Source organism: Cryptomeria japonica, chromosome 7 (genome assembly GCF_030272615.1).
Source record: "Cryptomeria japonica chromosome 7, Sugi_1.0, whole genome shotgun sequence".
NCBI classification, from domain to species: domain Eukaryota; kingdom Viridiplantae; phylum Streptophyta; class Pinopsida; order Cupressales; family Cupressaceae; genus Cryptomeria; species Cryptomeria japonica.
Window position 1 is genome coordinate 10,448,536 of NC_081411.1, and position 72,089 is coordinate 10,520,624.

Consider the following 72,089-nt stretch of genomic DNA (forward strand, 5'->3'; position numbering starts at 1 on the left):
TCCACCAGAGTGCTGAAAAACAAAAAACTGAATAAAATATGCATGGAGTAGAATCTAGAAATAAAACTCATATTATTGGAAAGTACACAGCACACGCTTTCCAAAAATATAAACTTTTCAAAAAATGGAGGTCGAATGCTCATTCTATGGCTCCCAGAGTGCAAAAACAAGACTTCACTTTGACTAGAAAAAAAAATAGTTAAATAGAAAAATTGGAAAAAATTACCAACATGACGAGGTCCAACGCGGAACCAGCTTTCCGATGCCTATTTGTTTTCTAAAAAATGACTCCGTATGCCCAAGATATGACTAGAAAACCAAACCCCCCTTCAAAACAAGAGGAAGGGGTAGTCTGGTGGTTGTTCGGGCGGAGGTGGCTAGTGGGTGGCACTCTGGTGGCAGACTGGTGGCATCCCGGTGGCTGAGCGGTGCTACGACGGTGGGCAGCGGTGTCTGGCGGTGGGCGACAGTGTCCGGCGGGCGGGGTGGGTGGCAGCGGGCTGAGGTGGCTGGGCGGTGGCACGGGAGCTAGGCTAGAGGTGGCGGTTTTCGGCGGTGGGGGCGGTGGGACAGGAGTAGTAGAGGACCGGTGGCCGGGGAGGCACGGATGTAGCAGCGGGAAGCTGGGGAGAAGCGGCAGACGACCGACAAGACCGACAGGGGCCAGCGAAAGGGCACCAATGGGGTCGGGGCGACCAAGAAGGTGCGGGGCCCGAGGTCCAGTTGGGCGGCAACGACGTATGGTGGTAGGGGGCCCCACGGTACCCTGCGTACCGTGGGGATCCCCCCCCAAAACTTTTGCCAATAAAAATTTTCTTTTGCCCTATTTGATATTTTTTTTTTTTTGAAGATTTTTTTCCAAAAAATCAAAATCCGGCCTACATACCGTAAAAAGGCAAAAAAAAATTTAATTTTTTTCTCGATTTGCGTGTAGGGTCGTACGACCTAGATCTGGAGAAAAAATACTCCCAGAGGCTCAGGAACCAAAACCAGTCAAGTTTTATATGACCAACACGATGGTGAGGTTCATTTAGGCCCAAAGTGTTCAGAAAAAAGGCCTATCCCTAGGTGCAAAAAAAACTTTCTGAAACCCCAGACCTGCTTCCAATTCAAGAATTCTCAAAACAAGAACATGTAGCTGCAGATCTAAAGCTTCGATACCATATTGGAGTTGAGAAAATACAACACCATAGGATCCCAAATGATCTCTGCAAGCTGAAAAACCTGTTAGACGGAGAAGCAATGAAGCAAATCACAGAAGGAACAAAAACATAGAAAATATGCTCAAAAAGAGAGAGCTCAATATTCACAAAATGTGTAATGTAATAATAATCCTTCTTACAATGAAAAGAAAGAACTCAACCTTTAATAGGTCAATAAACCCTAAAAGGGAAAACCTAGGTTTGCACATAATAATTAATAAAATAATTAATTATTATGCACCTAAAGTTAGCTTAAGTGTAAAAAAGATAAAGGGAACTAAAATAGTTAAACAAATATTGTTTAATTAATCAAGTAAATACCCGAATACTCTAACACCAACCATAGGTTGTGTATAAAAAGTACTTCATAATATAGTTTCAACATCAATACTTTCCAGTAACTAGAGACCAAGTAATCTAAGAGATACCCTTCTCACATATTGCTAGAAAATACCTTAATGCAATCTATGAATTATCCTACAAATAACTACCATAAGGACTATGATGCTAATAGTTATAAAAATTTCATTGGATGCTATCAAGAACACTCAACATTAAATAATTACATCTACTAATCACATTTTTTATTGACACTGAGCTATATGCATAATATGTAACACATTAAAATCATCTTGACTTCATATTCAACTTCCATGTACTAGATTTGATAAAATTTTAAAAGATAATTTTTAACTCTATCCACCTTCTAGCCTTTAAGAAGACTTGATCGAATAAGGAGCAATACAAGATTAATTTGTACTTAATTTAAACAATCATCTCAAGGAAAAAACTCAAGCACTTACATTTATGGTTAAGCAAAAATGTTTCTAAATTCTTCAATTATTCTAGCCCAAGTATAGCTTAAGAATCTCTATTTCCAATCTTTTGTTAATTTTGGATAAGTGGTTGCTAACCAATATTGAATAATTTACATGATTTAAGACAAGTAATAGAAATATAAAAGTCCATACAACTATAAACAATAATCTCAAGGAGTTCTCTCTGCTTTTGGCTTCAGCTCCAGAAGTGTTAGCCTTATCAGGCAACTTGTCTCTTTAGCTTCTTTCTCTATTTTAATGAACGGATCTCCCTCTCCTTTCTTTAAAGCTTATAGAGGTCTCAGGCAGGGGGACCCTCTATCCCCAGCTATCTTTATCATTATGGCAAAATGTCTAGGGAGATGTATTGGAAAGCTAGTTGAGAAAAGGGAGTTTTGTGGTTTGAATCCTTCTTCGGCGGATCAAATATGTTCCCATCAGCAGTTTGTTGATGACTTTATATTAATGGGGAAAGCTATAGTGAAGGATTCTAGAAGATTAAAAAAGGCTTTGGATAACTATGGAGATGCCACTGGTCAACTTATAAACAGGTCTAAAAGGTTTGTTTATTTTATCAATACCTCGGAGAGAAGGAGGATTAAAATTAGTAACATTTTGGGTGGTCAAATTGGTAGTCTACCTGCTTCTTACTTGGGGCTCCCCTTATGCCATGATCCTTCAGATACCTTTTGGGGAGCCTTGGTGGAAAAATTCCACAAAAAGTTGTCTGGCTGGAAGGGTGCTCTTCTTAGTTAAGCAGGTAAGGTTCAATTGCTAAAATCCACTCTTCAAAGTATTCCTCTCTATGCCATCAGTTTGTTTAGGATTCCTGCTAAGTATGCGGAGGCCATTGAAAAGATTTAGAGATCTTTTTTATGGATAGGAGTTGAGGAGAAGAACATAACGAACTTGATTGCATGGGAGAAGGTCTGCAAGCCTAGGAATAAGGGAGGTCTGGGCCTTAGAAGAATATGAGATATAAATGAGTACCTTATGGCCAAGCAGATTTGGAGAGGATATAGAAATCAAGGAGAGTGGAAAATGATATGGGATGACAAATGTAAAAGCCAATGTCTGAATCTTCAAAGCTTCCTCAAAGCAGATATTATCCCAATCGGATCAAATATTTGGAAAAATGTCTCTAGGACAAGAGACCTAATTGCCAAAGGTGCAAAATGGAAATTGGGGAAAGGGAATCTTATCCAGTTCTGGGATGACCCTAGGCTTCTGGAGACCCCTTTGAATGAAAATCCTGAGTGGAATGCATTTAAGAACCAATGCAAGAAAAGATTTGGAACCAAGGTGGAGGATTACTGGAAAGATGGACAGTGGAAGGACTTATCTCAGGTGGACCAGTCTTTGGGTAGTTTGAATAAAGTTATGAAGTATATGGTGAGGATTGAAGAAGAAGACCATTTAATTTGGAAACTCACAGCTAGTGGTACTTTTACAGTTGCCTCTCTGTACCATCAACAATTCTACAACATGAAAAGTCCTTGCTGGGCTAAAGCATGGGTGAAAGGCCTCACCCCTAAGATAAACATTTTCTTCTAGATAGCCCTCCAAGACAAAATTCTTACTACTGAGAATATCAGAAAAAGAGGTATTAGTATGCCTAGTTTTTGTATTCTTTTTAAGCATAATGAGGAGACTATAAATCATATGCTATTTCATTGCCCTTTCTCTGCTGATGTATGGGGAAGTTGTCTGGATCACTTCAAAGTCAGTTGGGGCTTCCCCAACTCAATTCAGGAGATCTTCAATTCATGGCATCATCCTTCAAAAAACAAAACCACAACCTTATTATGGAAAATTGCTTTACCTCACATGTGTTGGGGAATATGGAAAGAGAGAAATGATAGAGTTTTCAGAGAAAAGACTACTAAGGCTAAAATTGTGTTTGAAAAAATAAGAAGAAGTATAGTGGAAAATATGAATATCATAGGTGGTATTGTTAATCCTCACGATAAGGATGATCAATTTATCTACAAGAAGTGGAGATTAAAGGTTCAAGAGTGCTTTCAGAGCAACCCTAGAGATGGAGTGCTATGGATCAGTCCGCCTAAGGGATGGATGAAAATAAATTTTGATGGGGCCTCAAAGGGTAACTCGGGTGTTGCAGGATGTGGAGTGGTCCTAAGGGATGAATGGGGAATATGCAAAATCATAAAATGTATTCCCATAGGAAATTAGACTAATTATGTTGCCGAAGCCATGGCGGCTTACCATGGGATGATCTTTGCCAAGGAAGCCAAATGCACTAAATTTTGGTGTGAAGGAGACTCCTTAAACATAATCAATTGTTTAAATATGAAATTCCCACCTTCTTGGTCAATTAGTAATGCTATTAAAGCAACTAGGAAAATCAGTGAAGAATTTGAAATGTGTATTTTTACACGTGTATAGGGAGGCCAACTCTTGCGCTGACTGGGCAGCCAACCTGACTTGCTAATCGAGAGACATCATTACTAGTTATATGGTGAAATGGAGATTGCAAGTGAAATGAAATCCTTGCTCAATCAGGACCAGAGCCAGATAAGGCAATGTGGTACTTTTAATCATTATATCTAATGACCTTTCCGCCTTTTTCGATGCAGGGTTTTTTCAAAGATAATGAGCATTTATATAGGTGTCTTATCATTATTATTTAGCACTAATTTTGGGTGTTCTTACAGAATAACCACACAAACCAGAGGAGAGGTTATCAAATTGAGAGAAGGAATTGCAAGGAAGGTTCTGGAAAAATGGGAGGTAACAAGAAAAGATTTGAACCTACTTCCTGCTCTGACTGGAGAAAGAACAAAGAAGTCTGGGATATCCTTCAGCAGGGGGGCTGAATGTTTACATGGAACGGCTAAGTGGGAAAAACCCCACAATCACTAGCTATTTCATCAAGAATTGGAAAAATGGCAAAATTCTTATCGGATCCCAGATGATGAATGTTGATGAAGAGGTCATCGCCGAGGCCACGAGGATGACTACTGAGGGAATGAAATTTTACAGGGACTGAGGCATATCAGATAAAGCAGTAGATAAGTTTCCTGTCACAGATGAAGAGAAGAGAAAGATGATTAAAATTGACAACTCCTACCATGCCTCGAAGAGAATTTGTAGGCCATGGAGGTTTGTTTTATTCGCTTCTATTGAATACATTACCTTAGATGGTAGGTTTACCAGAGCCTACGGGCATCACTTCGTTTTGCTCAACCATTTCCGTCATGGGGAAAAGGTGAGCCTACCCTATTACCTTGCATGCTCAATGGATCATACTATAAAGGAGGTTCATAAGGACCCTAAAGGTGATCATACCCTCCACTAGGGGCTCATGGTCCTGGTTTATAAAATGCTTAAGGGGAAGTGCATTGAAAAGCCTATTAAAGGCAAAAATGCAAGAGATGAGACAACAAAGAGTGAAGCTAGCAAATTTAACTTTGAATCGGAGACCGAGGGAGAATCAGAACAAACTAGCAAAAAAGGGAGGAATAGGGCCAAGAAGAGAAGGATTATTGTGGATTTAGAAATGTCAGATTCTGAAACCGAATCCTTTGAGAAAAAAATTGTTAAAAAAAAGAAAGGGAAAGCTACTGGAAAGTAGGCTTAGAGAAAGAATACTAAAAAGGGTAACAATTTTGATTTCAGCCATATTCGGGTTGACTCTGAGGAGGAGGCTGAAGAAAACATGAAGGTTGAGAGTCAGGACAAAGAAGGGGAGGGTAACCCGGTAATGGACAATATTGAGGCAGTGAACACCACAAGTCTGCATAAGGAGGATAAAGGGGATAAAAGTAGCAGTGGTGACAATGATACTGTTAAGGCCTTCTGTGAGACCATCGCTACCATGGTGAAGGATATCAACAGTTTGAAAACAGATACGCGGCCTATCACAAGAATTATGGTTGGTGATAAGCCCTTGGCTGAACATGTTAAAGAATTGATTGTCATTCTGCATAATGCAGAAGCTATTGAATGTATGGTTGGAAAAATCATAGCTACGGAAAAAAAAGTCAATGAGATGGGAGATAGAAAGAAAATGGAAAACAAAATGAATGACTTCGACAACAGAATTGATAGGTTAGAACTCAACATCAAGAAGATTGCTGACCAAAATTTCCAAATCCTCAAATCGTCGGTGGACAACATGAACATCCTTATCAACAGGTTCGAGAACAATGTCAAGAAGGATGGTGATAAAGAGCAGTTGGACAAGAAGGGTCATGAAAGCAGAACCAGAGCTAACACAAAGATTAAGGGCAACATCAAAGGTCGTGAGCTGGAGGAACTGAAGACCTCAACGAACAACATGAAACAAATGGTTGTTCACGCTGAGGAAGTTATGAATAGTATTTAGATCTCAGTTGGTTTCCTAGGTTCTATCTTTTTGCTGTCTTTGTGCTTTCCTTTCGTTGTTTGTTCCAAGTTTTTAATGTTATGTTAGTTGATCCCATTCGGTGGGTTCATTTTATCTTTTTGAAGTGATCAGGCACTTTTTTCTAGCATATCTGTATTCCTGGTTTGTACAAGTTTCAGGTACCTTTCAAATACCTGCTTTTACTTAATCAAAACAATCATCTCAAGGAAAAAAATCAAGCACTTACATTTACGGTTAAGCAAAAATGTTTCTAAATTCTTCAATTATTCTAGCCCAAGTATAGCATAATAATCTCTCTTTCCAGTCTTTTGTTAATTTTAGATAAGTGGTTGCTAACCAATATTGAAGAATTTACATGATTTAAGACAAGCAATAGAAATATAAAAGTTCATACAACTATAACTTCACTAATGACCTTACATGCATTGTCAAATAGCATGAGTTCCCATGAGGGAAAATTGAATCTACAAGAAAAAGATATGAATTTACCTCTTATAGAATCTACCCTAATGATGTATATAATGTGAAATGATCTAGATAAGATAGCACAATGTGCCAATGCCATAATAACTCTTAAAAAAACAAATTCCAATAGCTTAGAAAAATAATTGTTTTATTCATTACCCAAGGTTTAATATCTATATGCTTGTAGATTGACATGGGTTGCTTGACATACAAAATCAATTTCTAAGTGATTATAATCCCTTATTTATAGTAATGGTGGTTGTGTATTGAAGAAGATTTTCTATTTCAGAAGCGTACCTTAAGATAAATTCTAAATGACCATGGCATTTCTATGTATGGAACACAATGGTTTGCTACCATATGCTCAGGGGAATATTTGCATGGAAGGAAAAGTGCACCTAGAATAATAAAATGATTGCCAAGAATCAACAATGCATTTGAATTTTTGCAAGTAGCTTAGGTTGCTTCTGAGACACTATGCCCTTAGCAATAACTTGGGTTTAGATGTCAAACAATTTAACTCTCTGAAATTCCTATTTATACACAATCTTAGGTGGTAATATGTGTAAAAGCAGTTTACATTCTTTGAAAACAAATTAGTCTACAAATAGAATTATGTACGACGGTGACATGTATAACTGCAGTTGACAACCAAAAAGGATGCATTTTTTGTACTGTTTTCTTGTTTTAAAGATGATTTTATTCATTTCAATACAAAACAATTTTTAATATGATATATGCATAAGTAAAATAATATTAATTCTTTCATTTATCTTTTGTATGCTTCCTTCATCCGTTTCAATTATGGGAAGACATGCCTCAATTACCAGAACAAAATAAGGGTCTACCAAATCTATAAATACGGATTCATAGACACAAATTCCAATCATAAAAACTTTCATCTTCAAGATATCGATACCATAGATTCCAAAGCATAGAATTTGATTCCAAAGCAAAGCAATGATCTCCATCCATCAAGTCTTGAACATGATCACCAACACCATCCTGAAACTCCATCATGCTGCACCAATGCCACTTGTGCAATTCATCAAAGATCTCCACCAAAAGATCTGTTGGTGAAACCCTCGTCAGAACCAGAAACCAAGCTTCTAGGCAAACAGGATAGCATCCGATCATCAGACCAAAACCAAGTGACCAAATATGAGCATGAGTATCATGAATGAGCCAATTCCATCACCAAACTATACTAAAGCCTACTAGATCATGTCAGATCCAAGTTAACCAAAAACAACTCAAGCAACTGGGACCAACAGGGTGTCGGTAAAGCATCCAAATAGCTAGTGTTGGCATCAATGCGGCACATGATAAATTCCACCAAATGGCAAACAAGGGGAGGGAGGGAGAATAGAAGAGATAGAAGAAAAAAGAGATGAGTAAGAGAGGATGGATGGAGAGGTAGATATGGAGCGAGTGAGAGACCTAGGGAGTGAGGAGATACATAGGTTTAAAGAGAGAGAGAGAGAGAGAGAGAGAGAGAGAGAGAGAGAGAGAGAGAGAGAGAGAGAGAGAGAGAGAGAGAGAGAGAGAGAGAGAGAGAGAGGAGAGAGAGAGAGAGAGAGAGAGAGTTCATAAATTGATAGGGGTAATGGGGAGGGAGGAGAGCCCTAGATATGGGGAGAGAGAGAATAGAAGGGATAGGTAGTGATGAAGAGAATGAAGAGGGAGGGAAGAGAGATAATAAAAAGGTGAGAGAGAAGAAGAGAGAGGGAGGGAGTCAAGGATATAAATGAGGATAAGGAAGGAATGAAAGGTAGAGAGGGTGGGATATACCTAGAGAGGGGAGAGAGAAGTTAGAGAGACAAGACAGAGAGAGAGAGAGAGATAGGTCTAGAGTTAGGGAAATATTAAGAGAGTGAGATAAAGAGATAAAGAATGATAATAGGAACATGTTGATTACTGAAATTTGACATGTTGATTATTGCAAATTGACTAGTCTGAAATTTTATATGATCCTGTAAAAACTAGAATCTATATTATAACTCCTATAGAGCTGAAATCACTCTCAAACATCTTGCCAATATATTGTTATATTTCTTGTATATATTCTTCTTTGAGGGGTGGGTGTAACTTATGCCCAAATTGGAAAAATGCAAAAAAGTAATAATGCACATTCACAAATTTGACAATGCAAAACATTTGGTGCATGCCAAATGATCTACATTGGGGGATAACAACCCCTTTGGATTGGATTTTCCTTGGGAATCCAACCTAAAGTTTTGGATGACCATTTCATGCCAAAGACATATTTTTATGAAAAGATCAAAAGTGGTACCTTTTTGGCACCACAACTTGGTGCACTTACCCATCAATACTACTCATTTTAGGTGCTTGTTAAAATCCTATGCAACAATGGCAATACATTTATATTGAATATAAATTATCTATAAAGTAAACATCCTAATCATATTGTTGCCATATAACACTGATCTTACCTATTGAAAAATCTTGGACCGCAACGATTACATGACATGCATAAAATGGATTTTTTGAAATAGTTTTTTCAATAAACACTAGGTTACAGTGCTTGATATCCATACTTAAATTGATAATACCACTTTGTGTTTAGCCTTTCAATAAATATAAATGGTTGTAATATTGAATGTTATAATACTTGAGTTAGAAATGTATATAAGCAAAAAAAATTGGAAAATTAATATGAAGAAATTCTATTTAACAAAGAAGGTGTTTGTTAACGCATTTTGCACCTTTGACTATAAAACCAATGGACTCCTTGATTTTGATATTGATCTTATATTTATGTGAAGGAATTTCTTAAGCTAGAAATTACTTTGCCAATGCATTTATAGAGCTGAGAAGGTCTAAACACTCACATCTTATTTTTTCTTAATAGTGGTCATGCTCTATAGACACATAGCAGAAAACATGAAACCAAGACATGCCCACTAAACAAATCTAGGACCATTTGAAACACAACATTATTATCAATTTGTCTAAATGAAAAATAGTCCCCATTTATAGACAAGGACTAATAATTATTTCAATAGATGAATCAAAATCGACTGACCAGGATCTTTTAATTGATTATCTACTATCAAGGCTTTGCCCACATGACTGTTGTTTTGTGTATTTGGACATGTGTGGGATCATGAGGGGCCAAAAAATGTTGACACAAAACTTGTTATAGGTATTCAATGAAAAGTTGCAATGAATCCTAATTCTCATTCTATTAGTCATGGGTGTGAATCGTCGGTACCAACACGTCCGGTTAGGTAGCTTTGCAGTCTAACATGCCTATATTATCTATAACTACAACTTTATTATGTTTTTCATAATAATAATCATCATCATTACAAATAGAGGTGACCTAATCATACATATTTTTCATAGAAAAAATCATTACAAAATTTCATTTACATGTGCAAAATTTGGCCTCTAAATACATCATATATCATTAATACAAATACATCATATATCATCAATACAACTACATCAATGTCCTCATGTATAAATATATCAATTCTATCAACAATCCAACCACATCAATGTTATCATGTAAAAATACATCAATGCTATCAATCAATCCTATATATAGAACTAATACATTTGATTCTGATATATGTGCTTCCTAATGCATAGTTCCAACAACTGGTACTCTCAAAGACACCTACATTGCAATATTATACAAAATATCAGTATTAAAGAAATAATACCAAGTAAAAGTTGTGTGAGCTTGAATTTCATCCTCAAAATATTACTTGTAATAAGTTAGTTTCACAAAATACAAATGGAAATGTATACAGGAAATCCAAATTCAACCAATGAAATTGCATGAAATACATATTAAAATAAAACATTATTTTACCTTCATGGCTTATGTCTCATTTTGTCCTAACTCCATTGTTCCTAGTTGCAGATGGGTGTGCTCTTAGACAATGCACCGTTGGCTTCCAAGATGGCATATGAAGAATGGACTGATAACTTGTAGTTAACTAATACTATGATATGCAAGGCTACATGATTATGCTAAATGATAGTTGCTAAATGATAATTGTTATTTGCTTCAAAAACTCACGGATGCATAAGATTGGCTTGCAAAATGCACTTGCAGTCTCTTGAAGTCTAACTTGAAGATTAAGTCTCTCAATTGAAGCTCCTGATTTTATAGACTTTGAGAGGATTAAATGATGTGGCTCAGATCAATGGTCCTGATCAGATCTACAGATTTGGATGGTTGTGAGCAAAGGTGAAGGTTGAGAGAAAGGGGGAAGGAGAAGACAAGTGTCACTCATCTCACCTTGACTGGGTTGCTGACTGAGAGAATCTAGGGATGGTTGAAGGAAATTTAGGCATGAGAGGACAAGTGGACTCAAGTCCTTCCTAAGATGTAGGGGGTGTTGGAGAGAATATAGGAAATGGTTATGAAATATGTGTACGTACACAATTTTCATTAATTTTGGAAGTTGAAGATAAATGATGAATTAATATTTAATAAATATTAATTTCCTTAGCCACATGTTTGATGAGTTGGCAAAGGGAAGATGAAGTGGAGATGGAGGGTGAGTTGGAAAAGGGATTAAATAATTTAGGAATTATTTAATATTTGAGACTTTAGGATGGGAGAATAACTATTAAATATTAGATATTTAATTGCTTGGAGGAGATAATTAAATATTAGATATTTAATTAATTAAAAGAACATGATAGATGAATTAATTAATAAAATATTAATTAATAGAAAGACATTAAATAAATTAATCTTTTCAAATTAACTATTTAATAGAAGAATAATTATTAAATAAATATACAATATTTATTTAATTGCTCATAGCCAATTTTTATGTGTATACATTTTGCCCCTCTTTGAAATGATGTCGAGACATTGTTTCAAAGATTAAATCAAGTCTTGATAATGCGCCTGATAGAGATTGAAAATCTTCATTGTGTGCCTCCTCAGGAGATTGATTGTGAAATTGTCAAAAAATTTGGTTTGAACGATTAATCTCATGGTAATTGATAAAAAATTTAGTCAATAAAATTCATTTGTAAAAAACAAATTAAATTGCCCCATTTGAAATTAATTACTCTTCAAATAGTAAATATAAAATTAAACAAGGCTAATTTTAATTTCATTGTTATCCTTGTCAGCTTGTGGAGAAAATAATCTTGCTGAGGCGGCAAAATGGTGATTCCCATGGAGAACCATTGCTTTGAGCATGTTCGACATTATCAGCGACCTCCCGAGTATGGGTATCCGATATGTATCTTATCCTGAGCTTTGTTTTCAAATTTTCGTTCAAATTTTCATGTTTTTTTATTTTTTCAATTTTTTCAATTTTTTTGGCATTAGTTTAGCGCTTTTGCAATTTTTTTTAGCGTATATGCAACTAGGTTTAGTGCAAATGCTTAGATTAGCGCTTATGCTTTGTATGTTAGTGCTTTTGTGCAAGATGTTAGCGCATATGCATAGGATAGTGCAAATGCATTGTTTGTTTGCGCATATGCCTAGAAAGGTAGCACTTTTGCATGGGTTAGCGCTTATGCCTGTAGTTTTAGCGCTTTTGTTAAAAAGGATAGTGCATATGCACTAAGTTAGTGCATTTGCATTTAGATTTAGCGCTTTTGTTGTGGTTTAGCACAAATGCTCAATTGGTCAGCGCTTTTTCTTAAATTTGATAATTTTGATAAGTGCAAAAGCGAAAAATCACTTTGATGAATAGATTTAACATGTTTAATACACATTGATGATGAAAATAAGGGCTTGATTGTATGATTGCATGATTGATAGGTTGCTTTGATTATCTTGATTGATCGTGTTGATAGATAGCTTTGATTAGCTTGATTTGATAGATGTGATAGATTGGATAGATAACTTTGATTAGCTTGAGTAGCTCTAAGAAACCGATTTAGTTTCTGATGTAAGAGCTTAGCAGAGTTTTGAGGAAACTCAATGATTGATAAAAAACCATGATTGATAGTTTTAAAATGATTTGATAGCTTAAGTTGCTTCAATTTGATTTGATAGATAGATAGATTTGATGATTGATTTAGTTTTGATTGATAGATGATGCTTTGATCGATAGATTTGATTTGATTGATTTCTCTTGACAAAATAGGATAAACTTGATGTTCTCCAATGTCGGGAGAAATTACCAATAGTATGATATTTAGTTCTGGAGTTGACCCAGGCTGAGATTAGACACATAGATGCATGTGGTTTACACCATTTGTTATATATGCCCGAGATTACGCATAACATGGGTTTGTTGACAACATTGGCCGAGAGATGGCACAACGAGCATAACACTTTCCACCTACCGACGGGTGAGATTAGTGTGACTCTTGAGGACGTATATAGGATTCTGCATATCCCAGTGACTGGTGAGCTAGTATAGTATGATTATCAGGATCGAGTGGGGACTGAGGCGTGCATAGTCGTGTTTGCTGATGAGAGTATTGGTAGAGGAGAGATCAGATGGGTTGATATGGTGATGTATTATGAGGCTTTTCCTGTGATTCTTGCTGGTTTGATTGGAGGATTTATATGTCCTAATAGGAGATCACAAGGTTTTTCCATTGGATGGGGTGAGATTCTTCTGAGTATGATGCAACATTGTACTCGATATGCTTGGGGTGTTTGCATGTTGGCTCATTTATATCATGATCTGCATCAGGTAATGTATGATGAGAGTGAGAGTTTTTCTACTGGATACACTTTATTGCAGATCTGGTGTTGGGAGCATATTGCTGTTACTCAGCCTATCCATCACAGAGTTCATGGACAGAGGTAGCCATACGTATATTTTTATGCAGGTATCCTTACTCAGCATAAGCTGAGTAAGATGGAGTATTGGTGTTGGGTGCTAGATTCTTTGGACAACATCATTTGGAGACCATATCTTGATTGCAAGCCATGGATGGATGATGCTCAGACATTACCATGTATCATGTAGAGTAGATATCTCATTAGGCGGACACCTTTCATTATTGAGCGACAGTTGATTGGTCGAATTTTGAGACAACTTGGTATCATCCAGCCTATGCCTACTGGTGTGACGATATATGCTCGACGGTACAGAGATAGGTGAGATTGGAGATTGTTATTATCATTTGAGATTGGTCATGTAGAGTTTGTTGATACTCCGAGAGTGGCTTATGATATGAGATTACACATTATTGATCCGGGGGTTACTGTAGATTATGCCCAATATATATTTGCACATCCATTTCCTTGTATTACTGATTTAGCAGATCCTCCTCCTAGCTCAGGAGATGAGGATGATGATTCAGATGATCTAGTTTCTAGGAGACGGAGACGGAGATGGAGACGAGAGCTTAGATCTACTCATGAGGCTGGAGGAGGTGGGGATGATGGTGAGGATGGAGGTGGTGGTGGTAGGAGACCTGGACAGAGGGGAGGTCGATTGAGAGTCTGTGGAGGATCATTTGGACCAGCTGGCAGGATTGAGAGACCACGTCCTATGGATGGGAGGGATGTTGGATGGATTGGGAGAGAGCATGGCAGGACTGGTATGAGATTACCGAGAGGGTTGCCATTGATAGGAGGTAGGGTGAGTGGATTGGATGGGGGTTGCGGGAGAGGTATTGATTTTGGACAGATTCCGCCAGATTCTCGAGTTATTGCAGCGCATGGTGGAGATGATGAGGATCCTGAGGATCATGTTCCCCTAATTAGATGATGGGTTCAAAGAGTTACTTGGACGGAGATTCCAGTAGTTGGATAGGTTGGTGGTTAGGGGATTGGGGTTCATGCACCATAGTAGGATGTACCAGAGCAAGTTGCACCAGTGCATGATGTGCCAGGGCAGGATACTATTGACAGTCTGAGAGAACAGATTGATCAGCTTTGAGCATAGGTGTAGACTCTTATTACTGAGCGGGATAGAGCTGTTAGGAGATAGGAGGATACTCAGGGCCTGCTTGATCACATTCATCAGGTTGGATCAGGTACTCTCTCGGCAGATACTGTTAGAGCATTATTTTGGGCTGGGAAGGAGACTTCCTACTGGCGACAATGATATGAGGAGGCAGTTGTAGAGAGCCAGAGAGCAGGTAGTTATCATACCACCATGTTGATGGATACTAGCAGTGGTGGGGTCATGGGACCTCCTCAGAGGAGTGGTGATCATGGGAGATAGGCATCTGGAGGATCTTTGCACCCACATCAACAAAGGATAGACATAGTCAGGTGGTAGTGGTACAGGACAACCTTGACTTGATTTGTATTTGTTGAGACATTTGTATTGTTTATCTGATATCATTGTATACTTGGACTTTTATTGTTTTACGATGATCTAGATGTAGACATGGATTCTATATGATGATGATCTTTATTATGCATGTTACTCTATTTGATGATCTATATGCCTATATGCTTTGATTATATGGAAGCAGTGATTAGATGGATGATGTTATGATCTTTTCTTTTCATTATGATGATGCAATGATAAATGCTTTTGTTGATTTTCGATTTTGATGATATTGGATGCAAATGAAAATGATTACTAACTTAAATGATATGTAAATGATGTAAATGCAAAATTATCTACATGAAATGTTTTTGATTTTTTATGTAATGCTTATAAATCTAAGTGCAAAGATGCAACTAAATGATCGTTAATGGAATGATAATGCAAAATACTAATGATGATACACTACATGATGAATGAAATGCACTTAATTAAATGCAAACTAATGCAATGCTAAATGCCACTAAATGATTTGAAATGGATAATGATTAAAATGAATGCTAAAAATGATTGCACCTACAATGATCAAATGCAAATTGTTTTTATTTGTCCAAGTATACTCAATCTTTATTTATGACAATTGATCAGTTAATGAAATGATATGCTTATAATGCAAATGAATAATGAGCTAATCCAAAATCATCTAACTGAAAATTGTACTGCCATTCTTCATATGCTATCTTGTAACAGTGCTTGATTTCATCATTGAGCTTTAAAATGTTGTAAGAAAATACAAGCAACTTGACATAATGATTCAAGATGACCTGAGTATTCCTTACATGGATTTTGATATAGCAAGTAAATACAAGCAATGTGATTTAATGGATCAAGTTGACCTGAGTATTGCTTGCAGAACAGACAAGGATTATCCCCTTTCATGCATGACTTGGAACATCCTCCTTGATCTTTTGCCAATCATATCCTGAGACAAGTTCATACCGTAGTAAGAGATAAACCATAGACATCAATCAAAGAAAAATATTCATGCCTCATCATAGCTTCTCTAGTCATGGACATCCTTGAGTTGCATAGAGTACATGATTTAGCAATAAAATCAAGATATAAACACTAAATTTTGCATGTCATTCACATGTTTGTATGGTCATTAACTGATATAATCATCTTGATCAATGATCTTTGATAATCCTTTATAGCTTGCTGATTGATTCTTTGGTTTCTGAGTTTCCTAATTCAGTTGTTGATAAAATGCCTTGATTTTCGTTGCTTTGTTGCTTATTATCTGTTTCAAAATCCTAGGTGTTTTTGGATTTTCTAAGTTTTTCGAATGTTTTTGGATTTTCTAAGATTCAAAAGATCACCTTAGCAAAAGGAATTAGGATTTTTCCCCCAGTGGAAACAAAATTTATTATGGATATATGAATTGATCAAGATCCAAACCATGGAGGGATACAAATGTAGATTGATTGATTTTGATAAAATCTAGGATATTGACTATGACAAGTATGTCAAAGATTGATAACTGTGGTAAGCTGCATATTTCTTGCTAAATGGTTCAGAGAAATGGATGCTAAAGATGAAATGGATAAGCTAGGATAGATGGAAGCGATAGATGCGGTAGGGTGGAGTGGATAGGTGCGCAAAGCGATCTCATAGATGGAGGAACTTCTTAGATAGCGCCTGTTTACCACGTTTTTCACTGTCTAAATTTATTGCATTTTTTGGATTTTATATTCTTTTTATTGATTTTTTTTCAGGACTTTATATGCTTTTTATTGATTTTTTCAGGACTTTATATGCTTTTTATTGATTTTTTCAGGACTTTATATGTTTTTTATTGATTTTTTTATAGGACTTTATATGCTCTTTATTGATTTTTTCAGGACTTTATATCTCAAGCATGGAATTTCTTGAGGTGGATGGAATTGATAGGTTCATCAAACCAATCACCTTCAGGGGTAGATAACTTGTATGCTCCTGATCCATATGCTGCTACTATGATAAAAGGTCCTAGCCAATTTGGTTCAAATTTTCCCTTCTTTTCTCGATCTTGTTGATTTCTTGGATTCTCCCTTAGAACTATATCTCCAATCTGGAAAATACGTGGCTTGACTATGTGGTTATAGCTTCTTGCCATTCTTTGTTGGTATACTTTCAAATGTTATGTTGCATTTTGGCGACGTTCCTAAATTAATTCTAGTTCTTGGAGTCGAGAGACTCATTGTTCTTCTTCTAGTATAGGACCGTGCAAGGATATTCATAGAGAAGGTATCTCTACTTCTATAGGTAATATAGCTTCGGATCCATAGGCCAAACAATATGGAGTTGCCCCTATTGGAGTGCGGATGCTAGTTCGGTATGCCCAAAGAGCAAGATTTAGTTGAATGTTGCAATCTTTTCCAGCTTCATTGACTGTTTTCTTCAAGATTTTCAAGATAGTTTTGTTTGATGCCTCAACTTGACCATTACCTTGTGGATAATATGGAGTAGAGAACCTATGTTGGATATGAAAATGTTCACATAGCTCTTTCACATCTTGATTTTTGAATGGTCTTCCATTATCAGTGATAATGGTCATAGGAATGCCATAGCAACAAATTATGTAATTCAAGATGAATGATGATATTTGTTTTCCTATCACTGTTGTTAAAGGCACTAATTCAATCCACTTAGTAAAATATTCAGTAGCAATCAGAATGAACTTATGTCCATTAGAAGATGAGGGATTGATCTTTCCTACCAAATCAAGGCCCCACTGTGAAAATGACCATGATCCTGTCATAGGATATAACTCTTGTGTTGGTGCATGAATTAGATTTCCATGGATCTGAAATTGTTTACATTTTCTAGCATAGGTGAATGAATCTCTTTCCATAGTAGGCCAGAAATAACCCATACGAATAAGTTTCTTAGCCAATGTTAAACCACTTGAGTGTGTACTACAAATACCTACATGAATGTCATTAAGAACTCTCTCAGATTCATCTTTTTCAAGACATCTCAACAATGTACCATCTAGACCACGCCTATATAGGATATCAACAATAATGGTATAGCGAGAGGATTGACAGATAAAGTTTCTTCGTTGATTGCGAGATAATTCCAGAGGAAGGATATAATCTATCAAGTATTGGTAGGTTTGACTGTATAAGGATTCACTGGTTCCTGATATATGGCAAATTCAATAGGTATGCTGGGATTGGATAGTAGGGGTTAAGATATCTTCCATGAGAAATTTGTAATGTTGTTGATTCTCTTTATTTTGCAAGAGAGATGCTATTGTAGCCATTGCATTTGTTGCTTTATTCTCATTTCTGGGAATCTGGGTGAATGTGATTTCTTTAAAGTGTCCTTTAAATTCCTCCATCAGTTGTTTGTATGGCATAAAATTATCATCCTTTGTTTGATATTCATCATTGATTTGATTAATGACAAGTTGTGAATCACCATAGACATGTAGTTCTTTGACATTCCATTCAATGGCCATTTTAAGCCCTATAGCTAATGCTTCATACTCTGCAGTATTATTGGTGCATGGAAATCGTAGTCTATACGATTTTGGAATTGTGTGTCCTTGAGGTGTGATGAAAAAGATTGCTGTGCCTGAACCATATTGGGTATAAGAGCCATCAAAGTACAATTCCCAAAAGTTTGTACTTATTGTCAAGATATCTGCATCAGGAAATTCAATGTGCAAAGGTATGTTATTTTGTAAAGGTGCATCAACCAATTGATCAGTGATGACTTGTCCCTTGATAGATTTCCGGTTAACATATTCTATGTCAAATTCACTCGGTATCATAACCCATTTGGCTAGTCTCCCTGTCAATGTTGACTTGCTCAACAGATATTTGAGAGGATCTATCTTGGCTATTAGTTTTATAGAATGAATCAACATATAATGTCATAGTTTCTAGGTTGCAAATACAACTGCTAGACATATCTTTTCAATTGAGGAATAATTTAACTCATAGCCAACAAGTGTTCTGTTGATATAATAAACTTCTCTTTCTTTTCCTTCATCATCATGTTGAGCTAGGAGAGTGCCTAATGACACACTCGTTGCTGAGACATAGAGTAACAATGGTTTCCCTTTGATTGGTGATATCAGTACTAGAGGACTCATAAGATATTCTTTTATTTGCAAGAAAGCTTCTTCACATTTTGTATCCCATTTGAATGGAACATTTTCATGTAAAAGATGGATAAATGGATGACATCTATCGGCCAATTGAGAAAAAAATCTCTCGATTGATTGCAACCTTCCTTGTAAATATCGCAATTGACTTATGCTTTTAGGTGACTCCATCTCCATGATAGCTTTAACTTTTCCAGGATCTACTTCAATGCCACGAGTGTACCCCAGGAGCTTTCCAAAGGTTACCCCAAATGCACATTTCTTTGGATTTAATCTCAAATGATATCTTTCCAGCCTGTCAAAAATCTTGCCTAGAATGTTCAAATGTTCTTTTCTTGTGTGAGATTTTGCAAGTATGTCATCAAAATAGTCTTCCATGAATGTATGCATCATATCATGGAAAATTATCGTCATAGCCCTTTGATAAGTTGCACCTACATTCTTAAGCCCAAATGGCATAACATTCCAGCAGTACGTTCCCCATGCCCAGGTGAAAGCTATCTTCTCTTGATCTTCAGTGTGATTCTTACTTGATTATATCCTGAGAAGTCATCCATTAATGAAAACATCTCACATCCTGCCAATAAGTCTACTATGATATCAATGTTTGGTAGCGAGAAATCATCTTTTGTACATGCTTTATTCAGATCTCTAAAATCTATGCAGACTCTTATGCTCTTATCTGGCTTTGATACTGGTACAATACTTGAGACCCATACTGGATAAGAAACTCGTCTTATGAAACCCACTTCTAATAGTTTCTTGAGCTCGGTTTTGACAAGGAGAGCAATATGCGGATGCATCTTTCTTAGCTTCTGCTTAACAGGTTTTGCTTTTAAATCCATATTAATATGATGCATGATAAGATCTGGGTTAAGTCCTGGCATATTTGCATAGGACCAAGCAAAATTTATTTGTCTTTGCTTAAAGAATTTCAAGTACTCTTTCCTCTCTTTTTCTGATAATGAGGCAGCAAAATGAAGTATTTTTGGATCTTTTGATGTATCAATGTTTACTGCTTCTGTTGGTTCTATCAGGATAGTAGATCTCGCTTGAAAATATGTAGGAAGAATGTCAAACTTTCCATCTTCTGGTGCCTCAAGGAGGTTTTCACCATCAAATACACCTTTTGTTTTATCTTTTGATTGATCTAATGTTGCTATGAAATGGTTTTCAACAATAGGTCTCTTTCCCTGTTTTATTTCACTTTTATGACTGAAAAGTTTGGCATTCTCCTGACTATGAGAAACATCACTTAACTCTACAATGGAAGATATCTTAGGATGGATGGGTTTAACAATGTTAAGGTACACGGCTAAGTCATGGTCATTAGAAAAGACATTCAGTTCAGGGTTGTGTAAATTATCCCAATCAATTAGTTCAGGATGCAGAAGGGGTAAATCATAATCATCGTCATCGTTAGGTGTTTCAATGTTCATGACATAATGATCATATCTTGGCGTAGAATAGGTACTATCATAGATTAAATGTTTATGAGAATTGTCTTTCGCAAGCGTTTCTGAATTAGTCTTAACAAAATTTATATTAGCATTTTGTAGTTCCCACTCAAGTGGTTCTTCAACTGATGTTTGTCCCTTAAATGAATGGATTATATCCACATGCACATCTTTGATATTGCAAATTCCTTCTTGATTGACCTCATTTGCATTTAGAAGTTGACATATTTGTGCACATGATGAAGTAGATTCTTTTAATAGATTTTGTATCCTTTCAAACTCAACTTCTTCTAGACTAATAGTTAGTCCAACTTGACTATCTCTTATTTCTTCTATGGTTCTTCCATATCTGATCTTTGTTCCTACTTCTTGTGGCATTGTTTCTCTGTCTTTTTCATTCCCTTTTCTTTTTGCATACACCTCTTTTCTCTGAATTCTGAGTTTCTCTTGTCTTCTTTCTAACTTCATCTTTTGTTCTGCAATAGACAAGTCTTCTTTTGTGATAGCTGCTTGATCTTCATTGTGTTCCTTACTTGATGTAGTGGATAAGGTATCTGGACTCCATTCATATTCATTGGAATCTGTCTTTGAATCTCGATCTAAGATTACTCCACTATACCATACTGGAATGTCATGTGGTGCAAAAAGTTCCTTGATTTCTGTCATCTCTATTTTTACTCCTTCTGGAATATCTTGTTTGGATTTTGCCTTTGTTTATATTTTTAGAACTTGTTGACAATATTTTTCTTCACCTTTGATAGTAGTCTCTTCTTCTTTCTTTTCATGTTCTTCTTGCTTCTTTTGCTTATTGGCTACTGTTTTGGCCGCTTGATGTAGCTTTTCTTGCCAATTTTCTTCTTTAGAAACTGATTTTTTTCTCCATTTTTGCTACTGATGATTATGGTTCTTTTGATTAGACTTTAGATATCCTAGCTCGGATTTATCTGCTGTGCATTGTGATGGGTTGGTGCTTGGGATAAACTAGCCTAGTCTATGCTCTTGGATCCTTTCCTTGGATCACCTGGTGTTCTCCTCACACCCTAGGGTCTCTAGGACTTCCTTTTCTTGAGTAATCCCCTGACCTTGCCCAATCCACCCACCAATGAGTTGCTATGTTGCTCCTAAGGTCTCACCTACTCATGAGACTCAAAACCCCTTACTATGGATAATAAGGGCTAGGCTTGTTCCACACCTCCCAAGGTCTTAGCAAGGTTAAATCAGGTCTAATTCATGGTCTTTCCACCCATTCATGTTCCCCCAAGAAGTTGCTACCTTCATCCTTTCTACCGATTTCACTGTTTTGTGTTTTTTCTTACAAAACAGGGCTACAAGGATTAGGACCAATTAGGCCTCCTACTTGGTCCTTTAGGGATTTCTCTCATAAATGATGAATACACAACCCAAACTCCCAAAATATAATACCATTCAATTGGAAAGGGCTCAAGGATTTTCTAGGTTTTGGGCCTCCAAGTGGCCGTACAGTGCCTTGGGCGAATTTTGGGGTTTTTAAGGGTTTTGTGAGGGTTTTGTGGTCTGCCTGGGTCACAGTGAGTGTTTTGTGTTTTAGCCACTTTGTTTGGATTGGTGGAGACTCCTCCTTCACATCAATGATGCTTAAAATACTCCTCTACACCTCCTCCAAAGGGTGTACTTTCCTCTATCCAACCTTGCTCTCCAAGACCTCTGCAATTTAACCTCTCCTAACTGGGCACTGTCCAGTCTCACCTAGGAGTGGGTCTTTGCTTGGCCTACCTACATTGGTTTCATGGTGGTTCCACAACGCGGAATGGAGTTATGCAACCATTTACACAATCTTGTCCAAAACTAGACAGTAAGAAGACAATTTACAAACTATTTACAAACACACTCAATATGCAAATAAACACCTAAACCAATTGCTTGAAATGAAAGTATTTACACCATGAAAGAGATTCCACACAGTTTTGGTCGTATCTCAATCCATTAACTTGCTTGGTTGCTTCATTCAAATTGGCTGGTAACAGTTTTACAGTCTCAGTCTGGTCTTTTTGCTAGGGCCGTACAATGTCTGACATCCAACCCATTAATTTAGGGTTTGCAAATACTTATACTACCCATACCTTGGCTAGTATGCCAAAATTAGGGCTCTCCACACACAACAAGGGTCTATGACCATTTTGGGTGGAAAAGTTGCTTGACAACTTTTAAAAGTTGTCATGCAACTTTTGCATCTTTTGAGCAACTTTTCCATTGTTGCTTTTCATGACTCCTAAGCCTATTTTGGGCTATCCTAAGGACATCAACATGCCAATAAGTCCTAACACACATTCTAGGCACACCCAACCTCTCCTGCACAAAAAAGCACAACAAAAACACTAAGGACCTAAAACTAGGACCTAGTCTAGCACACATGAGCTCATGGCTCTTATTCATGTACAATGGCTTCTAAAGAAGCATAACACCAACAAAACAAGAAGGAGGGAGAGCTTGAAAGGGTGCTCCTGCACAATACTCCCCCTCTGCACATACTAAGAAAAAGAAGAAGAAATGAGAGTCGGGTCTATTCCAAGTGTCTTGAACCTGCTCTCCTCCACCCAAGTTGCTTCTAACTCAGGCTGTCCTGCCCACTTCACCAAGTGTTCCATGTAGACCTGGTGTCTGGTGGACTTCTTCACTCTTGATTCCAAGATCTCCTCTGCTATAAGCTTCTTCACCTGTGGTAAGACATTAACATCAAGGTCCTCCAGTACCTTGGCTTGGTTCTCAGTTTGCCCTGCTATCTCTCCCTTGTACATTACTAGATCAACAACATTAAAGATTGGTGAAATGGCTAAGTTTGAAGGTAAATCAACCATATAGGCATTCTCACCATATTTTGCCAAAATTTGACAAGGTCCTACTCTCTTCATCTGTAGTTTGGTAGGCTTACCACTTTGCATCCTGGCTTTGCTCAAATGTACCATCACATAGTCACCCACCTTGAACTGAACTTCTCTCCTTCTCTCATCCACTTTGGCCTTCAGTTTTTGAGTGGATTCAAGGATGGCCTTCTTAACTTGCTCTTGAACTTCCTTGATGGTTTGAGTGAAGTCCTCTGCTTGCCCGCTCTTTATCTCCAAAGTACTAAGGTCTCTCAACGCACATACTCCCCTTGGATGTCTGCCATACACAACCTCAAAAGGGCTTCTACCAGTGGTTCTATTCACACTGTCATTATATGCATACTCTGCTTGAGGAATGATTAGGTCCCATGTCTAACCATATTCCTTAGTTAGAACCTCAACAAATTGCCTAACACCCTGTTGATGACTTCAGTTTGACCATCTATTTGTGGATGGTAAGCTGAGCTAAATGACAAGTTAGTTCCTAGTCTCCACCATAATGTCTGCCAAAAATGACCCATGAACTTGTTGTCCCTGTCTGAAACAATGCTTAAAGGGAGTCCATGAATCCTAACAATCTCTTTGAAGAAGAGATGTGCAACATAGCTAGCATCATGTGTAGTCTTACATGGTATGAAATTACTCATCTTGGAAAATCTATCTACTACTACATAGATGCTGTCCATACCTGTTTTAGTCTTGGGAAGTCCTACTGCAAAGTCCATGCTTATACATTCCCAAGGTCTGTTAGGGACCAGTAATGGTTGATAAAGACCAGCATTGCTTGATCCTCCTCTGGCTCTTTGACACACTCCACATTGCTCTACATACCTCTTTACATCTCTTAGCAACTTTGGCCAATAGTAGTACCTCTATACTAAATCCAAGGTTTTGTTGACTCCAAAGTGTCCATAAACTACCATTATGTTTTTCTTGGATGAGGTTCTCCCTCATGGATCCTCTAGGTACACACAACTAGTTACCCTTGAACAAGAGACCATTTTGGAGAGTGTAATCTGCATACTCACCATGGAAATGGTTCTCAAACTTTTTGCAAACCTTGTAAGCTGATGAGAAGTCTTCATCTCCTTCATAGAGGTCTTTGAAACCTTCTATGCCTATGCTCTGCAACTGTAACCCTTGAACTGTCAACAACTTCCTGCTTAAGGCATTTTCCACCTTATTAAGTTGCCCCTTCTTATGCTTGATGGTGAAGGTGAAGGATTGGAGATATTCCATCCATTTCAGATGTCTATTGCTTAGCTTCTCTTGAGTGTTAATGTAACTCAAAGCTTGGTTGTCTGTGAACACTACAAATTCCTTTGGGAGTAGGTAATGCCTCCATTTCTTTAGTGACTGCACTAAGGCATACAACTCTAGGTCATAGGCTGAGTACTTCTTTGCTTCATTAAGCTTCTCACTGAAAAATGCCATAGGTCTTCCCTCTTGACTCAACACACCACCTACTGCAATTGCACTTGCATCACACTCCAAAGTGAATAGCTTATCAAACGTAGGTAGGAGAAGGATAGGTTTTGTGCTACTTCCTGTTTTAACAATTGAAATGCTTTGTTAGCCAACTCAGTCCATTTAAACTTAGTTTTAAGGCCTCCTTTGATGGTGTCAAGGACTGGTGCACATATGCCACTGAAGTTCCTCACAAACTTCCTATAGAATTGAGCTAATCCATGGAAAATTCTAACCTCAGTCCCTGTTTTAGGTGCAGGCCAATTCAAGATTGCCTCCACTTTGCTTTGATCCATCTTCAAGGTTCCTTTAGACACCACAAATCCTAAGTAGACTAGCTCTTGCTTCAAGAAGTCACACTTCTCTAGGTTGATGGATAGATTCTCCTCATGCTACCTCTCTAAGACTAACCTCAAATGCTCAAGGTGCTCCTCTTTGGTTCTGCTATAGATGAGAATGTCATCTAGGTACACCACCACAAATCTGCCTGTGAAATCCTTCAACACTTCATTCATCAACCTCATGAAGGTGCTCAGAACATTGGTGAGTCCAAATGGCATCACAAGCCATTCATACAATCCTTCTATGGTTTTAAAAGCAGTCTTCCACTCATCACCCTCCTTAATTCTTATTTGGTGATAACCACTTTTAAGGTCTAGCTTGGTGAAATACATAGCCCCTCCTAAACAGTCCATTAGATCCTCTATCCTAGGAATAGGAAACCTATACCTTATGGTAATCCTATTGATTGCTCTTGAGTCAGTGCAAAGTCTCCACTTACCTCCTTTTTCGGATGCTAGCACTACCGGGACTGCACATGGGCTGATGCTCTTCTTAATCAGTCCTTGCTCCAATAACTCCTGCACTTGCCTTGCTACCTCCTTATTCTGATCAGGTGTAAGCTTATATGAAGCCTTGTTAGGTAAGGATGCATCGGGAACAAAGTCTATTTGATGACTTATAGACCTTCTTGGTGGGAGTGTTGCAGGTGTTCCATCACTCACTATGTCTTTATACTCTTGTAACATTTGCTTCACCTCCTTGGGTATCTCTGCCTGCAACTTATCTTCTCCCTCCTTTTGCTTTAGAAAGATGGCACACTTCACTATCTCCTCCTCATGTAGAAAGTTTAAAAATTCTTTATCGGTAGCCAATAAAACACTAGGTGTTCTTGAAGTTCCCTCTTCATTCTCTGTCAAAGGCTGAATCTTAAAGGTCTTGCTGTCCTTCTTAAAGGAAATGGAGTTCTCCTCTCCATCATAGATCACCTTCCTATCAAATTGCCAGGGTCTTCCTAGCAATAAGTGACATGCATCCATAGGTAACACAACACAAAGGATCTTATCCTTGTATCCTCCAATAGAAAATTCTACTGAAGTTTGCTCATTGACTAGCACACTCTGCTCATGATTCAACCATGTCACCTTGTATGGGTTAGTGTGGGGTATCCTTGCGAGTTTCAACTTCTTGACTACCTCTTCTGATATGATATTTTCAGTTGAGCCTAAATCAACTATCACCTTGCAAACTTTACCAAGAATCTTGCACCTCACCCTAAACAATGCTCTCCTATGCTTAGGTTCATTCTTCTCTGGCTGTCTTATCAAGACCCTATTGAACATCAGATTTTCTCCACTCTCTAATTCAATATGGTCTAGCTCAGGTGTCTTGCTGCTTGAAGAGTCTTCATGTGCATATGCAACCCTCTTTCCACTGTTTGATGATGTAGGCTTGTCAGGGCATCTATATGCTGGGTGTCCCAATTGTCCACAATTGTAACACTTCATTGCTGCAAAATAGGAGTTACCTCTACCGGTACGTCTACCCCTATTTGGACCACCTTGTGCACCTCTTCCTCTAGGATGTCCTCCTCTGAGATTGGCTTCACTGCCATGCTCAGTCAAGTTGGTTTCTCCTTGGTTCCTTGGCTCATTTGCCTTGCTTTGATAACCACCTCGGTGATTCACTTGATCTCTACCTTTGCCTCTAGCCCTATTATTGGAGTCTCCTTTCCTTTTGTTCCTCTCTTCTACCTTGGTAGCAAGCTGATGACATTTTTGGACAGTAGTAGGAGTCCATTGGCTTATCTCCTCTTGAATGTTCCACTTTAGGCCGCTTAGGTACCTAGCCACCTTAATAGATTCATCTTCTTGGACTTTGGACCTAAGACATAACTTTTAAAACTCCTCTGTGTAGGAGGTTACATCAAGATCTTTTTGCTTCAAACCCTGTCTCTTTTTATGAAGTTGGACTTCATAATCCTCTGGTAGGTCTCCTTAATCTTACTCACCATAGCTTTCCAATTGGCAATAGGTAGCTTTCCCATACTAACTCTTTCTTCTTGCAGGTACTTCCACCATGTCAAAGCTGCTCCCCTTAATCTTGATTTGGCAACTTTAACCTTTTGAGCCTATGTCACTCCCTCACACTCAAAGTGGTTTTCCATGCCCTCAATCCATTCCATAACAGTGTCAATGTCCATTCTTCCATTGAAATGTGACAATCCTTCAAAGGCTTTGGTGTTCAAGGCCTTAATAGCCTTCACAAAAGGTTCTTCATTGAACAAGGGATCTGGTTCAGGGATAATGTCATCTATGTCTATAGTCTTCTTGCCTTTACCCTTGGTGTCTTCATCCCAAGGTCCTTGTGTCCTCTGATCCACCACTTCCTATAGTTTATCCCTTATCTCGCTCATAGCTTCTTCAAGGAGTCTATTCTTCTCCTTCTGCTCTTCCACCTCTCTAGCTAGCTCTGCATTAGTGACCATTCTGATCTCCCCTACTGATTCACTAGTATATAGAGACATACACAGTCCAACAAGTCTTTTACTTGCTCTAATACCAATCTGATGGGTTGGTGCTTGGGATAGACTAGCCTAGTCTATGCTCTTGGATCCTTTCCTTGGATCACTTGGTGTTCTCCTCACACCCTAGGGTCTCTAGGACTTCCTTTGCTTGAGGAATCCCCTAACCTTGCCCAATCCACCCACCAATGAGTTGCTATGCTGCTCCTAAGGTCTCACCTACTCATGAGACTCAAAACCCCTTACTATGGCTAATAAGGGCTAGGCTTGTTCCACACCTCCCAAGGTCTTAGCAAGGTTAAATCAGGTCTAATTCATGGGCTTTCCACCCATTCATGTGCCCCCAAGAAGTTGCTACCTTCATCCTTTCAACCGATTTCACTGTTTTGTTTTTTTGCTTACAAAATAAGGCTACAAGGATTAGGACCAATTAGGCCTCCTACCCGGTCCTTTAGGGCTTTCTCTCACAAATGATGCATACACAACCCAAACTCCCAAAATAGACTACCATTCAATTGGCAAGGGCTCAAGGATTTTCTAGGTTTTGGGCCTCCAAGTGGCCGTACAGTGCCTTGGGCGAATTTTGGGGTTTTTAAGGGTTTTGTGAGGGTTTTGTGGTCTGCCTAGGTCACAGTGAGTGTTTTGTGTTTTAGCCACTTTGTCTGAATTGGTGGAGGCTCCTCCTTCACACCAATGATGCTTCAAACACTCCTCTACACCTCCTCCAAAGGGTGTACTTTCCTCTATCCAACCTTGCTCTCCAAGACCTCTGCAATTTAACCTCTCCTAACCGGGCACTATCCAGTCTCGCCTAGGAGTGGGTCTTTGCTTGGCCTACCTGCATTTTTAAGGGCCCTACTTGTTTTGTAGTATGGTACAAGGTCTGCACTCTCATTCCCCATGGTTTCATGGTGGTTCCACAATGGGGAATGGAGTTATGCAGCCATTTACACAATCCTGTCCAAAACTGGACAGTAAGAAGACAATTTACAAACTATTTACAAACACACTCAATCTACAAATAAACACCTAAACTAATTGCTTGAAATGAAAGTATTTATACCATGAAAGACATTCCACACAGTTTTGGACGTATCTCAATCCATTAACTTGCTTGGTTGCTTCATTCAAACTAACTGGTAACAATTTTACAGTCTCAGTCTGGTCTTTTTTGCTAGGGCCGTACAATGTTGCTGAATGCAAGTTTCACTACTACTGGTGTTGATGATGTACCATAAATGTTTTCAAATCTAACATTATAGATTTGAACTGCAGAGGTCTGAAAGTACAATACAAACAATTCAGCTAGACAGATAGGAATTACAGCAAGTGAAGCTTGACATTCCTAATTTGTGCAAGGAATTGGTGTCAAACTTCCACAATAGTATTGATCAATTATAATTGGGTTGTTCACATATATAATTTCAACATTCTTAAACTTTATAGGGCTTATAGTGCATGGACCACCCTATTATACAATCATTCATAGGGACCATCACAATTAAATAGATATGTGTATTAGGTTATGACTATAAAACTTGTGCCTGCATGTTTTGATTCGTGCTCCATTCATTGTTCTGTCAACTTAGCGCCCTCTATTGTTTCATTAGAAACATTTGCTACTAAGTTAGATTTCCTTAAGCTTCGAAACTGCAAGGCAAGATAGACAATGCCAATATTGTAAAAAGAAGGAAAATTGTATGCATGATTTTTTCTGCAAAAGATAAGATTGCGTATGATCTCTTAGACAATTTTTTTTTTTTAATAAAAATAAAATTCTATATTTTGAAATGAACAATTAGATTGTAGAATCTTGAAAAAATGAAAGAATAAAGATATGACTATTCATTCCACAAACCGTAGCAGCATTAGGGATTAGATTATATATAATAAATAATTGTTGCAACTTACTAGTTTTAATAACCTGTGAGTCGAACTGCATTAGGTACCCTATAGCTTCTATTAATAGACAATTGTATGGGGATAAATTCATGAAGCAGAAGCCGGGAGTAAGAAAGACAATTAACAAATACTGTAACAGAAAGAGAAAACGATGCGTAAATGCAAAAGTTAGCAATGATAGCATATTACCATGGGATAAAAAATAATGGGGCATCACATTTTACAATGAGAAAGAGAACTTGCAGTGCCATTATAGGGCTAGAGTGCACCCGTATGGATCATTCCGAACTGCTTCATCCATTTTCGAACCGAAGCTAGATCAGCCCAGGATGTTGACATTGATATATCTCTGTTAAACATGTATGCAAAATTGTTGGAAAACTAATCCCAACTGCCTCATTTATTTCTGCCACCATAAATCCTCATTTTTGGCCCCCCAACAAATCTTGCAGATTTCATTCTCCAGCTAATATCATTTAATCAATATTTTGAAATTTGCATGAGAGGACAGATTTTGGTAAAAATGCAAATCTATATCTTCTTAGACAAGACTTTCCAACTAGCAAAAATTAAAATGCATTTACTTTTCTCCTTAGTTGGGTCATACGAAACTTCTAGAAATGTTTTTGTTTTCAATAGAAGTTTGGTGGTCATTTTGTAGTTAGTTTTATTGGAGATAATGAGAAGAAAAAAAATGTAGAACAGAACAGCCACACATTTTCTATAACAGCAACTGAGAGAGACATCCAGTGCTGTAGCAACAGCCAGTCAGAAACAGTGGAGTTTAAACTGTTTTATTTTCTGACAACAAACTTGAAAGCAGTAGCTTTGTAATTTTTCTATTTGGTGTAGATCTTGTAAGTATTGGTATATGAATATAAATAGAAAAAAAATTTGGACAAATTCTGTGTTTAAATTTCACTGCACTGTTTCCTTTTAATGCTCTGTTTTTGGCTTTGTTTTTCTTTTCCTGCTCTCTGCCTCATCCTTCAAAAATGTGGAAGAACAGACAAGGCACGTTTAATGATATAAGACTACCACCTCTGCATGAGCCGGGCATGTATGCCAACTGTGCAAGCAAAGACGAGACACACTAAATGTATCGCACAATGCCAGGTTTCCCAAGAAAGACAACTATAAATTTTCTTGTTTTTAATTTTTAATTAAAAAACTGCCGGCAAAAATAGAAAGGACCAATCAGAAAAAATAAAAAATAAAGAAAGAAATCACTTTAATGGAAAAATAATCGCAAACCATATGATAAAATTGCTGTCACTGTTTCCAAAACATAGTCTCCCGCCTAAAGGCAGGGACTAATAAAGATGAACTTGAATTCAATAGCAAATAGTCAGAGAAAGTTGATCACACTTCTAAATGCTCTTGCTTTTGTTGCTGCTTTACCATATCATATGCCGCCAAGTTTGATACCCTACTTTGTCTATATAATTGATCAACAATTCTTTGCAATAGAGTTAAAGCTTTCCCTTCTTCCCTAACTTTCACTGTGGCCTTAAACCCTATCTTTATTGTCGTTGTCGTTAGGCTACATTCACTATCATGCTCGCTGAGTAGACATGTAATTAGCAGACCCCTTTCAAGAAGGAACAAATAATTGTCGCTAGGTTCAAATGATATCCCATTGTACCTATCTCCAGATTCAAATGATGTTACAAGCAAAGCATATATAGTGATTTCACTCGATGAGCTTCTCATCTTCAACTCACCATACTCTCCTCTCTCAATCTCAGTCACTGCTTGGGCACCGATCAACCCAGAAAACAAATTTGCATTCAATTTGATCGGTACTTTATCGACTGCATTTTGTATCAAAATAATTTTCTTTGACGGCAACCTCTGAGACATTTAAAATACTGATGTAAAAAGAGAGGATAATAAATAATTGATTAAAATATTAAGGGTGAAACACAATAAACAAACTTGCTTTACACTCAAAATCAATTGATTACGACGAGGAAAAGTAGAATTACCGTCAGTCCACAAACATAATTGTGTACCGATGCATATCCATCGTCAGGCATTTCAATCATCAGACTTTTCAATCCTCGCAACTCTTCCACCCCTTCTACGCTCTGCACCTTAGGACATTCATAAATCTTGATTTGCTCCAGAAGACATAGATGCGCAAGGTTCAGCCACGATTTCAACCTTCCACAGGAATATACTCTGAGCACTCGAAGCCCTGCTACAGAAGATAACCCCGATATGCTTTCCAGTTGCCAACATTTCGACACTTCAAGAGTATTCAGTCTTTCTAGCTGCTTTAATTCTATTTCTTCTAGAGTATGCATATGCTGAACTTCAAGTGATTGAAGTCTGGGACACATCTCTCCACTAATTACCAACTTGGAGATCTTTTGAATAGAATAAAGTTGTATAATTTTAAGGCTATCCATGCGGTTGCTTGTAGAGAAATCCAAATTAATTGAATCCAAACTCCCACTGAAGGAGCCGCTTTCCAATACCAATGATCTAAGATTGCTAAGTTGTTTAACTGATTGCACAAAGGATGTTGCATTTGTCTCCTCTAAGCAACTGTTTATATATAATTCTTCCAAATGAATGAACATTTCTGTTGGAAGCTTTTGCAAAGAGGAAGATTTCCGAATCCACAACTTTCTCAACTCAAAACTGGCCTGGCGTTGACAGTTGCACCAAAAAATGAATTGGTTCTTAGTAGTTTAAAATGTTCGATCGCCAAACAAGTATTTCGAAAGGAGACTTAATTTCCAGCAAAGAATAGATAAATACCTGGGTTTTATTCTGCAATTGTTGCTGAAAAGTGCTCCACAATTCTCCCACGCCTTCAATGGATAAACACTGCAATTTCTGTAGAGGAATCCAGGAAGGAATGCTTTTCAATTTTTCAAACAACAAACTGCCCCTTGTTTCAAGCCACAGGAGATCAGTTTCAGCTGTAAAATAAGTAATCTCGATTTGGAGGGACGAATCATAGAACGAATGGAAACACCTGCCCTTTGTTTCTGCAAGGATTTCCTTAAATCCTTTTGCTCCCTACATATAAGGATCAGGGTTAAGTGTAATTGGCTAGAAAAAACATATTAAAACACATAAATTGAAACGTTTTTTCAATAGCTTCTTATAATTTTAATTTCAAAAATGTAGAGAAGAAGCACACCATAGATCTAAGAATGTCTGGTCTCCATAGGCGAGGAGGGCCCAAGTCATCTGCCATTTGTCTTCCCAGATCACGGAGGTGATCATGCATTTCAAAGTATTGTTTGTAGTTTTCAAAGGGTCGTTGGTAGCGTATGTAGTCAACCAATTCAAGTAGGCACTTATCTTGCAGGGTTTGAACTGCATGCTCAGCGCTCCAACCTGACGCCTTCCAGATGGTTATTGCTTTACCTTTCAAATCATATACTTCATTCTTCTTATTGAAAAGACAAGCGATATCTATAAATATCTGTTTCTCCTCTCTGTCCAGACCATCAAAGCTAATTTTGAGTCTTTGCATTATATCGTTAGGCTGGATTTTCTTAACTTTTTCCAATTCCAGCTCCCAATAATAATCATCCTTAGCATAAACATGGGCGCCCAAAACTGAGAGTGAGAGGGGTAAACCTCCACAGAATTCCACGAAGCTTTCAACCAATTTATCATATGCAGTAGGTGGATCACGTCTTCGGAAAGCATGGCTGCAGAAGAGATTTTTAGCATGATTCTTTTCCATCTTCATCATCTTATAAAGGAAATCTGCAGTCCTTATCACATTCTTGTCACGGGTTGTAATAATTACTAGGCTACCAGAGCCCAGCACGCCTTCAGGTAACAGGGCATCTAACTGGTGTTGATGATCGATATCATCGAAGACTATAAGGAAATGCAAAAGCCTTGCCCTTCCCAGACGATCCTTCAGCTTTCCTAATCCTTCATCGATATTCATAAACTTTCGATCTTCATCGAAGAGAGCTTTGAAGAGCTGGCTTTGCAAGGAGTGCAATTCACCTCTGGCATGTGATTCTCTCACGTCAGAGATAAAACAAGATGTATGGTAGCCTGAACGCCTCTTGTTAAACAATTCTTTTGCCAGGGTAGTCTTGCCAGACCCCCCAAGTCCGAAGATACCCACTATTCCCACTGTCTTTGAACAACACCTTTCAAAATCTTGGACTACTTCACCAAGTCCAATCGGATATTTGGCAACATGCAAGGGTATACTCTTTTCCTTTTCTTGCACTACTTGTACCACACGAGATACAATCTTTTCACACAAATCTCTGAAATCCCAAAAACGAGAATCTATTTAGAAAGGCATTCTACTAAGGCAAAAAGAATGTCATGTACTGGAGAAAAACTTAAAATATTATGAATTACAATCAATATGAAGTACATGGTAGTAATCTTACTCTTGCTGTAGGCTAAGTTCATAACCAGATATGTCTGCAGCAGATGCGAGGGCCTTTTTCCATTCATCCAGCTTATCAAGATTCCTGCCTTTCATTCGATAATCAGAAAATGCCGCAGCATACTGTGACTTCTTCTTTTTCTTCATCTTTTTCTTGTCATCGATGTGGCGTAGCTCCCAGGGCTGGACATTGTAGAAGACAGGAATAAAAAGGGCATCAGTTTGTTGTAGCATAAGAACTAGCTCGTCCAAACACCATGAGGACTCTGCATATCCCTTGGAAAATATGGCAATTTGCACACGAGATGAGCAAATGGCGTTGTCAATGGCAGACGTAATAGAATCTCCCGCTTCTATCTCTGGACGATCTAGAAATGCCCGGCACTCTCTAGCCTTGAAAAGCTCATAGAGTTGTTTAGCAATGGTTTGTTTGACGTCAGGGCCTCGGTGACTGATGAATACATCATATTGTTTAGCAGATACAATGGATCTTTCATGAGGAGACGAGGAAGAGGAAGCCATGAATATAGGACTAGAATTGCAGAACGTCTGAAACTCTCCAAAGCAGAGAGGGCTGTATTTGAGAAAATTCTTGGAGACGACGAAGAAAAAATGAAGAAAAAAGGGAAGATGTAGTGCCACGGCAGCTGCCATGGGCAGAAGAATATTGGACTTGACTTCACTAGAGACGAATCGACAAGGTCGGTGATGTAAAGTGTGATTGATTGTGTCTGCCACTAGTAGATTGGTTAGTAAGAAAATTTCCAGCAGTTGGCGGACCACCAATGACTCACACAGCTTTTATCTACGCTTGAAATTCTTTGTTGGCAATCTTCCATAGGTTGATGCTATTGTGACATAGCAGCTATCTGACACACACATTTCCTTTTCATGTGACTGCCAGGTTGAAACTATTCTGGCTCCAAAACAGACCTTTCGTACAGCGTGTTAGCGACAGGTTAGTCAATCGAAGCCGTTAATTGCAAAATCGACGGTGTAAAACACACGACTAACACGCGTGTTAGTCAATCCGTACTGCCATTTTGGAGCCAGAATAGACGTGTCCTGAATGCCATTATTTACTCACTGACTGTCCGTGAATAGGGATTTAACTTGTTGTAGACGATGAAGAAAAAAAGAGATTTTGCAAACAAGAATATTGACATCCTTACAGATCTATCGTAATAATGATAAGTTATGTCTATCACCATTCAAATTTGGCCACGGCTATTTTGGTTCCAAAACGGATCTATCGTACAGTGTGATAGTGATGTGTTAGTCAATCGCAACCGTTTATTGCAAAATTGATGGTGTAAAAAGCGTGACTAATACGCGTGCTAGTCAATCCGTACTGCTGTTTTGGAGCCAGAATAGACGCGTCCTTCAAATTTTGCAGGTAATTATGAAATGGCTCCTCTCTAAGATTATTTCACGATGGGCAAGTGGGAAGATAGGCGCTCAAATATCTAAGCAAGTTTGCATATTATTCATCCCTGATATTTATGGTACCTCTGATTCAATGTTTGTGGAAATTTGTTTACGATTGAAGTATCTAAATATAAAATAAATCATTCAATAATCAATTAAGATGACAGGGACAAGGTTTTGTTTAAAATAATAAATGTTATAAAGTAATTATGAAAATTATCGTATTTAATGTTATTTAGTTTGAAAAATGATTATAAAAAGATAATGTGAGAGTTGCAATAAATTAATTTGGTAAATTTTCAAAATTTAAAGTGTGATATGATATTCATTATAACTAGCACTTGTATCTATAAGAAGATCAAGGGATATCAAAGGTAAAATTTTAATATATTTTAACATTGCATAACTAGTTAAAGAATAATAATGATTCTTCATGTGAAACACACCTTTAGAATCATTAGATATTATTGTAGTCATATGTTATAGAAGATGGAGCATTTTTAAATTTTTTAATTTACTTAATGTTTAAATTGAGTGGTGAAAAAAATTGTCAATAAATAAATACAATAAAATTAAAAATAATAGCTTAAATATAATAATTATATTATATGCTACTCAAATTTTGTCAGAAATGTGCTAAGCAGGGGCATACTATTGCTGACTGTAAAGCCCCAACTACTTCTGAACCCAACCTTAAAGAGAAAATTACTATTAACGATGATCCTATTAGCCCAAGCGCACCCTCATCTTCAACCCCTATGGGATTGACTAACCCCTGTGCAATGTCTAATGACTACCCCCACACAGACAAGATCCTTGATATAATCAAAACTCCTGTTGATCCGGTGAAGAAAATGAGACCAGTGGAGACTCTTGAAGATGGGGAAATTCCTCTGATGATTAGCCCATGTTTATCCCTTAATCCTTCTTCCTCCCCATCCATGGATAAGGATGATGCTCACCACTCCCCTCGCTCCATTGGTGAAGCCAACCCCTCGCTTCCCCAATCCCCCAAAAAAACTTGTGATGAGAAAGCTTCTCTAGGGAGACCAAATCAGACAAGCTTTACATCTCCACCTCAGTGCCCTAGCAGTTCGGTGATATTGGATGACTTGTCCAAGTCATTCCTATTGACATCTAATGTGAAGACCTCCCCACCCTATTTTCCTTCTATGGATAATGAGGAATGACTGACACATAAGAGAAAAAGTAGGACTAGGCGGATGTGGGCACTGACAACAAAGTTGGAAGACCAACTAAGAGAGTGCCGAAGCAAAAAGCTATGGCGAGGGATATTGCAAGGGGGCAAAAGTTGACCCTTGATGGAAATAACAAAACTAAGAATTGAAATTCCTCTCCTGGAACATAAGGGGACTCAACAGCGCCCCCAAAAGCAATTTTCTATAAAACAATATATCTTAGAGATGAAGATTGATATTTTTTACTACAAGAAGTCAAAATTTCCTACCAAACCTTTGCAATGATTGCTGGCAAACTTTGGTCGAGCGTTGCGTTTCTATATGTGGAGGCACTAGGGGCGTCTAGTGGAATTGCTACCCTTTGGAAACCCTACAAGCTCCAAGGTTGTACATGTAAGCTCACAAAACTATTTTGTGGTGACTTTCCAATTCGGTGATCTCTGGTGGCATCTGTTCAAAATATATGCCCCAATTCCAAGATGGGAAGGCCACTTGTTTGGCAGGAAATTGTTGATTGCATCCTTGAGGATCAGAATTCTCACTACATGTTGGCTAGTGACTTCAACACCTTGCTCTACCCTTCTGTGAAATATGGTAGTTTTATGGATTATTCTGATAGTATGGGGGATCTGACCAATTTTATAAATGTGACTAGCCTTTTGATTTAGATCTTCAGGGTGTCCCCTTCACCTGGTCGAATAATAGGAAAGGGAACCACCTAATCCAAGTCAAATTGGACAGATTCTTAGTCTATGTTACATGGGATATTGGTCACAACTCCTGCCTAAGGATCCTCCCATGGACTGCTTCTTATCATAGCCCTCTCCTCCTCCACTGGGCTGATAGACCCCCCTTGGGTCCACCTCCTTTACAATATGAGATTATGTGGGCCTCCCACCCGGATTTTAGAGAACTGGTTAGGAGGTGGTGGGCCTCCCCTATTCAAGGGATAACTATGTTCAGGATAACTGAGAAACTGAACCTCATCCGATGGGAAGTGAAAGGATGTAATAAAGCAACCTTTGGTGACATATTCAAGAAGAAGAAAGATTTGTGCTCCAGGCGGGAGAAGATTCAAAATATTATGGGCTCTGGTGATCATCCTCACTCTCTCCTTAATGAAGAAGAAGACTACATAAAGAACTGGAAGGAAATTATTTCTAAGGAGGAAATCTATTGGAAGTAGAAGTCCAGAATCCAATGGCTGAAGGAGGGAGACAGGAACTCTACCTTCTTCCACCACTCAGCTGGTATTCACAAAAAGACAAACATGATCAAATGTCTAAAGGATGGCAATGGATAGGAGATCACGGATGAAGCCCAAATTGGTCAAACTACAACTGACTTCTTCATTCGTATGTACACTGAGTTTGGAGGAGGAAGTGAGGCTCTTCAGGACAGGCTTCTGAGTAAATTACCTACTGCCATTGGTGAGGAGGATAACTACCATCTTCTTTCACCCATTTCCTTGAAGGAGGTCTGATTAGTAGTCTTTGCGATGGGTGCTTACAAGACCGCGGGTCCAAATGGCTTCCCCCCAACTTTTTTCTAAAAATTCTGGGACATTGGCAGCTTTGATGTGACCAGAGCTGTGAAGGATTTCTTTAGGACTGGTAAATTGTTGAAAAAGTTGAATAGCACCTACATTGTTCTCGTTCCCAAGTCTTAGGACCCTAAATGCATGATGGATTTTCAGCCTATAAGCCTCTGCAATACTATTTATAAGATCATCTCTAAGGTCTTCGTGAACAGAATCAAACCGCTGCTTTCTAAGTTTATCAACCCCTCTCAAAAAGACTTTGTCCCAAGTCGTCAAATCTTGGATGTAGCCATTGCCACTCATGAAATTATCCATTCCATTGAAAAGAGAAGATCCCTAGGTATGGCTTTTATACTGGACATCTCAAAAGCTTATGATAAAGTCAACTGGTGTTTCCTGTTTAAAACTCTTTTCAAACTGGGCTTTAAATCCAAAAATTGTTGATATGATATGGGAGTGTGTGTCTACGGTTCAATTTGTTGTCTTGATCAATGGGGTTCCTAGGGGTTACTTAAAAGATGAAAAAGGTATCAGACAAGGGGACCCCCTATCCCCATATCTTTTTATTATGACTACTGAGGTTTTGGGCATAAATTTCCTAGATATGATGGTCAATGGGAGATTACAGGGTGTCAAAGATGCTTCTACTATTCCCCCTTCTATGATCCAATAATTTGTGGATGATGCCTTCTTGTTTGGTAAATCCTCTGTGATAGAAGCTAAACATTGGAAGAACCTTCTTTCTGACTATGCCTCTGCTTCAGGTCAATGTATCAACTATAATAAAAGTAATCTTTTCTTTTTCAACACCCCTATTGACTTACAGACTAAAATTCTTAATATTCTTGGGTGTCATTTTGGCAATTTATCTGGGACTTATCTGGATCCCCCTCTCACTGTCAAAGAGGTTACTCCAACGTTTTGGAATATTATCCTTCAAAGAATACAAAAGAAACTTGCGGGTTGGAAAGAAAAATTTCCTAGTAGTGTGGGGAAGCTCCAACTCCTTGATGCTTCCCTCCAGGTTATCCCTGTTTATTTCCTCTCCCTATTCAAAATTTCGGGTGCTATGGGGGAGAAGCTCGAGAATACTCAAAGATCTTTCCTCTAGATGGGTATGGAAGAAAAGAAACGCCTCTCACTAGTTAATTGGGATACTATATGCTTTCCTAAGACCATGGGTGGTCTGGGTATCAAAAAGATAAACGCCTTGAACAAGGCCCTAATTGCCAAAGTGGGTTGGAACCTAGTTAAAGGGGAGGCAAATTTGTGTAACATTATCAGAGCTAAGTACATGGAAAGGGAACAGTTTTGATTCAACATGAATTTCATTGGCCTACCTCCTGGATCTAAATTATTGAACAACATTCTCAAGCTTAGACCTATTATAAGAGAGGGACTGAAGTGGCAGATTGGAAATGGAAGAAAGATTATATTTTGGGAGGATACATGGTTGGAAGATAAACCTCTGGCTTCAAAACCCTCTCTTGCCAATTAATGAACATCCTAAAGGACCATTTTGGTGGTTATATTGCTGACTACATTATGTCGGGAAGAGGAAAGTGGAAAACCATCTCTCTGATCTTTATTGATTGGCCCGACCTATTGCCTAATGCCATTGAACTCCAGGAATTCATGCTCACGTCATGGATACCTCTATCTTCTCATGAGGATAACTTCATCTGGAAGGGGATTCATTTTGGGGATTTCTCAGTTAGGTCTGCTTATATGCAACTCTTGAGATTCAATGGAGATATGGAATGCTGGAAAAAGATCTGGAACCCACAACTTATTCCAAAGATTAATTTTTTCTGGTGGACCCTTATGCATGAAATTTTTTTGACTCAAGATAACTTTAGAAAAAGGGGCGTCCAATTACCTAACAGGTGTATCCTCTGTAAATCAAAAGAGGAATATATCAACCATCTTTTTATTCAATGTCCTTTTGCTAGACACTTGTGGACCATTACTAGGTGATCGTACAAATTTGTGTAGCACTTTAGGCTAACAATGCCTTTTCCGGCCGGAACACTTCTGACCAGACCGATTTGGTAGCCACGTAGCGCTCTTGTGGCAAGGTGTTTCCGGCCGGAACCCCCTTGCCCTATATAAGAGCCGAAATCCACCCAAGCCCCTCATTTTGTATTGAGTGGCTTGCAGTTGAGCAGGAGGGCACACAAATTCCCAGAGATCCGGCCGAAAGGGTTTCGGTAATAAGTACCTTTTTTAAATTTTTTATTTTATCATATTAATTTATATATATATAATTTTAAATAGTTTTTAATAGAAAATTAATTTTTTGATAGAAAATTAGTTTTTTTTAAGTTTTAAAAAAATTAATATATTTTTTGTATTTATTCTATCATATTAGTTTAGAATATTAGAAAATAAATACATACAAATACATACACAAACATACACATACATACATACATACATACCTACACACATACATACACATACATACAAACCTACATACATACATACACATACATACCTACATACATACATACACATACATACCTACATACGTACATACACATACATACAAACCTACATACAAACATACACAAATATACATACCTACCTACCTACATACATACATATAAAATAATTATATGTACACCTGAGGACATACACATACATAAAAATACATACACATACATACATAAATATACATACATAAGTCTACATACATACACACACACATACATGTGCATACCTACATGTACATACCTACATGTGCATACAAATACATAAATACATACACATACATACATAAATACACATAAAATAATTATATATGCCTTAGGACATACATACACCTCAGGACATGCTATCAGGGGTCTGTGTGGTCCTGGGGTCACACAGACCCCTGATAGCATGTCCTGAGGTGTATGTATGTATGTATGTATGTATGTGTATGTATACATCCTAAGGTGTATATAATTATTTTATATGACTCCTTAGGACCACACAAGGCCCCTTATGACACGTGCACCCCTTAGGACCTATTAGGATCACATAAGACCAAATGGTGTCGCAAGGGGTCTTATGTGGTCCTAAGGGGTCACACATGTGTTCTAACACATGGGTGAGCCCTTAGGACATCACACGGCCCCTTACGACACATGTGCACCCCTGAGCACCTATTAGGACCACATAAGACTAAATGGCATCGCAAGGGGTCTTATGTGGTCCTAAGGGGTCACACATGTGTTCTAACACATGGGTGACCCCTTAGGACCTATTAGGACCACATAAGACCAAATGGTGTTGCAAGGGGTCTTATGTGGTCCTAAGGGGTCACGTATGTGTTCTAACACATGGGTGACCCTTTAGGACCACACAAGACCCCTTACGACACATCCACATCCCTTTGGACCTATTAAGACCACATAAGACCAAATTAGGACCTATTAATTAAATTGTATATGCAATTGTAAATTATTTTGACTTAATTTGTCTTAATTTGACTTAATTTGACTAATTTTCAAATTAATTATTGTATATGCAAATATGTGTAATTGTAAATTAGACATATATTGAAATTTAAAATTAAATTTATAGTTTTTGTTTAAATTTCTTTTGTGCATAGATCTATAAATTTATCTTAAATTTGTCTTTATCTCTAGAAAATTTTAACTTGTATGCATTTATGACGTTTAAATTTCTTTTTTGTATATCTAATTTTTTTGATTTATATGTTTAAATATGTTTTAAATGATTTAAATTTATGTATAATTTTTTAATTAATGTTTAATGTGTACTACATACATGCACATGTGCATATATATATATATATATATATATATACATTACCCACTAACATCATGTCTGATGAGCCTGGATCACATAACACTAGTAGTTCTGAGCCTAGTGTTCATCCTTGTGGGAGTGAGCAGACGTCACAGAGGTCTACCACAACTCCACAAGAGAGACAGAAGCTCTACAATTAGACAATAGAGGCACTCCAACGTGCCTTAGATCATTTAAATATTACATTGGGAAACATGCATGATCAAACAAATAAAGAAATGGGTGAGATTATAAGATAGGAGCTACTTCATATGATTGACCTCGTTGACAATTATAATCCATATGACAAGGTCAACGTAGAGGAATCTTATAGATCCCTTTCATGCAGTGTACGTGGTATGGTGAAATGGGACACAATGAATGATAGGATTTCCATAGCTGATGTGAAAACATGTTTCCTCATTATTAGGCCTTTGGTAGGGTGAAGGGTTATATGCCTACCAAGTGCACAGATGCACTAGTAGTACCTTTTCTCCATCCTAGATGGTTAGCCACTCATTGTAGGTGGCCCCAAAAGGATGAGTTGCCCCTTTATTTCTGCAAACAACAATTGTTTGCAGAGTTTCATTTGTTGGATGATGTTGATTACACCGATTTTTTGAAACATGTTGGGCAAGGGAAGGGCAGATTTTTAGATAAGTTTAGACAAATAGGTGCACCCTTGCCCGTTAATAAATGGGAATTGATTGGTCCAAACCTTATGGTTCTTCCCAAGAGTGCGGACCTAGCATATGCTGCAGATAGTGTACCAGATGACACTCGACAGTCCATCTTTTCCAGTATTGCTACTATAGCCACACAAGTGGATGAGATGACATCAGATCGGGTGGATAGATATTTGTTGTACTCTCATACTAGAATTCATGATGCATTAGCAAGTGATGATCCATATATTCGAGTAGACATACCATCACCGATGGATGCTGCATGCATGCATGACATAGATCCTTTATGATAGATGAGCGCATGCTTATCCATGATCTCTTGGATTCATATCAGGTCATTGCTATGGAGCATGGGATACCATTAGAGGATGCCCCATCATTTGTTAGGCATGTAATTGGTAGATTGGGTTCTTCTAGCTATGATTGTGAGCATACAGATTCTCAGCCTACTATTGCTACACATCCTATTGCCCCACCCCAACATACAACAGCTGGTCAGGATGCACCTCCTCCTCTTGTTTATACATTAGTTGATTGAGCCACAATACCTTATATTAGATTTTCTAGGATGTTCACTACCATGCTTATGGAGCCAGACAGTGAGGGGGATCATGTTGCAGTGGGCTCCTTGCATGATTCTGACATTAGCAGGATCAGAGGAGCCTTACATGCTGCAGGAGAGGTATAAACTATAATATATAATTTACTAATTTTAATTTAGAAATTTTATATAGCTATTTGATTGTACACATGAATTGTATCGATTAATTAATTATATATATTAGATTATATTTTTTGAACTATATAGGGTATCATGTTAGGGTCGATGTATGGAGATTTGGATGCTGCCACTGACCTAGTTGTTCATTAGGAGACAAAGGTATATATAAATTTTAAATTATTATTATTTTGTTTGTAAGTTCTATTTAAATGGATATCTAGGTGTTGATTAAATAATTTCAAGTGATTTAAATTATATATATATATCAAACAAAATGTGTGCATTGTCTAGGATGAGCGGGCATTGCGCAGGATGAGCCATTCATCTCACAAATGTTCTAGAGTCTAGCATGTGAGCGATGGAGGTGTTAGAGACCCCGAGGTATGTTTATCTAAAACCACGTACATTCACATGTTCAAGTAGATTCGATTTGATCTTTAATATATATATATATATATATATATATATATATATATATATATATATATATATATATATATATATATATATATATATATATATATATATATATATATATATATATATATATATATATATATATATATATATATAACTTAATAATGAATCTTTAAATAATGTACATGTGAGTTCATGTGTAATTTATATTGCAGGCACAGGGGGCGATGTTTGAGGATTTGCACATTGCCACCAGCCCTGTTCATCAGGAGACACAAGTATACATTATAGCTTTAAATTAATTCAATCTTAAATATTTAAGTTCTATTTTTAAAGGATTAGTTTGCAAGTTATAAATATATGTGTACATGTATATCTAACAAAATTTCAACACTGCAAGATGCACACTATTATGAGGTTGGGCTCCTCATCACATAGACTTCCTAGAATCTTGCATGGACATGGTGGTGATGTTAGAGACCCTTAAGAGGTATGCTTGTCTACACATATGCTGTTAATATATGTTAAAAAAATTCACTCTAGTATTCAAACTAAATGTTTTTAATATATGAGTTTATGCATGCATACTCTATTTCAGGCGCATGGGATGATGTTTGAGGATTTGCACATTGCCACCGACCCTGCTCATCAGGAGACACAAGTATACATTATAAATTTATAACATTATATTTATGTTCTATATTTAAAGGGTTAGGTTACAAGTTATAAATATATGTGCATGTATATCTAACAAAATTTCAACATTGCAGGATGCACCACTATCACGTAGGTTGAGCTCCTCGTCACATAGACGTCCTATTATCCTGCATGCACATGGTGGTGATGTTAGAGACTCTTTAGAGGTATGTTTGTCTAAGTGAAAATTCTCTTAATCTATGTTACTTAAAAAAATTTACCCTAGTACATGAATTAAATGTTTAATGTATGATTTTATGCGTGCATACTCTATTACAAGCACATGGATCGGGACATGGTTCAGGACAGGGCCCCGAGTGACCCATTGTTTATATATATGCGCATGTGCACACATTTTCTAGACATTTCATATTTGTACATGTGTATTGTACACATTTCATATGCGTATGTGTACTAGCTATTTATTTTCCATATTTCATGTGTGTATGTGTACTAGACATTTAATACATGTGTACATGCGATAGATAGAAATATATGTGTATGTGCTAGATAGATCTACATTTCATACTACTTTGCATGTTTATATATATATATATATATATATATAGATTATGTTTTTGAAAGTTAAGTGTTTAAATGATAGAATCTCTAAGTCATTTGAATTTAGTTAAGTGTTCTAGTTAATTGTATGTGTATGTGAAAGTTAAGTGTTTATGTATATTTAATTTGTTCATTGTTAAAAAAATTTAGTCGTTAAAATTTAACTTCAAAAATTTAATGAGCTTATATCTATATATTTAAATTTAATGAACTTATATCCATGACGCAAATATCCCCTCGAATCTCCTTAAGACCACTTAAAACACCTTAGGACAACATAATAAGATGTATCCAAACAACATAATTAAATGAAGTTATATATGTGTAAATATAAACTAAATGAATGTACATAGATGAATAAAACAAATCCATGCATGTGTAAAAATATAAAAGAATCAATGACACAAATATCCCCTTAAATCCCCTTAAGACCACTTAAAACACCTTAGGACAACATAATTAGATGAATCCAAACAACATAATTAAATGAATGTACATAGATGGATAAAATGAATCCATGCATGTGCAAAAATATAAAAGAATTAATGACACAAATATCCCCTTAAATCCCCTTAAGACCACTTAAAACACCTTAAGACAACATAATTAGTTGTTCATTTTAGTTAAATCCCCTTAAATTCCTTTAAGCATACAAATTTAGTCGTTAAAATTGTTCAGCCCAACAATAATAATAATAACTATAGTTAAAGTCTCAACCTGAAGTTTGGACATTCACTCTGTGAAGTTACTATCTCCATAGCTGATGTTCATTTGATTGTCAACCCAAGGACACAATACTTGAAATGGGTCTACAATATATATGCACTAAGCTCTTGTGATAGGTACCCTGCATTACTGCAGCAACTAACATCTATGCGGGAAAAGTAAGAATCAAAACAACTGAATGGCTATAGGAAAAACTCCACATTAACATAAATTCCCCTCAAGAAATACTAACTAAGTCCAAAGTTGTCAAACATGAATTACTCTGTTTTCTTTGGCTGTAGGAACAATCAATGGATCTGTTTCCAATGGCTACAGGAATAGTCAATGCAAGGACATCTACTGCTGCGAAAGAAGAAAACTAATTTTAACAAAGGCACATGAACACTCACCAAGTGGGCCCCCTTGGATGAGTGCTTCCAGGCTTCCAAAATAACTCTAAGTGCTCAAAATAACATATCTTTATTCACTGCTTCTCAAAAGTTGATACATTATTCAAAACCAAAAGAAACTCAAAACACTTTGCAAATTTATTTCTAAATCTTCTGCTCTTTTTCTTCTCTTTTCCTTCTAACCTTCGAAAAGAGACAAAGACACTCATTTAAAGGAAAACAATAACTTCCTCTAATTAAGATCACGCTGATGAGAAGAGGCGGATAACATTCATGAAGGAGAACAGCTGGAGTTAAGCCACTAAAAACGTGGATCTAAACCAAACCACAACCAAAACATAGCATGGCGGTATTACAAGATTTATGCCCACTAGAGTCAGACATAAATGAGTCTTGCATGCCTACTTCTCCTTTGTCTTTCCTTATGCTCATTATCCTCTTTGCTGATTTGAACTTTTAGTCGCCTCCTTGAATATTTCAAACTACAATTGGTGTGACAGGAGAACCTTCACTGCATCATCTCATTTATTCCTACAATTCAAAAGAGAGAACATACAAGCATACACATATCTATTTTAATTAATCATAACATCTATTAATTTCACACATGATATTGCCTATGACAATCCACATGACAACATGAATGAATCACATGGCTGCAGGAATAAATGGCAAAGACAAAACATGATTTAATGGGCTCAATTAACATCTAAAATGCATATAGTCAATCTTTAATACATCATTACCATCCAGTCATATAAATTAAAAAAAAAGACAAAAGCTTATGAGTTCTAGGAATAAAAGGAGCTAATATCTCAGCTCATCATGCCCCCCAACTTACTGTCTTGATTATCCTATAGCGAGAGGAAAGTTTCTGATTCAGGCACTAACTCTTAAGTCACCAATAGTTCCTTGACCTGTCCCTCCTGAAGCCAAATTCATATAAAATCCCTTCATCTTTTCTAGTCTAGCCCATCTGGCTTCTTCTATAGCTGCACCATAGGTTTTGTCTGAAATCCTGCATCCCAACAATGACCACACAAGGATAGGGGGTTGAAAGATCAAAGGTAACCAATCATTGTTTTTCATCCTTCCCAAATGGATGTATTTAGGGGCTCTCTGTATAGCTACATGAAAATTTGGTAGTGAATGAGGTTCACCCTGTTTCAAGTCCTTCGACAGATTATTCCAACGTTGAATCAGGCAGTCAATTGCAGTTGCACTTTCATTCTCAATCAAGTGTTCACATGCTTGGAATATTTATTCCCTCATTGGTAATACCCGACTCCTTACATCTGGCCTTGCTAATAGCTTCTGCTAATCATAATAAAGAACCCTTGGGTCTTTGGCTTTAGTCCTAAGTGGAAATGGACAATCAAATTCAAGATTCCTATAAGATTTGGCCTGATTTCCCATGCTAATTTCATTTTACACCCATGACATTAATGCTTTTATGTGGATATCACCAATTGACAACAAGGGATTCCACTCACTGTCAGAAGTCACAACATAATTATGCAAGTAAAATTCACACAATAAATTTTTAACAACTACTGGAGAGATCTGATAAGCATCATAAAATTCTTCCGGGGTATCTAAAGAAGGGTTAAGGTCTCTAATAATGTGATTTAGCTTAAAAATTAAATACCGCTCTTTTAGATGCAAAGCATAAACTCTTGGGGGAGCCCTACATTGCATTAATTGAGGGACTATACTGGTAATTGTATCAATCTTAGCTTCCAATTCCTCAATCTTATCATCCCTCTTTTTAATTTCCCTCTGTTGCTTATCAATAATTCCATGTAACCTAGCCCTCTCTATCTCCCACTGCTTATAAAATGTTAATGCAATAGACAAACTAGTGAGAGATGATGGAGGTCTGATAGCTATTACCTTAGAGCATGGAATTTCTTCAACAGGGTCTTCAAATTATTCTACCACATATTCCAGACTTGAAAGTATGTCAACACCATGTTCTTCCTGGGTTTTACCCTTTGCTCGACTCTCACGTTCCTCTTCTAATGTTTCAACTAAAATAACCTTCATTGCATCACCTATTGGATGAACTTTCTATGTACTACTCTGAGTCCTTCTTGCATATACCTTCGGAATAGCTGAAAGAAACAGTTTCTACTAGAGGATTTGCTACTGGAGTATTTCCCTTCAGCTTAAGTCTCTTGACTACTGGAGAAACTTGTGTTGCTTGCGGCTGAACCATAGTTTCATCTTCTACATCAATTGTAATTAATTCTTTCCCTTTTCTTTTAGAAGATGTCACTCCTCTTCGGAGATAAGTGGAGGGCTACACAATGTTTGTTTCCACCATTACTTCCTCTGTCACAATTAAAGCTTCTTTGGCAACAAGAGGTTCATTTCCTGCAAAAATTATAGGAGACGAGGGCTCTCCTTTATCTTCCTCTTGAGCTGCTAATTCCTCTGCAACAGGAGCATCTTCAACCCTAAATTGCAGTATATCTTCAAGTACTCCCCATGCCATTTGAGAAACATCCCTAAGAGAACGTTCTACCAACAATTTCATCAAACCATGATGTCTGACATAACGATTTACATTCTTCCGTGTTTCTTTGGCACTTATGGAAAGAAGGTGGTATAGAAAATTTGCAACATTTACCCTTCGGCCATGCTATAAATGACTAAGCAATTTGAAATGGGCTAAATGTAAATTTGAATACCTATCATTGCAGGTAATATATTTCATTATATAAAATGCTACTTGGGGCCATTCTGCTGGAAGAGATACCCGTTTGGTTCCCTGCTTGTCCACCATTAGAGGTCCATCTGTGGGGTGCATAAATTCTGCTCTGGCACTTTTTGCATCCTTTGATTCAGTAAACAACTCTCCTTCATGCAGCAACCCAGTAACTTCAGCTATTCATTGTTCTATAGCAATTACCCTTAATCCCTTGACAAAATCTTCCCCTTGATCGAATGAATGCATGAAATCAGAAGCAATTTCCTCATTATGATCTTCTATTTTCAAAAAGTAGTCAATCCAACCATGTAGCCAAAAATAATGCTCACACATGGCATCCTGTAGTAACGCATCATGGATTACTGGCTCATGGCGGATAGGATCTCCACCCATGACTATCTCAGCTCATAAAATAATTTTCGTGGCTGAGAATGAGGACCTGAAGTAATCTGCAGACTGAAAATATTCGCTTGAAAATTCCTTCCTTACTTCCAGTTTTGGCAGCATAATTCATTACTTACTCATGCCCAAGAATATCTCATTAAAAGAATGATGGTAGGCAATCAAATTAAGTTACTAAAAATGACGGATAATTACTAATCTTGGGAATCGGATCTTAAAACACCCCCCAACTTATTTTGGCACGTGTCCACACATGCGGAAAGGATATAGGGAAGTGTACGCAGATTTGAAATAGGCAATGATCACTATAAAATAATAAATGCATAATTAATAAAAAATAAGATATGTACATACCTGCAGTCATGCGAATAAATGTTCCATGAAACAGTTATAAAAAAGAATGGTGAAATGAAATGATTTGACATGAATGAAATGATAGATAAAGAAATGAGATGGGATGACGTGGATGGAAAATTGATTTATGGAGAATAATATTTCCATAAGACATGGAAATATCTTTATGAAATGATGCTTGAAGAATTATAGAGTGTTAGGAACGTTCCTTGCAGAAGCTGCAGGAACTGTACCCTGAATGCTCCCTTTTGTGGCAGTAGGAACTTCCCCAGTTGCTACATGAACTGATATTTGATCTTTACTGGTGAATTGATGCAATAACTGCTCTTTGGTTGCAGGCCTATGATAGAGGCGTAGTCGGTGACCATTTACTAAAAGCTTGAATCGAACTAGATGAATAGTGGTCAAGCGAACTACTCCATTTTTGAAAACTTCTTCTATCTCATATGGGCCTAACCATCTTGTTTGCAACTTTCCTGTACTATCTTTATATCTTGAATCATACAACAATGCCCAGTCACTTGCTTGAAATTTCTTCTCCTTTATGTACTTATCATGCCACTTAGCTCTCTATTTTTGAATAAGTTTTGTTTGTTGTACAACCATTTTTCTCAACTCATCCAAAGCATTCAATTGCTGAATATGATATTTTTGTGCTTCAGAAAGTGTCATATTCAAGTGCAGAGCTGTCCTTAGAGTTTTGTGTTCAAACTCAATAGGCATCATTGCTATTTTTCCATACACCATTTCAAAAGGTGTAAAACTAATTGGTGTTTTCCATGTTTTTCTATATGCCCAAATGGCTTCAGGAAGTCTTTGAGACCAATCTTTTTATGAACAACTACTATTTTAGTAAGAATGGCTTCTAGATCCCTATTTGTGACTTCTACTTGTCCATTTGCTTGTGGATGGTATGGGTAGACTTCCTGTGCCTTATACTGTATTCATTGACCAAGGTTGCAATCAATGTGGAAGTAAATTGTAGTCGTTGGTCTGAAACAATTTCCCTTGGAACTCCATACCTGGTAAATATCTCTTCATAGAGGAACTCAAACACTTTATTATCTCTTGCATGTGTCATAGCTCGTGCTTCCACCCATTTTGTTACGTAGTTAGTACATACTAGAATATAACATTTTCCATTGGAAGGGGGATCAATTTTCCCAACAAAATCTAAGCCCCATTTATCAAATGGTGCCACTAGTATCTATGGATATAATGACATTTCATCAAATCTAGTAGGCCTACCCATTCGTTGACATCTATCACATTTCCTTGTATATTGTGTTGCATCCTTATATAATGTTGGCCAATAATATCATGTGCTCAATATTTAAGTGTTGTTCTCTTAGCAACAAATTGTCCTCCACATGGTTCATCATGACATGCATGTAGGATATCATATGTTTCATCCTCTCTAACACATCTTCTCATGACTTGGTTAGGTCCCGTATAGAATAAATAATCAACAATCCATGAGAAGTTAAAGCTTTTCTCCACCACCAATCTTCTTTCTTTAGGAGAAAAATGAACTGGCATTTTATTAGTAGCTAAATAATTGGCAATATCAGCATACCAGGGAGTGTGTGCCTATATAAGGAATAACTGTTCATTTGGAAAATCATCATCTATGGCTGCAGGATCATCCTGCAATTGAAGCCTTGAAAGATAATCTACAACCACATTGGACTTTTCTAGTTTATCAATAACTGTGATATCAAATTCTTGCATCAACAGTAACCAACAAGCCAATCTTCTTGTAATAAAATGTTTGTTCATGAGATATCTGATTGTGGTATGATCAGTATGCACAAATATAGGATACCTTGTTATATAATGCCTAAATTTGTTGAGTGCATAGATAACTGCTAACATTTATTTTTCAGTGACTGTGTAATTTAGCTCAAGCCCCTACATGTTCTTGTTGATATAATAAACTGCACTCTCCAAATTATCACTCTTATGTCCTAAGACTGCTCCTATGGCATAATCACATGCATCTGTGTGCATTTGAAATGGTAAGGACCAGTTTGGACCTTTAAGAACCAGTGCTTAAGTCAAAGCTTGTTTGAGCTTCAAGAAAGCTTCATTGCACGAGGAAGTCCATTTAAATTCCACATCCTTGGTCAAAAGAGAATATAAAGGGCTTGCAATTTTGCTGAATTTTTTGATAAACCTTCTATAATATCCAACATGACCAAGAAAACTTCTGACATCTTTTTTCTTTACCGGTGCTATGATATTTTGAATAGCTTCTATTTTTTTTGGGTCAACTTGTATTCCATTAACAGAGATATGATGACCAAGAACTATACCTTCCTGCATCATCATGAAGCACTTTTCACTATTCAATGATAAATTATAGTCTTCACACCGTTGCAAAACTTTCTTCAGGTTCTTCAACACTTCTTCAAATTCTGAACAATAGGTTGTAAAATCATCCCTATAAATTTCCATGTTGTTCTGAGAAATATTTGAAAATATGCTTATCACTGCTCTTTGAAAAGTAGCTGGAGCATTACATAATTCAAAAGGAAGAACAAAATATGCATATGTTCTCCAAGGACAAGTAAATGTAGTATTTTCTTGTTCCTCTGGTGCAATTTGAATCTGGTTGTAGCCACTAAATCCATCAAGAAATGAGAAGTATCGCTTCCCTGCCAAAGAGTCTAATACCTGATCAACAAATGGCAATGGAAAATGATCCTTTCTAGTTGCTAAATTCAAGGCTTTGTAATCAACACATACTCTCCATTTTCCTCCCTTCTTGGGAACTATCACTAAAGGTGATACTCATTGACTATCCGAAATAGGATAGATAAACCCAACATTTAACAATTTCTGCAATTCTTCTTTGATTATTTCTCTTAATGTAGGATTGATTCTTCTTTGTGGCTGTCTAAGTGGTCTACAATATTCTTTGATGTAGATATGGTGGGTACAAACTGCAGTATCAATTCCATGCATATCCTTGTAATCTCATGCAAAAGCATTTTTATGACATTTGAGCAAGTCCACAAGTGTTACTCTTTGAGTTTATGTAAGATTACCATTGATATTCAAATATTTGTTTGAATCAAATTCCACTTTGATAGTAAGATCAATCTGAGATACATTAGAAAAATGAGAAGTGCACACCTCCTACGGTAACAAAGTATGCAATATATCAATGGCTGTAGGAAAGTCTGATTTTGAAATATTTGATACTAACTCCTGCGATTGTTGCTCTTGTTTTAACTCATTTGTCAGAATTTTATAAAGAATTGAGTCATCATCATGAAGTTGGATGAATGGTCCTCTATTAATCATCATAAGGTGATTGATAGAGTCAACTCCTTCCTCAAATTCTTCTCCCAAGTTAGGCCAAATGGCTTGTTGTTGATCAAATTGGGGCTAAGTAGGAGGATACAAATCTAATGTTTCCATCTGAAATACTCATATACCCTGACCAACATCCAATATATGCATCAGCTATAGCAAGCCAAGGTCTTCCCAAGATCACTGGATATCGTCCTAATGTGGCCTTAAGATACAAGCTCATAAAGTCTGTAGGATATTCCCAAGATCCAAAACAACAACTATATCTTCAATCATACCATTAGCTCAAACTGTAGAACTATCAGCAAGCTGTAGGACTGTAGGTGTAGGTATGAGACTAGTGATTTCAAGCCGCTGCATAATATCCCTTGTCATAACATTAATGGCTGCTCCCAAATCAATCAAAGCATTATTTATCTGAGTGTCATTAATGACTATATTCACAATAGGGCTACTAGGATCAACATACTTATGAATTGAAACCTTTCCTAGCATAATATCTACCAATTGACCCATTACATGCACTGTTTGCGGATGTTTCTTCTTTCTGCCAGGCTTCTTTAGACATGCTTCCCTAAGTGCCTTATTGCATATAGGGACATCCTTTATAGCTTGTAACAATGGGATTTTAACACATACATGTTTTAGTTGATCTGTAATATCAAAACTTTGCTCCTATTCTAGAAGAATCTCTTTTTCTTTCAACCTCTAAGGAAATGGGGGTAATTGTTGTTTTTGAGGTATTGGAATTGTTGGACTAGAGATTTCTTTCTTTTTGAGTATTTCAGTTATAACTAGAAGGGATGGATTAGGCAAAGTTGTCCCAAATCTGAGGTGAATATCACTTATAGATAGAGAATAGGTTGGGTATTGATTAGGATCAGCTAAATAAACTTGTTGTTGGTGCTGAGATTTTCTATTAGGATTCGATATTGGTTGAGTGGGCAACTATGTGGGTTTAGGTGAAACAATAGTGGCTATAGGTGGAGGCATTATTGCAGGTGGTTGTGGCTGCTAAATAGGTTGTTGATATCCAGAAGATTGATTGGTCCATGGTTGACTCACCCACCATTGAGGAGCAGGTTGCCAATTTCCTTGAAATTGTTGCCATTGTACTTGAGGTGGAGACCAATTTCCTTGTGGCTGCTGCCATTGTGGAGTTTGACTGGTAAAATGCTGCCCTTGGCCTTGAGGACCATACCAATTTGGATAACTACCAAAATTTTTAGCATATGGAGATTGCCATTGATTATTTGGTGCATAAGAATTTCCACTATAACTAGAAAAAGAAAGTGGACCAGGAGGCATACCTTGTCTTGGAAAACTTGGCCTTCTTTAAGCAACATAGAAAACTTGTTCATCATCACCTTGTATCATCTTGAAGCCAAGGACTTCAATATTTGCACCCATTTTACATCTACAATCTCTTTTCCTTTGTCTACAATGAGGGAAAATTTTTGCAAGAACTGCATCAGCTTCCTCATGCTTCTTCTTAGCTGAGAGTGTGTCCAATTGAGTATCCATATTATTTATGATATCCTCCTTAAATTCCTTCAACAAATGGCTAAGTTCCATTCCATAAACTCCATTACTAGATGTTGATGAAGAAACTTCTGGCTTGAAACGCCTATTTTTCTTAGAAGCGGATCTGGAATACTTTTGACAATTTTTTCCAATGTCATTCCATGTGGATTGTGTTATGTCACCTCCTCCCATAAGATCCAAAGCATTAGTGCATTCATCACTGATTCCTCTCAAAAATATCATCTTGAGAGAATCTTCATTTAGAGTGTTATGCTTGGAATTTTTGACACTGAATAGAAACCTCTCCAGACAATCTTCAAGACTTTCATCTTCTTTTTGTGTCATTCTAAAAATATCATCCCCATGGCGATCAGTGCCTCTACAATAATCGTTGTATTTTGTGAGAAACAATTGTTTCATCTCATCCCATGTAGTGATTGTACTACTCCCTAGACTCATAAACCATCTTAAAGATGATTCTTTCAAAGTGGCAGGGAATATTTTGAGTCTATGGGCATCTATAGTATAATCAAAACTCCTATAGAGGACATCAAACTCAAACAAGAATGTATCTGGGTCCTCTATCACTAATCCATAGAATTTAGGGAGGGAAGAAGCTGGAATATTCTTGAGATTAGCATTATCATGCTGATCTGAGATAGGAAACTCAAATGTTGGTGCCAAAGGTGGGGGTGGATTATTCCGACTAGGAGGTGGATTTCCTTGCATTTGGCTTTTAGGATAATTCACTAAATGAAGTTCTTCTTCTAGAGGTCCAAAGAGAAAATGGAGGTTGTTCTCAGGAAATTTAGATTCAGGATGGTTCAAATTTTTTGGAATTTGATAAAGTTTAGAAAAAGGATTTACGTCTGGGAGGTCAATTTTTACATCATTAGGATGACTGGGGAGGAATCCACCTTGAGCATCTCTTCTTTGCCTATGCATGCAGGTTCATAGAAATTACTTAACAATTAGGTCTATCAAAAACAACTAAACTAAAAACTAAAGAGATAATAACCATAACGGGTTCTTAGTGTGACACCATCCCTGACAACGGCGCCAAAAATATTCAGCCCAACAATAAGAATAATAACTATAGTTAAATTCTCAACCCGAAGTTTGGACATTCACTCTGTGAAGTTATTATCTCCATAGATGGTGTTCATTTGATTGTCAATCCAGGGACGTAATACTTGAAATGGGTCTGCAATATATATGCACTAAGTTTCTATGATAGCTACCCTGCATTACTGCAACACCTAACATTTATGTGGGAAAAATAAGAATCAAAAAAACTGAATGGCTACAGGAAAAACTCTACATTAACATAAATTTCACTCAAGAAATACTAACTAAGTCCAAAGTTGTCAAACAAGAATTACTTTGTTTTCTTGGCTGCAGGAATAGTCAATGGATTTGTTTCCAATGGCTAGAGGAACACTTAATGCAAGGACTTCTACTGCAGCGAAAGAAGAAAACTAATTTTAACAAAGGCACAAGAACACTCGCCAAGTGGGCCCCCTTGGATGAGTGCTTCCAGGCTTCCAAAATAACTCTAAGTGCTCAGAATAATATATCTTTATTCACTATTTCTCAAAAGTCGATACATTATTCGGAACCAAAAGAAACTCAAAACACTCTGCAAATTTAATTCTAAATATTCTGCTCTTTTTCTTCTCTTTTCCTTCTAACCTCTGAAAAGAGACAAAGACACTTATTTAAAGGAAAAAAATAACTTCCTATAATTAAAATCACGCCGATGAGAAGAGGAGGATAACATTCATGAAGGAGAACAGTCATAGTTAAGCTACTAAAAACATGGATCTAAACCAAACCACAACCAAAAAAATAGTGTGGAGGTATTACAAGATTGATGCCCACTAGAGTCGGACATAAATGAGTCTTGCGTGCCTACTTCTCCTTTATCTTTCCTTATGCTCATTATCCTCTTCGCTGATTTGAAATTTTAGTCACCTCCTTGAATATTTCAAACTACAATTGGTGTGACAGGAGAACCTTACGCTCATTATCCTCCTCTTTTGTTCCTTACGCTCATTATCCTCTTTGCTGATTTGAACTTTTAGTCGCCTCCTTGAATATCTCAAACTGCAATTGGCATGATAGGAGAACCTTCACTGCATCATCTCATTTTTTCCTACAATTCAAAAGAGAGAACATACAAGCATACACATATCTATTTTAATTAATCATAACATCTATTAATTTCACACATGGTATTGCCTATGAAAATCCGTATAGCAACAAGAATGAATCACATGGCTGTAGGAATAACTGGCAAAGACAAAACATAATTTAATGGGCTCAGTTAACATCTGAAATGCAAACAGTCATTCTTTAATACATCATTACCATCCAATCATATAAATCAAAACATGACAATTATGAGTTCTAGGAATAAAAGGAGCTAATATCTCAGCTCATCAAAAGTTTAATTTAGTTATTCATTTTAGTTAAGTGTTTATGTATGTTTAATGAACTTAAAAAATTTAACGAACTTATATCTATATATTTCAATTTAATGAACTTAAATCCATGACGCAAATATCCCCTTAAATCCTGTTAAGACCACTTAAAACACCTTACAACAACATAATTAAATGAAGCCATACAAAATAATTAAATGAAACCATACATGTGTAAATATAAATTAAATGAATACATAGATGAATAAAATGAATGTATGCATGTGTGTAAAAATATAAATGAATCCATGAGACAAATATCCCCTTAAGACCCCTTAAGACCCCTTAAGACAACACACACACACACACACACACACACACACACACACACACACACACACACACACACACACACACACACACACACACACACATATATATAGAGAGATGATCTCTTGGATCATGCATATCTATAAATGAATCAATACATGTATACATACATTTAAAGATGATTTAATAGGTGATTCACACATTGAAATTTCAAGCTTCCTGTGTAACTATATATACAACATAATTAAATGAAACTATACATGTGTAAATATAAATTAAATAAATACATAGATGAATAAAGTGAATCCATGCATATGTACAAATATAAATGAATCCATACATGTGTTTAAATGACCCCTTAAGACAACATGTAATGAAATCAATCCATACACATAAATAAAATTAAAAATTAAAATCAATATGTATACATGTTCAATGCATAGACACAAAATATTTAATTTAAGAATAAAACATATAAATCAATGTATAAAACGTAAAATAAATGCATCAACAAAACTAAATTTCCATGAGCTATCCAAATTGCTACACATGTCTAGAAATATATAAATATATATACGAGTTTATCAAAATAAGACCTATCTAATATAATTTACTTGTTCAAACATGACAAGTGAACTTAAAGCTCATGGTACATATAATCTGGATCCTACCCATCTTTTATAATTTCTATTTTTTTTCATGATCTTCAATAGGCAACCTCCACTTTTGGTTGCCACGTCCTCTTTTTGACAATCTCTCCAACTACAATCTTGTCACTATTACTAAGTGACTATAGTGTAGAACTTTTTGGCCAGGCATATAATCAATGAATGTTACACCATTTGTATATATCTTTATTTGTTGATAATAGGTGCCTTCAACAACAAGTGAACTAGTGGGATATTGTTGCCCATCACCATCACTGACTGATTCCAATAACTTGCATTTTGGTTGTGTGCATCTCAGTAGATAATAATCTACACTTTCAGTATTGTTAGGATCAACAATCATTGCAAAAATATCACTTGTGAAAATAGACCACATGTATATATATTTCAAGAAATATTAGTTCATTACACATTTTTAAATTAATTTTGAACAATGCTAAATTAAATAAGAATTTAAAAAATTGTACATGTACATATATAATTTATAAAATATGCATGCACGCACCTGTAACAAATAAATCAGAAATACATTCATAATCAACTGAATATAGAGGATCATGAATATCAATAATGTCACTATCTTCGTAAGGAGGCATTGTGTAAAATTATTTCATTTCCCATTGCAAAACATATCTATGAGCAATATTTTGACAATGAGTATCTGTGTTGTTTGCAATGCAATCAACACAAAAGCATGATTTTCCTCTTGCAAGAATAACACGAGGCTTGCTAAATCTTGTAGTCATGACTTGATGAAAACTTCTAATACCATTAATTGATTGACAATTATAAGGATTTGATCGATCAATATTTGATTATACAAAAATTATTTAGTTAATTTTAGTTCATTTCACACATATGCATGTATATATATACACACACAAATCTTAAAAATAATTCAAGAACACTTGAATGTTTAAGAAAATTTATATATATTGATGAATAATGATGAACATCAGATACCCCAACCGGTACTGAGGGGGGGGGGGGTGAATTAGTACAAATAAAACTTTCTCAACAACCTATCTGGTTAAACTAATACCAACTGGTTATCATCACTACTGAACTTAACCATGGTACTATCGGTTAAACATAGTAAGATACCAGACACCATAAACGGATAAGTTTCAATACTCCAAATATAATCAATACATGACATTGACTTCACCCATAAACATATACATGTGATATACTAGTAATAACTCTGCATGGATAATCTTTCAACCAAATCATTTAGAAACATCACATGAAAAATGCATAACACATAACACAAATTTTTTCACATGGAAACCCAAATGGGAAAAACCACGGTGGGGATGAATACCCACAAGCTTGTTTTAAACTCTTTTGAAGCTCGCCTTGTTAGGAGCCTAGTCTAGTTAAATAATTTACAATAAGGTTTTGTTAGGAATCGATCCTGTTAAAGATCACCCGGTTAAGGAATGGCTATATACCCTGTTAAAGGTTGAAACCTTGTTAAAGGTTACCTCGCTAGAGGATTTGAAGAACTCAATGATCTTGAGTCACCTAATTACAGGTTTTACAATGAGCCTATAAAAGCTACCCGGTAAAGGGATTTTCCAACTGTTGAAATGATTAGAAGACAACAGGTAAAAACTCTGATCTGATAATAGCACTACATGCCAAGGTAGATCCTTTTCATATCCTCTACTCTGCAATCACACTCTGCAATTTTCCCTCTTACTGGTTTGGCAAGTATCAAGTATCTGTTCACTCAGATACACACACACACAACATTTTCCAACAACTTTCCAATACAAACATCATCGACCTTATAGGTAACAGATAGATCAGTAGCATAAACCCTAAACCCTAAGCATCTTAGGTTTACAACATAGGCAGTCCAATCCTGACCATTCAATCATATTGCATAGAGTATTACAATTTCAAACAGATCACAAGACAATCTGTGTCCTGATAACTCAATGGCGAACCACTAGTACCAAACTGGTACTGAGAGGGGGGGGGGTCAATCAGTACAAACACCAATATCATCCAAAACCGGTTTGACAGCAAATACTCCAAAAGACTAACAAACAGGGATACCAGTAAAACAAAGTGCAACCGGCAACATCCAGTATAGCTCAACCAGTCATGAACCGGTCACTCAATAAGCTTTCCTCTTGGCTCAATACCACAGTATCATTATATTCTCATGCATAAATAAGTAAACTTAACCATCAGATCTTCACAACAGTGAGTTCAATGTGTTTTATAGATAGGCATAAAACATAGAACCTTCATATGCTTAACAGGTAAGACAAAGCATCACAAGACAAAAGCATTTCACATGACACACATATTTTTCACGTGGAAACCCAACTGGGAAAAACCACGGTGGGGATGAATACCCACAAGCTTCTTTTTGAACTCTTTATAAATCCGCTCTGTTAGAGCCTTGTCCGGTTAAGGACATTACAATAGGTTTTGGTAGGAACTGCTCCTGTTAGGGATCACTCGGTTAAGGTATACCCAGTTAAGGGTTAAACTCGATAGGGTCACCTTGTTAGAGGATTTCAAGAACTCAATAGCTGAAAGGATCTCCTAAGCTTCTCAGAACTCATTAGCCTTGAGTTACTCGGTTAAGGGATTTGAAACAAGTCAGTTAAGACCACCCAATTTAAGGGATTTTGAATCAAGCCAGTTAATGCTACCCTGTTAGGGGATTTTACAACTGTTGAAGTGGTTAGAGATCAACAGGTATTACAATGATCTATTAACAACACTTAATGCTAATGCAGATCCATTTAGGATCCTCTTTTCCTTCTGCACATTCACTTTGCAGGTATCTCTTCTCTCCTATGGTCTTGCAAGAATCACGTATCACTTTCCTTGGTTACAAACTCTCAACTTTTGCCAACAACCTCAGATAGAAACCCAACATCAACCTTATAGGAAACATACAGGTCAGTAGCAAAAATCCTAAACCCTAAACTTGTTAGGTTAAGCAATTCAAACGATTCGATCCTGACTGTTGAATCATACTGCATTAAATGCAACAATCTTGAATCGATCTCAAGACATTCTCCATCGTCCATTATCCACCGTTTTCATGGCGGCTGATAACCCATCACGCATTATCACCATTTGACAGACTTCATACTTTCCCGAGGTGGATAGGAATAGTCTTCTTCATGCAAGATCCTTCACACGCATAGAGCTTACGTGGCAACACGATCTATCCTCCATCATACTGCTAACTCATCACACGAAGATTACCGATTGAGTCACTTGAGTTGCTCCAACTGGAAACCCTAAAGTGGAAGCTACCTACCAACCGGTAACCATACAATGCTTCCATGTGCCGGTTCACTTTGGCATATAAACCAGTTCATACATATGCCGGTTCCTCTCTCTTCACCTATCACATGTGCCGGTTCTCACCATGTCTCATATTGACAATATCATTATGTCTTCATGCCAGTTTACATAAGGCTCATGCCGGTTCACATAATGCCAATAATCTCCCCTTTTGGCATTGATGGCAACATAGAAAAGATATCTTCTCTGCTTCACATCTTCTCCCCATTTGTTGCAGATATCTTTTTGCTTTACTCTCACTCCTTCTCCCCCTTTGACAACAATGCCAAAGTGGAGGAACAATCATCACTGTTTCATCATGCTGCTCCCCCTGAGGAGTAGCATCCATAAATACACCAATCAACAAAAGATTTGTCTTTTCAGTACATGACTGATGTGGAACAATCACTTTTAGTTCACCTCCTGAAGGGGCAATACCCCTAATTCACCTCTCAAATGCACAAATGTTGTCTTTGGGAGAGGCTTGGTGAATATGTCTACTAACTGCTCCTTACTGGACACATGCTCCAGTGCAATCTCTTTATTCTGAACCTTTTCCCTTAAGAAATGATACTTAAGCTCAAAATGCTTGGTTCTAGAATGTAAAAGCGGATTCTTTGATATATTGATAGCACTTGTGTTATCACAGAATATACTTACCAGTTCAGATACAGGGATCTTGAAGCCTTCCAGTACATGCTTCATCCAGATTGTCTGAGTGCAATTCATGAAAGCTGCAACATACTCTGCTTCCACTGTAGACTGAGAGATGCAACTTTGCTTTTTACTCATCCATGAGACCAGTCTACCACTGAGAAGGAATGCACCACCGGTTGTGCTCTTCCGGTCATCCACATTATCGGCCCAATCAGCATCTGTGAATACTTTCAGATTGAAATTATTGTTATATGGGTACCACAATCCATAGTCAATTGTTCCCTTCAGATACCTAAGAATCCGCTTGACTGCACTCAAGTGAGATTCTCTTAGACTCTTCTGGAACCTTGCAGTGATGCCAACTGCATGTGCAATATCCGGTCTACTATGCACTACATAATGCAACTTACCAATCATAGACCGATATTCCTTCTCATCAACCAGTGCAGAATCATCCTCCTTTGTCAATTTGCAACCGGTCACCATTGGTGTACCAACCGGTTTGCTATCTTCCATGCCAAAAGTCTTCAACACCTCTTTGACATATTTGGACTGAGTGATGAAGATTCCATCATTCATCTGCTGGATCTGCAATCCAATGAAGAACTTAATCTCCCCTATGAGTGACATCTCAAACTCTTTCTTCATTTCATCGGCAAACTCATGACTCATCTTGTCATCTCCTCCAAAGATAATGTCATCAACAAAAACTTCACAGTAGGATCTGACCTTCTTCAGACTTCAAGTAGATATTGCTATCTTCACTTGTTCTCTCAAATCCAATCTTCACAAGATGGGAATGTAGGTGCTCATACCATGCCCTAGGTGCTTGCTTTAGACCATATAATGCTTTGTGTAGCCTACATACCATGTCACTGTCTTCAGATAGGATAAACCCATCTGGTTGCTCAATATACACCTCCTCTTCAAGTACACCATTTAGGAATGCAGATTTTACATCCATTTGATATACCTTGAATCTCTTAAAAGCTGCATATGCAAGAAGCATATGAACTCCTTCCAATCAGGCTACAAGAGCAAAGGTTTCCCTATAGTCTTCACCTTCTTCTTGAGCATATCCTTTGCATACCAGTCTGGCTTTATTCCTAATCACTGTGCCATCCTCATTCAACTTATTTCTGAACACCCATTTGGTGCCAATGACATTTTTATGCTCTAGTTTTGGTACCAAGGACCATGTACCATTTTTCTCTATCTGGTCAAGTTCTTCTTCCATTGCCTTGATCCAGTCTTCATCTTTATGAGCCTCTTTGAATGACTTGGGATCAAATTCAGAGAGCATACATGAGTTTTCTCTGATCTTTCTTCTGGTAAGGATTCCTACATCCTTATCACCTATAATCTTCTTAGGGTCATGATTCAACTTGACATATCGAAGAATGGTCTTAACTGGTTCTTCTTGCTTTTCTTCTTCATCCTCATCTTCATCAGTATCAACATTCACCAGTTCAGGAACACTGTTACTGGTACTAGGTTGACTGACAACCGGTTCCCAAAAGGTTGCAACCGGTTCATTTACAACTTGCTCACTGCCGGTTTCCTCAGTCTTCTCAGAGGATTCATCAACTCTTACATTGATGCTTTCCATAATTCTTTGAGTCCTATTGTTGTAGCACTTGAAAGCTTTACTCTTGGTGGAATATCCTAGAAATATTCCTTCATCACATTTAGCTTCAAATTTGCCCTAATGTTCACTCCTCTTGATGTAACATTTGCTACCAAATACCTTAAAGTAGTTAACCATAGGTGTCTTACCGGTCCAATACTCATAAGGAGTTTTGTCCTTGCCCTTTTTGATGAGTACCCAGTTCATAGTGTAGACTACAGTGCTCACCACTTCTCTCCAAAAGGTGTGAGCAACCTTTCCTTGGATCAACATAGTTCTAGTTGCTTCAACCACAGTCCGGTTATTCCTCTCTGCTAGGCCATTCTGCTGTGGAGTCTGGGGGGCAGACAACTATCTCTTAATGCCAAATTCTTCACAGTACTTGTTGAATTCACTAGAAGTGAATTCCCCTCCTTGATCAGTTCTGAGACACTTGATCCTTTTATTGCTTTCCTTCTCCACTAATGCTCTGAAAGCTTTGAATTTCCCAAAAGCTTCATACTTGTCTTTCAAGAATGTGACCCACATCATTCTTGAGCAGTCATCAGTGAGAATCATGAAGTACCTATCACCCTACACACTTCTAGTTTTCATAGGACCACATAAATCAGTATGCACAAGATCAAGCAAGTTGTCAGCAGTGAAGGATTTACCTTTAAAGGTTGAGGAAGACATTTTCCCCAATTGACATTCTCTACACAAGGTATTATCCAGTTTTCTCAGCACTGACAACCCTCTTACTACCTTGATCTTACTAGCCTTCACAATGTTGTCAAAGTTCACATGACAGAATCTCCTATGCCATATCCAGCTATCATCAAGCTTAGCCATAAGACATGTACTTATATTAGCATTTAGATGAAATAGATTTCCTTTAGTCTACATGCTGGTGGCTACCAATTTACCATCTTCACCTTTGATTCTGCAAACTCCATTGTTGAATTGCAGAGTGAGGCCACTGTCATTTAACTAGGCAACACTTAGAAGGTTGTGTTTGAGACCATCAACCCAATACACATTGTCAGCACTACTCTTTCCATTCAAGAAGATGGAACCTCTGCCTTTGACCATGCATGGTTCATCATTGCCAAGGTGAACCACACCACCATCATACTCTTCTAAGGATAGAAACTTGCTCCGGTCACCAGTCATATGGTGAGAGCAGCCACTGTCAATGATCCACTCATTGGAATCATCAAACCGGGAGACAAGAGCCTTCTTGCCTGCCACATCTTTCTTTACAACAACGAACACAATGTCTTCATTCTCTTCATCTTCTGATTCCTCATCTGTGACACCTTCATCAACTGCCACAAAACAATTTCTCCGGTTTCCTCCTTTGAATTTCTTGAACCTTTCCAGTTTGTCCTTGTTGTCACTAATAGGACAGTTCATAACAATATGTCCTATTTGGTTACAAGAGAAACATTTCAAAGGAAGCTTACCTTTGTATTTACCAGTCCCTTTTGAAAATCTCCTGGCAAGAAGAGCTTCAAATTCCATCAGAAACTCTTCATCCTTCATTTCTCTGTTTTGATTGGGTTCCCCACTAGTGCTAGCCTCTTTTCCTTTTCTAGATGGTATAGCAGAAGCTTTAAAAGCTGATTCTGACTTTTGTACACTACCATCAAAGCTATTCAGATCATAGGCTATCAACTTGGCTATGATGGAGTCCAAGGATGCCTTGGACTTGTCTATTGATCTCAGCTCCTGAATAGCAGCAACCCTTATTGCATAGACCAGCAACAGGGATCTCAGGACTTTACTTACCACAGTGGAATCTTCTATTTTGCCACCTGCACTCTTTATTTCTCCAACAACTATTTTGATTCTTATTCCATACTGCTCAATGGTCTCTCCTTCAACCATTCACATGTCTTCAAACTTTCCTCTTAGGCTCTCTTCCTTAGCCTATTTTACATGCTCATCACCACCATAGATATTTTCAAGAGCATCCCATACCTCTTTGGGATTTGCCTTGTCCTGAACATCAATAAACTCAATGTCAGAAAGACTACTGATGAGGGCTTCCATGACTTGCCCATTTTCTTGTATCTCTCTCTTTTGGTCATCGGTGAGAGTATCAGTAGGAACAACATATACATTTTCAACATAACTCCAGTGTTGAACACCCATGCTTTTGATGAATATCTTCATCCTGTCCTTCCATATACCAGAGTTTTCCCTCTTGAACTTTGGACCTTCCCTCTTCATCATTTGGCTAGGATCTTTTCCTCAAGCAGTTAAGCTTACAACACAGAGGACTTGGAGTGCTCTGATACCAACTGATAACTCAATGATGAACCACTAGTACCAAATCGGTACTGAGAGGGGGGGGGGTGAATCAGTACAAACATCAATATCATCCAAACCCGGTTTGACAACAAATACTGCAAAAGACTAACAAATAGGGATACCGGTAAAACAAAGTGCAACCGACAATATCTAGTATAGCTCAACCAGTCATGAACCAGTCACTCAATAAGCTTTCCTCTTGGCTCAATACCACAGTATCATTATATTCTCATGCATAAATAAGTAAATTAACCATCAGATCTTCACAACAGTGAGTTCAATGTGTTTTATAGATAGGCATAAAACATAGAACCTTCATATGCTTAATAGGTAAGACAAAGCATCACAAGACAAAATCATTTCACATGCACACATATTTTTCACGTGGAAACCCAACTGGGAAAAACCACGGTGGGGATGAATACCCACAAGCTGCTTTTTGAACTCTTTAGAAGTTTGCTCTGTTAGGAGCCTTGTCCGATTAAGGACATTGCAATAGGTTCTGGTAGGAACCGATCCTGTTAGGGATCACCCGGTTAAGGGTTAAACCCAGTAGGGTCACCTTGTTAGAGGATTTCAAGAACTCAATAGCTGAAAGGATCTCCTAAGCTTCTCAGAAATCATTAGCCTTGAGTTACCCGGTTAAGGGATTTGAAACAAGTCAGTTAAGACCACCCAATTTAAGGGATTTTGAATCAAGCCAGTTAATGCTACCCTGTTAGGGGATTTTACAACTGTTGAAGTGGTTAGAGATCAACATGTATTACAATGATCTATTAACAACACTTAATGCTAATGCAGATCCATTTAGGATCCTCTTTTCCTTCTGCACATTCACTTTGCAGGTATCTCTTCTCTCCTATGGTCTTGCAAGAATCACGTATCACTTTCCTTGGTTACAAACTCACAACTTTTGCCAACAACCTCAGATAGAAACCCAACATCAACCTTATAGGAAACATACAGGTCAGTAGCAAAAATCCTAAACCCTAAACTTGTTAGGTTAAGCAATTCAAACGATTCGATCCTGACTGTTGAATCATACTACATTAAATGCAACAATCTTGAATCGATCTCAAGACATTCTCCATCGTCCATTATCCACCGTTTTCATGGCGGCTGATAACCCATCATGCATTATCACCGTTTGACAGACTTCGTACTTTCTCAAGGTGGATAGGAATAGTCTTCTTCATGCAAGATCCTTCATGCGCATAGAGCTTACGTGGCAACATGATCTGTCCTCCATCATACCGCTAACTCATCACATGAAGATTACCGATTGAGTCACTTGAGTTGCTCCAACCGAAAACCCCGAAGTGGAAGCTACCTACCAACCGGTAACCATACAATGCTTCCATGTGCCGGTTCACATAACTACATGTCGGTTCACCTTGAACAAATGTGCCGCTTCACTTTGGCATATAAACCGGTTCATACATATGCTGGTTCCTCTCTCTTCACCTATCACATGTGTCGGTTCTCACCATGTCTCATATTGACATCAATGACAACATACAATATCATTATGTCTTCATGCCAGTTTACATAAGGCTCATGTAGGTTCACATAATGCCAACACGTCATTCATTCATCACCACACATGGGAATCAATAACCCATCATGCTCTCGTCTCATGCCGCTAAGAAGAATGATCATTCCCGAGGTAGACTTCAAACATGGTCGATCTTCTCATGCAAGATCCTTAAGATAGTCCTTCACATGCACAAAGCTGACGTGGCACCCTTGATCTCATTCACATCTCATAGAAAACTCATCATAGAGTATCATCAGTTGCATCACACAAGCTGTATCACCAAACCGATAACCCTGGAGCTGAGACTACCAGCCGGTAATCACACTTAGTGAAACCCCGACACCGGTTCATTGAATCTCCTCATACCTCTTCATACCGGTTCGCTTGAACTTATTGACATCAATGACAACATACAATATCATCATATCAACATGTCAGTTCATCATATGCCAGTGACATCCAACAATCTCCCCCTTTGGCATTGATGACAATACTAACATTGGAACTATAAACATCATAGACCAGTATATCTTCATCATCATATATCTTCTCCCCATACATCAGATATCTTCTACCCCTTTGAAAAAAATGCTAGTCTACTATGGTACTCCCCCTAAGGAGTAGCACCCTTCAACACATCAATCCTAAAAGATTTGACATTGTGGTACTTGACTAATGTGGAACACATATCTTTTAGTTGACTTCATAAAGGGGCAGAACCCCTAATTAACCTCTCAAATAGGTAGATGTAGTATTCGATAAGGGCTTAGTAAATATATCTTCCAGCTGCTCCTTACTAGAAATGTGTTGCTGTGCAACCTCCTTATTCTGCACTTTCTCTCTCAAGAAATGATATTTAAGCTCAATGTGCTTAGTTCTAACATGCAATACTAGATTCTTGGAAATATTTATTGCAGTTGTGTTATCACAAAAAATGTTCACTGATTCAGATATAGATACCTTGAAGCCTTCCAATACATGCTTCATCCAAATTGCTTGAGTGCAGTTCATAAATGCAGCCACATATTCTTCTTCAGCTATAGATTGAGAAGTACAACTCTGCTTCTTACTTGTCCATGATACTAATCTTCTACCGAGAAAGATCGCTCCATCGGTTGTGCTTTTTCAGTTGTCCACATTACCTACCCAATCTGTATCGGTATATACTTTGAGATCATAGTCACCATTATATGGATATCTAAGAATCCTTTTCACAACTACCAAGTGGGATTCTCTTGGATATTTATGAAAATGAGCTACTATGCCTATTGCATGAGCAATATCTAGTCTGTTGTGCACCACATAGTGCAGCTTACCAATCATTGAGCGGTACTCCTTTTCATTCACTAGTGCTGAAACATCTTCTTTGGTCAGTTTACAGCTAGTTACCATCGGTGTACTAACCAGTTTGCTTTTCTCCATGCCAAAAGTCTTCAATACCTCTCTGACATACTTAGACTGGGTAATAAAGATACCCTCTTTCATTTGTTGAATCTGTAAACCAATGAAGAATTTTATCTCTCCTATTAAGGACATCTCAAATTATTTCTTCATTTCATCTGCAAACTCATGACTCATTTTATCATCTCCTCCAAAGATTATGTCATCCACAAACACTTCACAAATCAAAATTTGATCACCTTCTGATTTCAAGTAGATGTTGCTATCTTCACTTGTTCTATGAAATCCAATCTTCACAAGATGAGAGTGTAGTCTTTCATACCATGCCCTAGGTTCTTGTTTCAGTCCATACAGGGCTTTGTGTAATCTACATACCATGTCGCTATCTTCTAATAAGGCAAACCCTTCTGGTTTCTCTATATACACTTCCTCTTCTAGGATTCCATTCAGAAAAGAAGACTTCACATCCATCTGATAAACCTTAAATCCCTTAAATGCTGCGAATGCGAGTAGCATTCGAACACCTTCTTGTCTAGCCATAGGAGCAAAGGTTTCTCCATAGTATTCTCCCTCCTCTTGAGCGTATCCCTTGCATACAAGCCTAGCCTTGTTCCTAATGGTTGTGCCTTCTTCATTCAACTTATTCCTGAAGACCCATTTGGTACCTATGACATTTTTATGTTTGGGTCTAGGCACCAAAGACCATGTTACATTCATTTCTATCTGATCTAGCTCCTCTTCCATTGCTTTAATCCAGTCTTCATCTGTAAGAGATTCTCTGGAAGTCTTGGGTTGAAATTCAGAAATCATGAAAGAGTTCTCCTTCACTTTTCTTCTAGTGAGTATTCCTACATCTTTATCTCCTATGATTTGCTTTGGATCATGATGCAGCTTCACATATCTTGGAATGACTCTAGCCTGATCCGCTAGCTTTTCTTCTTCTTCTTAACTAACCTCTTCTTCTTCTCTTACTGCAGCTTCTACAGGAACATTGAGATTTTTGCAAGTTTCTTTCTTAACCGGTTCCCAGAAGGCTATGCTTGGTTCATCTTCTACTTTCACTGCATGTTTCCTTAGGTTCCTCAGGGGATTCATCAACACTGACATTGATGCTTTCAACAATTTTTTGAGTTATGTTGTTGTAACACTTGAGAGCTTTTCTCTTAGTGGAATATCCCAAAAATATTCCTTCATCACATTTTGCATCAAATTTGCTCAAATGCTTACCTCTCTTGATATAGCACTTACTACCAAACACTTTAAAGTAACTCACAGTGGGAGTTTTCCCAGTCTAATGCTCATAAGGGGTTTTGTCTTTGCCTTTCTTGATGTGTACGTGGTTCATAGTATAGACTGTAGTGCTCACCGCTTCTCTCCAAAAAGTGTGAGCAACCTTTCCTTGGATTGGTATTGTTCTAGCCGCTTTGACTACAGTCCTGTTATTGCTTTCTGCTATGCCATCCTGTTGTGGTATCCTTGGGGCAGATAATTGCCTCTTAATATCGTTATCTTCACAGTACTTATTGAATTCATCAAAAGTGAATTCTCTACCTTGATCAGTTCTCAGGCATTTTATCTTTTTACCACTTTCTTTCTCTACTAATGCTCTGAAAGCTTTGAATTTTCCAAATGCTTCAGATTTATCTTTCAAGAATGTGACCCACATCATTCTTGAGAAGTCATCAGTAAGAATCATAAAATACCTATCTCCCTGAATACTTCTAGTTTTCATAGGACCACATAAATCAGTGTGCACAAGACCAAGTAAATGCTCTGTTGAGAAAGACTTACCTTTAAAAGTTGAAGAAGACATCTTCCCAAGTTGACATTCTCTGCACAAATAATTCTCAGGTTTGTCTAGCAATGGTAATCCTCTTACCGCCTTGATCTTACTAGCTTTAACAATATTGTCAAAGTTCATATGACACAATCTTCTATGCCATATCCAACTATCATCAAATTTAGCCATTAGACACTGACTTATCTTGGCATTCAATTGAAATAGGTTACCTCTGGTCTTCTTACCAGTGGCTATAAGTTCACCACTCTTCCCAATTATACTGTAGACTCTGCCTTTGAATTCCAAAACTAGTCCTTTGTCATTCAACTGAGCAACACTCAATAGATTATGCTTAAGTTCTTCTACCCAGTAGACATCATCTGCACTTCTCTTTCCATTCAGTGAGATGGATCCTTTACCTTTTACTAAGCATGGTGCATCGTTACCAAATCTGACAACACCTCCATCATATTCCTCTAGAGATAGAAACTTTCTCTGGTGGCTAGTCATATGGTGAGAACAACCACTATCAATTATCCACTCATTGGAGTTTTCAATGTGAGAGACAAGAGCTTTCTCATCACATATTTCTTCCTTTACTGCTACAAACACTATGTCTTCCTTTTCTTCGTCCTCTGACTCTTCATCAGTGGCACCTTCATCCACAACAACTAGACAATTTCTTTTGTTTCCTAATTTATACTTTTTGAACCTCTCTGGTTTATCCTTATTATCATTGTTAGGGCAATTAACAGCTATATGTCCTATCTTTTTGCAAGAAAAAAATTTTAAAGGAAGTTTACCTCTATACTTCCCAGTTCCCTTTGGAATTATTTTAGTAAGAAGAGCTTCGAACTCCATCAGAATCTCTTCATCATCCATATCTTTGCATTGTCTAGATTCATAACCAGTACTAGTTTCTTTCCCTTTTCTGGATGGTATAGTAGATGCTTTAAAGGTTGACTCAGTCTTCTGAACACTACCATCATAGCTATTCAACTCATATGTAATTAGCTTTGCAATAATAGAATCTAAGGATACTTTGGTTTTATCAATAGACCCCATTTCCTGGATAGCAGCAACTTTGATTGCATAAATTGGTAATATTGATCTAAGGACTTTACTAACAATAGTGGTATCATCAATAGTTCCACCAGCACTTTTGATATCTCCAACCACAGTCTTGATCCTAATGACATACTGTTGAATGGTTTCACCTTCAACCATCCTCATATCCTCAAATTTACCTCTAAGGCTTTCTTCCTCTTGCTTTACATGCTCATCACCACCATAGATGTTTTCCAGTGCATCCCATACTTCCTTAGGTGTGTCCTTGTCTTGAACATCAATAAATTCAATATCTGATAGGCTGCTGATAAGGGATTCCATGACTTCCCCATTTTCGTGGATTTCTCAACATAGCTCCAGTATTGAGCACCCATACTCTTGATGTAAATCTTCATTCTATCCTTCCATGTCTTAAAGTTGTCTCTATTGAACTA

At 37.4% G+C, this 72,089-nt stretch overlaps 1 protein-coding gene across 3 annotated transcripts; it reads right to left on the reverse strand.

Moving 5' to 3' along the window:
- Positions 1-28,967: 28,967 nt before the first annotated feature.
- On the reverse strand, positions 28,968-34,739 carry LOC131030813 (disease resistance protein Roq1). 3 transcript variants are annotated; one of them, XM_059209066.1, is made up of 5 exons: positions 34,078-34,739; positions 32,847-33,948; positions 32,459-32,722; positions 31,678-32,343; positions 28,968-29,437 (listed from the first exon to the last, which is right to left on the reverse strand). In XM_059209066.1, exons 1-5 carry the CDS (start codon positions 34,728-34,730, stop codon positions 29,357-29,359), a joined length of 2,766 nt encoding a protein of 921 aa, XP_059065049.1. In that variant the 5' UTR covers positions 34,731-34,739; the 3' UTR covers positions 28,968-29,356. The 3 variants fall into 3 exon arrangements, with proteins under 3 accessions (XP_059065049.1, XP_059065048.1, XP_059065050.1); XM_059209065.1 differs by lacking the exon at positions 28,968-29,437 and adding an exon at positions 29,846-31,543; XM_059209067.1 differs by lacking the exon at positions 28,968-29,437 and adding an exon at positions 31,364-31,560.
- Positions 34,740-72,089: the final 37,350 nt, after the last annotated feature.

What these genes read in the sequence shown, in the direction of transcription:
- LOC131030813 (XM_059209065.1), bottom strand. Translation starts at nt 34,730, where the DNA reads ATGGCAGCTGCCGTGGCACTACATCTTCCCTTTTTTCTTCATTTTTTC. An exon ending in AATTGCAGAATAAAACCCAG is followed by an intron (nt 32,344 to 32,458) that starts GTATTTATCTAT and finishes TGTCAACGCCAG; the next exon opens with GCCAGTTTTGAGTTGAGAAA. An exon ending in ATTATGTTTGTGGACTGACG is followed by an intron (nt 31,544 to 31,677) that starts GTAATTCTACTT and finishes TAAATGTCTCAG; the next exon opens with AGGTTGCCGTCAAAGAAAAT.